The 72,089-nt window shown below is 49.2% G+C and overlaps 2 pseudogenes; both read left to right on the forward strand.

The window, feature by feature from the left end:
* Positions 1–13,241: 13,241 nt before the first annotated feature.
* On the forward strand, positions 13,242–15,842 carry LOC140387454 (UDP-glucuronosyltransferase 2C1 pseudogene; annotated as a pseudogene).
* Positions 15,843–22,599: 6,757 nt separating this feature from the next.
* Positions 22,600–59,424, forward strand: LOC140387455 (UDP-glucuronosyltransferase 2A1 pseudogene; annotated as a pseudogene).
* Positions 59,425–72,089: the final 12,665 nt, after the last annotated feature.

Genomic DNA, 72,089 nt, shown 5'->3' on the forward strand with positions numbered 1-72,089 from the left:
TCTGTCACTGCCCGGATGCACCGATGCACCGATGTCTGCGATACGCCGGACAGGTCCCCACTCGGTGCCTGGAATGACCCCGTTGCATAAAAGTTCAGGGCCACCGTAACCTTGACGGACACGGGGAGAGGGTGTCCCCCGCCAGTGCCACGCGGGTGACAGGTGTGCCAGCAGGTGGCAGATGTGTGCCACGGTTTCCCGCCTCATCCGGAGTCTCTTCCTGCATTCCCGGTCCGTGAGGTCCTGGTATGACTGCCGGGGCCGGTACACACGGGGCGCCCTCGGGTGCCTCCGTTGCCGTGGGGCCACGACGTCCTCCTCCCCCTCCTCGTCCTGTCAGTCAGGTGTCCCTCCAGCCTGGGCGGCTGCTGCCTGCCCCTCTGCGGCAGCCTGCGCCGCCTCTCTGGCACACTCCTCCTCCTCCTCCTCCTCCTCATCCAGGGCAACATAGACATTAGCGGCTGCCGCCACGGCGGCCAACATCGCTGGATGATCGGAAAACATGACGGCCTGGTGGGGGGGGGGGGGGGGGGGCGGGGGGGGGGAACGACGACATGTCATCATTGCCCATACCCCCTCCTCCCCCCAGCCAGGTGGCGTGGACCGCATGGGTCCAACTGTTGGAGGCTGGCACCTGGCCAGGTGGACCAACTCACTTGCCCTCGCACCCCCCATCCACGGCACGGACCCCCCATCCCCCCTCCCCGGCACGGACCCCCCCCATCCTCCCTCCCCGGCACGGACCCCCCCATCCTCCTCCCCGACACCGAACCCCCATCCCCCCTCCCCGGCACGGACCCCCCCCCCCCCATCCTCCTCCCCGGCACGGACCCCCCAATCCCCCCTCCCCCGGCACAGACCCCCCCCCCCCATCCTCCTCCCCGGCATGGACCCCCCCCATCCCCCCTCCCCCGGCACGGACCCCCCCCCATCCTCCTCCCCGGCACGGACCCCCCCCCCATCCCCTCTCCCCGGCACGGACCCCATCCTCCTCCCCGGCACGGACCCCATCCCCCCTCCCGGCACTCCCCCGGAGCCCAGCCCACTCTAACCCCCCCCCCCCCCCCCCGCCGCACACACACACACAAAACCCTACACACACCTCTCCCCCACACATTCACACTGCGGCCACGCCATCGCCTGTCCAGCGGCCAACCCCCAGGCCGTCACCCACCTCCACGCTGGTCGGCGTAAACCTTGAGCACAGGTTGACGCCGATTGAAAGGTGGTTTGATTTACGCCGACGTGACCCGTCATCACGTCGACGGGACTTCGGCCCATCCGGACGGGAGAATATCGGCAGGCCCAAAATCCATTGCCTTGCGCCCACCCGTGCCATTCTCCGAGGTCTGCGGCGCCATTGACGCCCCGCCGTCTTTTCTCCCTTCGGAGACTTCGGCAACCGGCGGGGGCGGAATTCACGGCGGCCAACGGCCATTCTCCGACCCGCTGGGGGGGGTCGGAGAATGACGCCCGTGATGTTGAATATTTGCTGATAGTTTTTGAGCACAGATTATGTTGGAATGTTTGGGTCTAATTTCTTCCCTCGAGAACCATTGGGCCATTGAATATATTCAAGGGTGAGTTTGAGATATTTTTGATCAGCAAGGGAGTCACAGGTTGTGGGGATGATAGGAAAGTGCAGTTGACGCCACAATCAGATCAGCCGTGATTTAAATGAAGGTGCAGCAGGCTCTCAGGACTGAATTCCTCACCCCCCCCACCCCGTAACAAAGAAAAGAAAGAGAACTCGCGTGGCAAGACATGAATATGGCAAGTCAATAAGATACAGAACTTTGTACATTGGAAACTTCCCGTACATGTCAGTTTCCGGATCATTCATGCGCTTTCTTGCTCAAATGCCCCCTCATATATCGCCCTCTGTGCCTTCCTCCACTGTGCCTCTGCCTTCCCTGTGGTCAACAGGTCGAACTCCGTCTGGAGACTTCGTCTCTCCCTGAGTAGGCCCTCATCAGGGGCCTCTGCATAGCTCCTGTCCACCCTTAAAATCTCCCCCACTAACCTCTCCCTTTCCCTGCCCTCTCTCTTCACCCTATGAGCCCTGATGGAGATTAACTCTCCCCTGACCACCGCCTTCAGCGCCTCCCATACTACTCCCACCTGCACCTCCCCGTGCAGTTGGACAGAGCATTGGTGAAACCACATCTGGAGTACTTTCCAGTATTGGTCTCCTTATTGAAGGATGTAAATACTTTGGAAGCAGTTCACAAAATGTTTACGAGACCAATGCCTGGAATGGGCGGGTTGCTTTATGAGGAAAGGTTGGACAAGTTTGGCTTGTATCCCCTGGAGTTTAGAAGAGGAAGAGGCGACTTGATTGAAACATATGAGATCCTCAAGGGGCTCGACCGGATGGAGGTGGAGAAGATGTTTCCTGTTGTGAGAAAGTCTAGAACTAGGGGTCACTGTTTAAAAATAAAGGTCCGCTCGTTTAAGACAGAGGTGAGGAGAATATTTTTTTCTCAGGGGGTTGTGAGTCTTTGAAACTCTCGCTCAAAAGATGTTGGAAACAGAATTTTTGAATGATTTTAAGGCAGATGTAGATAAGGGGCAGCACGGTAGCATTGTGGATCGCACAATTGCTTCACAGCTCCAGGGTCCCAGGTTCGATTCCTGCTTGGGTCACTGTCTGTGCGGAGTCTGCACATCCTCCCCGTGTGTGCGTGGGTTTCCTCCGGGTGCTCCGGTTTCCTCCCACAGTCCAAAGATGTGCAGGTTAGGTGGATTGTCCATGATAAATTGTCCTTAGTGTCCAAAATTGCCCTTAGTGTTGGGTGGGGTTACTGGGTTATGGGGATAGGGTGGAGGTGTTGACCTTGGATAGGGTGCTCTTTCCAAGAGCCAGTGCAGACTCGATGGGCCGAATGGCCTCCTTCTGCACTGCAAATTCTATGATTCTATGGTTTCTATGATGATTCTATGATTTGCACGATCGGGAGCACCGCGACGGATGGCTCCGCGACTCCCCCGACACCTGCCCACCACCCACCCGCGGGTCGCACCCCCGAGTTTGACAATGACTGCACCAGAGCACACACTGCATCTCAGAGCTCTTCAAACTGTCACCACTTAGATAATATGATTCTTTTTTATTTTTCCCTCCAAAACGGACAATTCTACAACTGCCTAATTAATTTCTTACATACAGTGGGGCCTGTAAACTGTAACGAGGTTCCCTTTGTGCACCAAATTTGGTTTTGGTGACTTAATTTCCACTGAAGAACAGCCCTCTTTAATTCTAAGGAAATGTACAATCTTGCCAAATCAGAGTAAGTCGCAACTTTCAGGAAAGGGAACCTTGCTTAAAGTCACGCTTGGTCAAATGTTTTCCGTTATTCATGAGGCTGTGCTTTAAGATTAGAACATGGTTCTGAATTGTAAAATGTCCTACCCGAATGTGGCCTCTTATCTGTCTGTACGTTGTATCACCTTCTTGGCTAAGAAAGGAAGCTGTGCCCATGTGCAGTTCCCTTTCTTGTGTGTTTCTTTCCATCTTGGTGGATCCCCAAGCCACAGGAAGCTCTAAGGTACGGAAAATCATCCAAAAGGCTGATGGAATGTTGCCCTGGGCTTGATTCTCCGTTTTTGGGATGAAGTCCCCATGCCGTCGGGAAATCTGTGCTCCTTTACACCAAGGAAACTGGGTCACAGTTTTGCTGGGAGTTAGCAGACAGCCGTCATGGAGGTCGCAGCTCTAGCTGCCGATATGGCCCCCCTGCACTTCCGGCTCAGAGGTCGGCACCTGCAGCGGCCGTGCCGTGCTCCATGGCGGACTCAGCCTGCGAACCTGGACCGGCAAAATAGTGCCCCGCATCGTCCGCTAGCACTCCCCGGGCCGCCCGCACTCCCCGGGCCGCCCGCACACATTGCTCCCAGCCCCAAATGAAGTCCCCCCTGCCTGCTGATCAGCCCTCCCCTCACTGTGGCGGCCCCGGACTGAGTCCACAGCCTCCATGCGAGGATCCCGAATGGTGGGACCATGAGAGAACCACGCCGTCGGGAATTCGGCCGATCGGTGACGGAGCATCGTGGGGTGGGTCTCAGGCAATGGCCTGAGGCGGTGGATATTCGGCGTAGCGTACTCCGTGAGTACGCCGATTTTCGGAGGGGGGGAGAATTTAAAAACCAGCGCAGCTCCCGATTTCGGCGCCAAAACGGATTCTCTGCCCCGTCGCTGAACACGATTTCAACGTCGGGGGGGGCGGAGAATCCAGCCCCCTTTATTTCTAAAGGACTGTAATGCAAGGATGCACAAAGCTGCAAAGTCAAAGCAACAACACTCCAGTTAGACCACATATAGAGTACAGTGTTTGGTTCTGGGCACCATACATTAGGAAGGATATTTTGACCTTATAAGGAGTGCAGGTTCTATTTACCAGACCTGGGCTCCCAGGGTTAAACTTTGATATTACACAAACTAAGGCTTTATTTCCTGCTTAGTGTCACAAATCATGATATCATCAAAAATCAATGAAATCCAGTAATTTGGAATGTGTTCGACTGGTTCTATGTTTGATTTTAACTAAAGATGGAAGCTGTGTAGTGGCAGAGACAGTTTGATTTGGTTAATGGACTGGTGCTTCTGATATGTTGCTGAGCCGAGCAATCCTTTACACAGGTAACCACCTGAGGCAAGTTGGTAACAATGGCGAATAGAACGTCAAGGATGTGAGTAAGACGTTCAAATAAAGGGACGAGGTGTGAACTGCACAATTACATTCGAAAAGGTGTGCTCACCATACAAATGCAATTAAGTGTGACTTCTGAGGTGGTTAGTACAGATAAGGGAGATCAAAAGGGAAAACGGTATATCAGGAGCAATTTCAACCCATGCAAGTTAGCTGCTTTTGATACCTCAGCCCACTGCAGGAGAATCTATTTTAACTCCCAGAGAGCTGTGACTGTGCAAAAGCCTGCTTGAACAACCAATTTTTCTGCCCAGGTTAGAAACAACCCTGAAAGATATAAATGCCTGGTGTGGTAACAATTACTGAACTTTGTCTATCGTGTTACAAACCCAATTAAAATAATATTCACTTCTTGTCACAAGTAGGCTTCAGTGAAGTTACTGTGAAAAGCCCTGAGTCGCCACATTCCGCTGGCATTGTTCTGCATTACAAGCCAGCTGTTAGCCCACTGTGCTAAACCAGCCCAATAGGATGTTGTTCGGGGAGGATTACCTCTGATGTTAGGGAAACAATGGGGTTTGGATCGGGATAAATTAAGGAATGATGCGCAGAGCCATTGAATTAGGTAAGTGTAATTCTAGTTGACTTTCTTGCTGTGTATTTAATTGTTTAATGATCATGTATTTTATTTAAAATCGTCGCAATGATGTCTGGGACTTCCTTCTCAAGTTTTTACATCTTTTGTCACATGATAGCAAATTGCAAAAATACTATTGAGAGCAGGCGGTTCAAATTTCCCTTCTGGAATTTGGAATACCCTGCCGTTTAACGTCAGCTGTGTTCTTTACACAGTGAAAAGAACACATCAATTCGGTCCGTAACAATGGGAACAGAGGAGGGAGCATAGGGAAGGCATTTGGAACCACATTTCACTTATGGTAGATGATGCTGGGTCAATTATGAATGGTAAACCTGAAATAGATCATCTTTTGTTATTCAACTTCATGAAGGGACATGGGGCAAAGTCGGTTCTATGAAGATAGGTCGTAGATAAGGCACAATAAAATGGCAGAGCAGACACAAGAGGCTGAATGGTCTCATTCTATTCCTTATCCTGTTCATAAAAAGCATATGCAGAAATTGGAAATCAACAGAACTCACAAAAGGACGCGTCAGTTACTGAGAGAAGTTCCGAGTGTGTCGAGCAATCAAATACAAGAAGGCTGATTTAAACTCATGGCGGGAAGCCATAGGTGTCGACAGCAATCTCTTGCATGGAGTGGGAGGAAGTCAGAAGATTAACAAATTTCAACTCTTTTAACTGCCAGGACTCATCTGAATGCTGCTGCCCTGCTGTTTGGCCATTTGCAGCAGAAAGAGGCAGAGAATAGAAATCAGAGGGAGCTGTGAGGAGGAGGCCAGAGCAGCAGAAGCAGCTCTGAGCAGTCATACGGACTCAAAACCTCTTTCTCTCTCCACAGACGCTGACAGAGCTGCTGTGTTTTTCCAGTATTTTCCGTTTCTAGTACAGCAGAGCACTTTGTTGTAGTGCCCAGACTTTCCTTCAGCGATACAGAGGAACACTCCTGCTGCTATAGTCCAAGTCAGGTAAGTTATTTTAAAATTTACTGTGGCCTCATTGCTGCTTTTAGAACATAGAACAATACAGTCCAGGCACTTGAATTGGATTGGATTTGTTTATTGTCACGTGTACCGAGGTACAGTGAAAAGTATTTTTCTGCGAGCAGCTCAACAGATCATTAAGTACATGGGAAGAAAAGGGAATAAAAGAAAATACATAATAGGGCAACACAAGGTATACAATGTAACTACATAAGCACCGGCATCAGGCGAAGCATACAGGGTGTAGTGTTAATGAGGTCAGTCCATAAGAGTGTTGTTTAGGAGTCTGGTAACAGCGGGGAAGAAGCTGTTTTTGAGTCTGTTCGTGCGTGTTCTCAGACTTCTGTATCTCCTGCTCGATGGAGGAAGTTGGAAGAGTGAGTAAGCTGGGTGGGAGGGGTCTTTGGTTATGCTGCCCGCTTTCCCCAGGCAGCGGGAGATGTAGATGGAGTCAATAGATGGGAGGCAGGTTTGTGTGATGGACTGGCCAGTGTTCACGACTCTGTGAAGTTTCTTGCGGTCCTGGGCCGAGCAGTTGCCATACCAGGTTGTGATGCAGCCGGATAGGATGCTTTCTATGCTGCATCTGTAAAAGTTGGTAAGGGTTAATCTTCAGCCCACGATGTTGTGCCGATCATTTATCCTAATCTAGGATCAACCTAACCTACACCCCTTCAATTTACTGCTGTCCATGTGCCTCCAAGAGTCGCTTAATTGTTCCTAATGACTCTGACTCCACCACCTCTGCTGGCGGTGCATTCCACACACCCACCTCTCTCTGTGTAAAGAACCTACCTCTGACATCTCCCCTATACCTTCCTCCAATCACCTTAAAATGATGTCCCCTCGTGACAGTCATTTCTGTCCTGGGGACAAGTCTCTGGATAGCTACTCTTATCCATGCCTCTCATCACCTTGTACACCTCTATCAAGTCACCTCTCTGCCTTCTTAGCTCCAGTGAGAAAAGCCCTAGCTCCCTCAACCTCTCTTCATAAGCCATGCCCTCCAGTCCAGGCAGCATCCTGGTAACTCTCCTCTGCACCCTCTCCAAAGCATTCACATCCTTCCTATAATGAGGTGACCAAAATTGGACACAATATTCCAAGTGTGGTCTAACTAGGGTTTTATAAAGCTGCAGCAAAACCTCGCGGCTCTTAAACTCAATCCCCCTGCGACAGATTTACTTGGCAATGTGATTTCAGCAGGTGCTCCTTACAAGGGGTGGGTGTAAATTCCATCGGGGATCTGGGGCGAGATTCGCCGACCCCCCACCGGGTCGGAGAATCGCCGGGGGCTGGCGTGAATCCCGCCCCCGGCGGTTGCCGAAGTCTCCGGCACTGGGGGGGCGCGGGGCGATCTGGCCCCGGGGGGTGCCCCCACGGTGGCCTGGCCCGCGATCGGGGCCCACCGATCCGCGGGCGGTCCTGTGCCGTGGGGGCACTCTTTCCCTTCCGCCTCCGCCACGGTCCCCACCATGGCGGAGGCAGAAGAGACTCCCTCCACTGCGCATGCGTGGGAAGCTGTCAGCGGGCGCTCACGCTCCCGCGCATGCGCCGCCCGGAGATGTCATTTCCGCGCCAGCTGGCGGGGCACCAAAGGCCTTTTCCGCCAGCTGGCGGGGCGGAAATTCGTCCGGCGCCGGCCTAGCCCCTCAATGTTGGGGCTCGGCCCCCAAAGATGCGGAGCATTCCGCACCTTTGGGGCGGCGCGATGCCCGTCTGATTTGCACCGTTTTGGGCGCCAGTCGGCGGACATCACGCCGTTTCCGGAGAATTTCGCCCCAGGTATGTAACTTCACCCACGGTTATCTTTCTGAATCATCTCCACTGGAGTCCGGTGGGACTTTAATCTGCTCTCAAAACGAGAGACACTAAAATCATAGCTCAGCAGATATTGGGCGGAATCTAATGGAAATGTTTCTCAGTGTAGTAGTGAGTGGGAATTGCCGGGGGCTTCCTGGCGGTCGGCTAAGCGAGACCGCCACTGGTATCTAATGTCAACTAGGGCCGGTAATGATGCGCCATGGGTTTCGTGCCAGAAATGACTGTCCCACCAGCTGATTCACCTGGACTGCAACCGGCATTATCTCGCTAACGAGGGGGAACAGCACTTATACTGATCCTGCAGGGCAAACCCCAGACAGCACGCAGCCATACCCCCACTCCGACCCGCTCCCCGATTTGGAGATGCCGACCTGGCCTGACTGTTGGACGTGGTGAAGTCCAGAAGGGATACCCTGTACCCCCAAGGAGGTCAGAGGGGCAGTCAGCGCCACCTGGGAGGAAGTGGCAGCGGCCGTCAGCACGGGGAGCGTCACCAGGAAGACTGCCACCCAATGCCGCAAGAAGCTCAACGACCTCCACCTGGCCGCATGGTTGAGTTGGCATCAGTCCTCTGGCACCAGTCCTGCCTGCCACCCCCCGGCCGCAACCCCCCCAAAGACCCTGCAGTTGGCACTGCACCATCCCCTCACCCATTACAATACCGTATCTTAGCACACCCCGGCACCCACCTGCAGACCCCACCTGTGTCCAGCAGCGGTGCCCATGCCAGTCTCCGCCGCAGACTCCACCCACCAACCCCCGTGATACATGAAGCACCCGGTTTACGATGGCCCCTCTCTGTCCCCAGAGAAGAAGTTGACCCATTAGAGACGGGAAAGGGCTCAGAGGGGCCAGACGTCAGAGATTTCACCCCCTACGAGGAACGGGCCCTGGAGGTCACGGGGGCGACCGAGGCTGTCACCAACCTCAACCTTGGCCTGCGTCATAGACGTGAGCATCCACCGGCCCCCACCCAGATAACCTGCCACACATGTGTTGTTCATACCAGCATGAAGATCCTTCCCTATTACTGACCACATGTCCATTATCCCGCAGGATCCCCATCTGATGGTGCTGACCCATCCGGGTTGCCCCCCCCCCCCCCATCCTGCCCAAACTTCCAAGAGAACACCTCAGAGGAGAGCTCTGAGGATGCTACCGTCACAGCTATGAGCCCCACCCTCCACCAGTGCAGAGACACACACCTTGGTGGGTGAACGTCGTGGACAGGCCTCTGGAGCACAATCCGGTGAGCACAACACAGTTGCTGATGCACATCAGGTTTAGGCAGGAACATCAGGGGAGACAGTAGTCGGAAATCTGCTGGATCCATGAACCCAACTGGGTCCCTGTCAGATGTCAAGCCGCTGGGCCAGTTTATCCCGGAGCTGGTGCAGGTGCTAGCGTGCGGCCGTGAGATTCAGAGGGGGATGTCAGCGTCACTCCAGGGGGTCCATAGCCGATTAGACGAATCCCAGAGGCTCCAGGCACAGGAGATGGCGCCAGCATTGCGTGGCACCGAGGACAACACTGCTAGGGTGGCGACCACTGCAGCATGAGTGATGGTTTGCAAGGTGTTGCTCAGTCGGCGACGGGCATGGCTGAGCACCTCGGTAGCATGTCCCAGTCACTGGGGGACATGTCCCAGGCGCAGGTGGACCTTGCTGAGATGCTACGGAACATGTTCTCGTCACCGAGGATCATGTCCCAGTCTCATGTTGACCTTGCAGGGGCGCTGCGAACCATGTCCCAGTCTCAGGTGGGCATTGCGAAGACACGTCAGAGCATGCCCCAATCATGGAGGATCGTGTCCCAGACGCAGTGGAAATTGGCGAGGCACTCCAGAGCATGGCTGGTCACAGAGGGCATCGCTGAGGGCATTGGCACCATGGAGCATACACTGGGGAGCTCACTCCAGTTGCCCCTCCATTACAAGATGATTCCAAGGTGGACCAGGCCCTATGGACACCATGGAGGCCAACCCGGAGCCTCCTTATGGGGAGGCGGCAATCACCAACTCTCCCGAGTCCTCCATCCTGACAATCTTCGGGTCAGCGGGTGAAACAGGCTGGCACGGTGAGGAATGTGCCACCGGCAAGTCAGCCGGGACCATCCTCGCCCAGGCCCTCCAGACGACGCCTGACACGGGCATCAAAGGCCACAGGACACGGAAAGCAGCAGGCTGCCTCCTGCTCCGACGTGTGTCCTGGGGACATTGCTAGACATAGTGGCAGAGCTTGGAGGGCGAAGCAGTTTGTGGATCACTGAGAGGGACTGAGGGGTGGGGTGAGGGGGTGGGGAGAGGGTGGCTCTATCGGTTGCTGGGGACAGTTATGGCCACCATTGTACACCACAAAAACACATTACACCCGAGACGTGTGAAGCCTCTGTCACGTTATTTCACACTGCGGGCCGGCCTGTACCCCCCCTTCCCAGTTGCCCTTTGCCTTCCCCGGCACCAGGCCAGGGCCCTGTGGTCGTATATCTGACGTCCCCCCCTACCACCCAAGTGCAGGTGGTGGGTGTGAGCGCGCTATCAGTAGACAGACAGGATTTAGACTATGGCATAGATTGAGGAACACCAGAGTTCACCTCATAGTGGGTTATCATCACCCTCCTGCCTTTCATATTGATCCGCTGACAGTGCCGACATCGGCCCATTACCCTGGAATTACACTGATCCTGGGAGGGTAGTGTGAAATAACGTGAAAGAGGCTTCACACGTCTCGGGTGTAATGTGTTTTTGTGGTGTACAATGGCGATCCTGGGAGGGTGGACCAGGGCGATTCGGGGGTGAGGCAGGGAATGGGTGGATGGGAGAATGGTTTTGGGGGGGTGGAACGGGTCGGGGGAACGGGTGGGATTTTGGTGGGAAGGGAGGAGGAGGTGAGATGATGGATGAAGCCATGTCCTATGAGAAGTGGACAAGAATGAGGGCCTCCCTGGTCCTCCGGGGATGCCAGATCCTTGCCACCACCGCCTCTCCTCCATCCTCTGGCTGCTCACGCGGATATTCCCCGGATCACCCTCCAGCCCCTCCTGGTCCAGCTCCTCCACGCCTTCCTCCTCAGACAAGGTCGCATATTCCTCCTCCTCCACATCCAGCACTTGGCCCCGCTGCTGTGCCAGGTTGTGGAGGGCACAACAGACCATCACAAAGCTGGCGACCCTCGCCGGGTGCACTGCACTGAACCACCAGAACAGTCGAGTATTCGGAACTGCATTTTGAGCAGTCCGATGCACTGCTCAATGACAGCCCGGGTGGCCATATGAGCCTTGCTATATCAGGTCTCCGCATCGGTCTTCAGACACTGTGATGGCTTCATTAGCCAGGACCTCAACACGTACCCCTTATCCCCCAAGAGCCAACCAGTCATCCTGGGGTGTCCCTCAAAGACACCAGGGATCTCGGACTGCCCCAGGATGTAACTGCGTACACACCCCCTGGGAAGTGTGCACACACGTGGTGGTCGCACACGTTGAACATCCAGGCAGTGGAATCCCTTCCTCTTAATGAAGGGCACTCCTGGACCGCCCTGTACGCGCAAGGCGGCATGCGTGCCATCTATTATCTCCTGGACCTGGGGCATCCCAGTGATGGCATATGATCCTGTTACGTGGGCATCTTGATGGGCCTGGACCAGGTGAAATTTTATATAGATAGCTGCCCAGACAAACAGGGCATCCGTGACTTTGCACTTGTGGGCTGTTACTTGGGATATGGCGCATAAGTCCCCGCCCGAGCTCTGAAATGAACCCAAGGTGTAATGTTTGAGGGCTGCAGTGCCCTTGATGGTCACCAGGGAATGCTCCACCTCTACCTGGTGCCAAGGACATGGCACAGGTGCCGCACCGTCCCCCCCGTTGAGGCTGAGCCTCCTGCGGCACATGATGTCCGACATCTCTTTGAGCGACCAGCGACACCTCTGCACCTTGGGCCGTTGCTGGCCTCCCCCTCTGGGTCCCTCGGTGACCTGATGGGCGGTCGGGCCCACGTGGTGTGGGACGGGTCCCTGCACATTGGCTGCCACCTCGAGCCTCTATCAACTCTGCTGCCGCCACCTTCTCCAGCGTCTGGCTGACTGGCTGCCACCGCCACTGCAACGGTCCACGATATCATCCATCATGTGATATCTGTAAGGAATTGGAGAGGGTGAGAGACTGGCAACCAGTTAGGGCTTCCACCCTGGGACCCTTATAGCCCCCAAACCACCCCATCCTTACATTCCCTGCCTTCTCTCAGGGTGCCAGCTAACGAGCCGGTTGTGCTGGGAAACACTACCCTACACACACACCCCAGCCAGAGCAGGGTACTGGACCCCAGACCCCCGCCGGGAATGTTACTTGGACTGGGGTCAGGTTCCTTCCACAATCCACACATCCGACCTCTGTTCACGGAGGGTATCCCCAGTGCTGAGGCCCAGCTCTTGGGGGGTCGGCTGTTGCCTCTGTGTTGTTGGCACAGCCCTTACAGTCTGATTGGGATGCTAGGCAGTAACACACTCCTGCGACCATGGCACGTCTACCCACGGGAATCCATTTGGGAGCAGGTGAGTGCTCACACAACTCACATTACCAATTCCCTATTAGCGAAAGCCTTCAATTGTGAAGTCAGAGGCCGGTCAGTGGGAGTTAAAGTGACCTGCACCCTATTACCACGGACAGGGCTCTGCCCTGGGGGTGTTTGGTGGGACGGACAGGCAGCAGCTGAAGTTCCCCATCATGTAGGTATACACAATCCGGGGTGGGTGGTGGCATGATGGACCCACGGACGCTAAGCCCATCACCCCCCAGCCCAGGGGCAACACCCCACCGATGGTGGCCGATCCACCCAACTGGGCGCCCCTCCCGTTAACGGGATGGAGATTATCCTGAATTGGTGATTCTTGTTGACTCGCCATATCGCGGTGGGATCCGGATCTCGCCAGGAACGGGTCAGTTAGATCAGAATCCGATCGGCACGGTTCCCGATTTCGGCCTCTGAGGGAAAAGGTAGAGTTGAGAAGGTTGACTTGTCCTCAATGCTTATTGAAACACTGATCAGACAATTGGCCTAAATCTCCCCTTATTTGTTATGATATATTTTCTCATTTTTGTTGTATTACTAATGTTTCTCTTCAATTCTCCAACAGGATCTGGATGTGACTTTTGCTTTCAATATGGAGAGTCTTGCACAGAAAAGCAGGTTCCAGGTTGCGTACACTCTTGGCATCATCGCCACCCTGGCCTGTCCAATTACACAGGGGGCCAATATATTGGTTGTTCCAGTTGATAGAAGCCACTGGGTCAATATGAGAATTCTAGTAGAAGAACTGAAACTTCATGGGCACACCATCACAGTCTTTTATTTCTCATCATCGTTTTACATTAAAGAGAGGCCTGATCTATATCAATCCATTGCGGTTGAACGCCCGGGATCTCTTCGCAAAAATACAAGTGAACAGGCTGTGTCACATTTTGTGCAAAACGTAATAGACACCTTACAAAATGGTTGGACAACCTGGGTCATTGTTAAGTTCCAATATGCAAAGATGTATTTTGCACAGACTTGTAATAATTTGATTCGAGAGTTAATCATTGCAATTTATGAAAACAAAAAATTGTTAAAACAGCTTGAGAGTGCACATTTTGACTTAGTACTTACCGACCCTGCCATTCCTACAGGTTCGATGCTAGCTTATTCTTTAAAGCTCCCTTTGGTGTACAATGTGCGATGGCTCAACAGTGGAGATGCCCATTTTCATTTTGCACCATCGCCTCCTTCTTATGTCCCAATCTCTGGCTCGCGATTGACAGATAAAATGAGCTTTCTCCAAAGGACACAAAATGTCATCCTAAATCTTCTTTCATTACTAATTTCAAAATTTCTAACTAACCCGATGTACAATGAACTCTGTCATCGCTATCTGGGCCCAGACACAGATATCGAGACGATTCTCCTGAGGGCAGATGTGTGGCTGATGAGGGTTGATTTTATATTTGAATTTCCGAGACCCACCATGCCAAACATTGTTTACATTGGGGGATTCCAGTGTAAACCATCCAAACCTCTAGCAGCAGAGTTTGAAGAGTTTGTCCAATCCTCAGGGGAACATGGGATTATTGTGATGTCTCTGGGGACCTTTGTCAGCTCTTTGCCAATGCAAATTACAATGAAAATAGCAGAGGCCTTTGCTCAAGTACCTCAGAAAGTTATTTGGAGACACGATGGAAAGATCCCTCCCAATTTAGGAAATAATACGCTACTGGCAAAATGGATCCCTCAGAATGACCTTCTAGGGCACCCCAAGATACGAGCCTTTGTTGCTCATGGTGGCATCAATGGAGTTTATGAAGCCATCTATCACGGAGTGCCAGTAGTTGGCATCCCTCTGTTTTATGACCAGTTTGACAATTTGCACAGACTTGAAACCCGAGGGGCAGCCAAAGTCATTAATGTCGCAGCCATGCAGTCAAGCGATCTTTTGCAGGCACTTAACGAAGTCATAAACAACACATCCTATCGGGATAACATGCAGAAACTCTCTGCTCTCCACAGGGATCAACCAGAGTCTCCAATGGAGAGAGCCATTTTCTGGATTGAGTATGTTGCTCGACATAAAGGTGCAGCACATTTACGCTCAGAATCTTACCGACTCCCCTGGTATGTTTACTATTGTGTAGACGTGATGTTCTTCGTATTAAATGTGTTACTGAAGGTTGCAACTCTGACAGTTCTATTGTTGAAAAAACTTTGCAACATCGCTGGAGGGAAAAAGCAAAAAACACAGTAGATATTTGCTTTTACTGTGAAAGGGACTTTGAATTATTTTACTTTAACAATAGTTTAATGCAATATCTATTGCTTTCCTTTCTGAATATTATCGATTTTACTGCAGTCTTTTGGTGAGCTATCTGTGGAGTAGATGTCAATCCTTGTGAGCAGCAAAGAGAGGGAAATGCTGTTCTTACATCAAATCTAATGCAAGTTTTAGACACAAATCATCATATTTGTTGATGTGTGGTGGGAGAACATCAAATAAGAATGTGACATTTTTGGAATTCATTGGCAGAGATGCAAATCTCACTCCAATAATCCCATCCACTCTTTCATTGCCAAAAGATTTTCAGCACAGCCCTCTCTCTGCTTCTCAGCATGTTTGATGCCTTGATTACACCTCCATTTTTGTTGGTCATGTCCTTGAGGGTTGAAGGTTAGTTTCTCTTTTGTTTGCGTTGATGGATTTGAATGTGTGACTGGCATAAAGAACTGGCCTCAATAACACTGCGATAAACTATGTGCTGCCACAACATCATGAACTAAAAATGCCTCAAAATATAAATAGACGTAATAGAACCATCAACAATTATAATAATAACTTATTATCACAAGTAGGCTTCAATGAAGTTACTGTGAAAAGACCCTAGTCGCCACATTCCAGCGCCTGCTCAGGGAGGCTGGTACGGGAATTGAACCCGCGCTGCTGGCATTGTTCTGCATTACAAGCCAGCTGTTTAGCCCATTGTGCTAAACCAGCCCCTAATTCTGCTGGAGTTTGGGAGGACAGGAAGTACTAAATAGAAAGACTGTGTTGTTCTAAGACAGAGCTGTGAAGACAAAGGATCTATTATGCTTAGCATCAGCTTTTCATTATTGGTCAGATCTAGAAACACTCGGGATCATCACGGTTAAATGGAGGGTCATATTTCTTGAACAGAAAAAAATTGCTTCTGTTAACTGATTTTAAATTGCTGTCAATTATATAATCACACGTATTAATAAAGAAATGCTTCTGGATGATTTGTTTGTCTTCTTTGATGATTTGGAAAGTAGAGGTTTATTTTGCCTACTGGAATACAACTCCAACTCCCCGAAAGGTCTCCCGTGCCAGGCCCACACTTGGGCCGGGGAATGTATGTCCCATGGGGCCCTTGGCTTGAGGGTGTAGCTCCGCCCTCTCACCTGCGGAGATCATATTCAGCTAGCGCCACGAGGACTCTGATGTTGCAGACCCATGGTCTCTGGTGGGGTTATAACACCCCTCCCCACCCCAAGTCCGACACGTTTTCCATCTCGACGGGGAAGATCCTTTGCTCGCTTTGCTGGGGGCCGCTCTGGGCCCGAAGGGGTGCAATGAACCGTGGTACGACGTTTGCGGACCGGACGCTTGGATGGTTCCTCCATTCTCAGGTGGGCGGCCGCCAGCGGATCTGTTTTGACCACCATTGGCAAAGTCTCTGGGCTGGATTCTCCGGTCGCCGACACCGAAATCGCTTTCGGCAACCGGACGGAGAATCCAAGTTTAAAACAAAATTGGGGACAGCGGCGCTTTCGCGATGCTCTGGCCCCTCAAAGCGCCGTACTCTAGGAGTACGCTGCGCACCGTATCCACGGCTTCAGGACATTGGCTGAGGCCCACACCCGATGAGCCGCCCCCGACTGGCCGAGTTCCCGACAGCATGGGTCTCTCATGGTCTCACCCATCGGGAACTCGGCGTGGCAGCTGTGGGCTCAGTCCAGCGCCACAATAGCCGGGGGAGGGCCTATCCGCGGCAGGAGGGGGACATTATTCGGGGCTGGGAGCACTATGGGGGGCTGGTCCGGGCATGCGAGCCGGCCGAAGGGGGGTCGGTTTCGCGGGCTGGGTCCGCGACCGGCCGTCGCCATGTAGCACAGCGCGGCCGCTGCAGGCTGCCACCATGTGCATGCGTGGCCACGGACCCGGAAATTCTCCAGGGCGTATTGGCAGTGACACCCGAGTGCTCTACGCTGCCATCCTGCTAGCCCCCAGCAAAACGGGGAATCGGTGCACCAGTTTTTCTGGCGTAAAACTCCACTGTTCCCACGCCGGCGTGGGGTCATAGCCCCAGAATCGGAGAATCCAACCCTCCATGGCCGGTTTGGGGTCGGATGAGTCAAGCTCCCGCATTTCCAGGACAAGGAGCTCATCCACCTCACTGCGTATCAAAGGTGGCTGCTCCAGAAGACGGTGCAGCACTGGTCTGGGGCGGCTTTGATTTTCCCTCGAGGACCTGTCGGGCCCGGCTGCGGACTTTGTTCACGTACCTTTTCGATTCTCTTCCCTGTACTCATACGGAATACAAACCAGACCCGATCGCTTCACCACTGACCTGGGAACCACCACACCCCATCAGCGAAATTCCAGATGTAGAGCACGTTGCCCGCGGAAAATTTCCTGACGGGTCTGGGTCGTCGTGCTTCTGAGTGTTCTTTCCGGTCACGGACCCTTTCCCCAATGTCTGGCAGGACGAGGCTACTGGCGTTTGCGTGATTTGGTATTAGAAGAGGAAATGGGCCAGGCGTGTCTCAGGGGAACCGGAGATCTCTTTTTGCATTTGCAGCTTAGATGTCTGTACCACCCTTTCAGCCAATCCGTTAGAAGATGGGAGGTAAGGTGCGGTCCGTACATGGCGGACATGCAGAATTCTAACCTGCTCCCAATCCTCAGGTCTGCTGTTTATTTCAGGACAATTGGCATGCCTCTTCCTTGGATCTAATACTATCTCTAATTTACCTTGTAAGCCATGGTTTGACCACCTTTCCCATTTTATTTTTCGCCAGACAGGAATGAACAATTGTTGCAGTTCACCCATGCACACTTTGAATGTTTGTCATTGCCTATCCACCATCGTCCCTTTAAACAACATTTTCCAATCCATCATATCCAACTCGCACCTCATACCATCGCAGTTTCCTTTCTTAAGATTCAGGATCCTAGACTCAGAATCAATTATGTCACTCTCCGTCTTGAAGAATTCGATCAGATTATAGTCGCTCATCCTCAAGGAGCCTCGCACATCTAGAATGCCAATTATTCCTGTCTCATTACACAATACTCCATCTAGGATGGCTTGTTCTCTAATTGGCTCCAACATTGACCCCTTACTAAGTGCATCCACACCAATCCATCCACCAGCACTGCTGGCCCAGGGTGAAAATGAACAAATAGTTTCAGAACTAGAAACAAAACCTAATCAGGTGAGGTCCGCTTCTTCGACAGTTACACCGAAAGCAATCGAACTAGCTGCGAGTCAAACAAGCAGCCAAGGTAATACGCGGCGATACCTTGAAAGTGGGAGGAGGGCTTCCCTGAACATGTTCCAACCTTGAGTTCACCCGAGGCACAAATACCTGGGAATTTGGTTACAAGAAACATTGCAGCTGACTGAGAATCTTTTACTTTCAATTCAACTTTAAAGCAACATCTGAGAAACTTTACTTGCCACAAACGAGACTGAAATAATTATAAGTTGCCACCATATTGTTTTACCTGGATCTGTATTTCATAATAAGAGGTCTTACAACACCAGGTTAAAGTCCAACAGGTTTGTTTCAAATCACTAGCTTTCGGAGCACTGCTCCTTCCTCAGGTGAATGAAGAGGTAGGTTCCAGAAGCATATATATAGACAAAGTAAAAGATGAAAGACGATACTTTCAATGCAAGCATTTGCAGTTCATTTAGCAGGTAATTACTTAATTACCTGCAAATGCTCGCATTCAAAGTATCGTCTTTCATCTTTGACTTTTGTCTATATATATGTTTCTGGAACCTACCTCTTCATTCACCTGAGGAAGGAGCAGTGCTCCGAAAGCTAGTGATTTGAAACAAACCTGTTGGACTTTAACCTGGTGTTGTAAGACTTCTTATTGTGCTCACCCCAGTCCAACGCCGGCATCTCCCATCATGCATTTCATAAGACCATAAGACATTGGAGCAGAATTAGGCCACTCAGCCCATCGAGTCTGCTCCGCCATTCAATCATGGCTGATATTTTTCTCATCTCCATTCTCCTGCTTTCTCCCCATAACCCCTGATTGCCTTATTAATCAAGAATCTATGTATCTCTATCTTAAAGGCATTCAGTGATTTGGCCTACACAGCCTTCTGTGGCAAAGAGATTCACCACCTTATGGTTGAAGAAATTCCTCCTCATCTCTGTTTTGAAGGATCGCCCCTTTAGCCTGAGATTGTGTCCTCTGGTTCTAATTTTTCCTACAAGTGGAAATATCTTCTCCACGTCCACTCTATCCATACCTCGCAGTATCCTGTAAGTTTCAATAAGATCCCCCTTCATCCTTCTAAACTCCAACGAGTACAGACCCAGAGTCCTCAACCGTTCCTCATACGACAAGCTCTTCATTCCAGGGATTATTCTTGTAAATCTCCTCTGGACCCTTTCCAAGGCCAGCACATCCTTCCTTATATACGGGGCCCTAAACTGTTCACAATGCTCCACATGGGATCTGACCAGAGCCTTATACAGCCTCAGAAGTACATCCCTGGTCTTGTACTCTAGCCCTCTCGACATGAATGCTAACATTGCATTGGCCTTCCTAACTGCTGACTGAACCTGCATGTTAACCTTAAGAGAATCTTGAACAAGGATTCCCAAGTCCCTTTGTGCCTCTGATTTCCTAAGCATTTCCCCATTTAGAAAATAGTCTATGTCTCCATTCCTCCTTCCGAAGTGCATAACCTCACACTTTTCCACATTGTATTTCCTCTACCACTTCAGTGCCCACTCTCCTCGCCTGTCCAAGTCCTTCTGCAGCCCACCTGCTTCCTCAATACTACCTATCCCTCTACAGATCTTTGTATCATCTGTAAACTTAGCAACAGTGCCTTCAGTTCCTTCTTCCAGATCATTAATGTATATTGTGAGAAGTTGTGGTCCCAGCACAGACCCCTGAGGCACACCACTAGTCATCGGCTGCCATCCTGAAAAAGGCCTTTTTTCATCTTTGTATGTGTTTGAGATGGAGAAATGTGATTCAGCATTTTATAATCTGATCTAAATCTGTGAGATTAAATAAACTTTATTTTAAAATGTTAAAACGCTTGCTGCTGTAATTTCTTTGAATTGTGACCCTCAGTCTTAGAGGAACAAAACACACACTCGACACAAACCAACTTACAGATCATTGACAGTAGAAAGGTGTACATAAATTCTGTTCAGAACAATGGGAGCAGATAGCGTACATTGGGAATAGATTTGGAACTCTATTCCACTTATGGTAGATGATGCTGGGCCAATTATACAGTGAAATGGAGAGTATTGTGTTATCCAAATGCAATAAGGTATATGGGGCAGAGTTGGTTATGTTATAGGTCACAGAGAGGGCGTTATCAGAAGATGACAGAGCAGACACGAGGGGCTGAATGGCCTCATTCTATTCCTGTAACTGTTCAAAAATAGCACTTGCAGAGATTGGGGGCGGGATTCTCCGACCCCCCGCCGGGTCAGAGAATCGCCGGGGGGCGGCGTGAATCCTGCCCCACCGCTGGCCGCCATATTACCCGTCAGTCAAAAAATTGTGCCGACGGGAATCGCGCCGCGCGTCTCGCAGAATGGCGAGAATCGGCACGACACAATGGGCCCCGGGGCTGCCCCAAATCTCCAGGCAGGATGGGCCTAAGTCCCGCTGATGTGACCACAGGTCACGCTGGCGTAAATCAAACAACCTTTTTAACGGCGTCAACCAGTTGAGCTGGCTGACCCCGGTGAGTGCGGAGGTAGGGGTCGGGGTGAGGCGGCCACCGGAGAGGAGACGGCACGGCCGTAGGTGGGGGAGGGGGTCGCGGGTGCCGGTGGAGGGTGCTCCCCAGGGCCGAGGGTGCATGCCGGTGATCGTGGTCGGTGCCGGGGGGGGGAGGGGTTGGGGGGCTGGGGATGGGGAGTGCCGGGGAGGGTGAGTGCGGGGAAGGGGGGGGGTGGCTGGGGATGGGGAGTGCCGGGGAGGGTGAGTGCCGGGGGGGGGGGGGGGGGGGGTTGCTGGGGAGGGTGAGTGCCGGGGGGGGGGGGAGTTGCTGGGGAGGGTGAGTGCCGAGGAGGGTGAGTGCTGGGGAAGGGGGACTGGTGGTGCTAGGGAGGGGGGGGGGTGTTTGCCTGCCCAGATGCCAGCTGGCAACAGTCACGACCATGCAGCCCATGGCACCTGGCTGCAGAGGGGGTATGGGCAATGATGACATGTCGTCTATCCCCACCCCACACCCCCTGCAGACCGTTATGTTTGGGCATCACCCAGCGATGTTGGCTGCCGTGGCGGGAGCCGCTCTTCTACATGTTGCCCTGTGGGAGCTGGAGCAGGAGCGTGCCAGGGTGGCGGCAGAGGCTGCCGCAGAGAAGCGTGCCGCAGAGAGGCAGGTGGCAGCCGCCCAGGCTGGAGGACCGCCTGCCCGACAGGACGAGGAGGAAGAGGAGGAGGAGGAGGTGGTGGTGCCACGGCGACGGAGGCGTCCGATGCGGCCCCGTGTGTACCGGCGCCGCTCGTCGTACCAGGACCTCACGGACCGGGCATGCAGGAGGAGACTCAGGATGAGCCGGGAAACCGTCGCCCATATCTGCCAACTCATGGCACACCTGGCACCCTGTGGGACTGGGGGAGGATACCCTCTCCCCGTGGCCATCAAGGTTACAGTGGCCCTGAACTTCTACGCCACGGGGTCGTTCCAGTCATCGAGCTTGGACCTGTCCGGCATCTCGCAGCCATCGGTCCACCAGTGCATCCGTGCAGTGACCGAAGCCCTGTGTGCCATCGCGGACTGCTATATCCAGTTCCCTGTGGACCGGGCCCACCAGGATGCTTCTCCTGTGGGGGGGGGGAGGGGTGACAGGGATAAAAGGCAACAGTGTTAGGCGTGGGTGCAGCCATGTTGGCTTCAGCTAGGGCTGTGCCGCCCATCGGTGGGGGGGGATGGAGGTACTGACCCTGGCTGCCCTGACTGGGTTATTGACTTTCTTGTGGCACTGGCTGCCTGTCCTGGCTGTTATGGCCACGGCGCTGACGGCCTCTGCCACCTTCCTTCACAGACGCTGGCTGAGGTGTGGTGCGACCCTGCGGCCATGTCTGGGGTGCAGGACCTCCCTCCTCTGCTCCACTGCGTCCAGGAGCGCCTCGATGTCCCGCTCCTGAAACCTCGGTGCTGCGCGGCGGGCGGCCATTTTGCGGGGTCTCGGGCAGTGGCGTCTTTTGTTTTGCGACGCCGCGCGCGTCTGTGACGGGTGACGCCATCGCGATTGGCGTCACGCTGCTACTAGCCCCTTCCGGGTCGGAGGTTTTCCAACGTTCCGGGTGGCCCAAAGCCGGAGTGGGTCGCGCCGTTTTTGGTGCCAGCGTCGGGCCATCCCGCCGATTGCGGGAGAATCCCGCCCCAGATGTCAACAGAACCCACAAACAGAAGGTATCAGTTACTGAGAGATAGTTTGAGTGTGTGGAGCAATCAAAGATAAGAAAGTTGAAGTTAACTGCTAACAGGAAGCCACAGGTGTCGACAGCAGTCTCGTGCGGGGATGGAATTCAGAAGACTAACAGATTTAAACTGCCAGGACTCATCTGAATGCGGCTGCTCTGTTGTTTGGTCATTTCCAGCAGAAAGAGGCAGAGAATAAAAATCGGAGGGAGCTGTGAGGAGGAACCCAGTGCAGCAGAAACAGCTCAGAAGAAGAGTCATATGGACTGAAAACTTGAACTCTCTTTCTCTCTCCACAGATGCTGACATACCTGTTACGTGTTTCCATTTATATTACAGCAGAGGCCCAGATATTCGTTGTAGTGCCCAGACGTTCCTTCAGCGATACGCAGGAGCACTCCTGCTGCTATAGTCCCAGTCAGGTAAGTTATTTTAAAATTTACTGTGGCCCCATTGCTGATTTTGTGACAGATTTACCTGGCAATGTGACTGCAGCAGGTGCTCCTAAAAGGGGTGGGTGTAAATTCCATCGGGGGCCCATGTGTGTAACTTCACCCACTGTTGTATTTTTGCATCATCCAGGTTTTAATGCAGGGATGATTAAGGAATATTGATATAGTTCCGAGTCACAATGGTGTGTGGCTTACAGGTGAACTGGGGTGCAGGACCCAGTGTCCTTTTAGGGGGGTATGCACCGCAGATATGGAATTGACGGAAGACTGGTAAATTGCTGAAATGCCTGCAGCCTGTAGAGGATTTCCCAATCCGGCGGAGAATGGAGCGTCGGCCGGAGAACGGGATCGGCGCTCGTTCCGATGCTCCAGTTCCTGGCGACGGCAGCGAGCCACGCACTCCGTGCTGGTGGCAAAATGCAAATCACAGTGCTTTACATGCTGGAAAGGGCTGGAAGACTGATTCTCCAGCCCCCTCTGATACTCCAGTCCTCTCAACGGGGACACACATGGGCGTGAATTAGTTCAAGTATTTTCAAGAGTGGCCTTGACGCGGTGGGCCCCGAGATGGGTCAAGGGGTTAGTGCATGATGGAGGTACCCCTCAAAGTCCATCGGGAGAAGCGCCCTCCTCCCCAGAACACAAATCCTGCCCCACTATCCAACCCCCCCCCTCACAACCAACCACTCCAACCCCCCAACAGCGACCCCATTCAGAGATCTCCGTCATAATGTTTCCAAACATTGTGGTTAATATCAAAGCAGGGAAATGGAGATGCAGTGAAGCATGAATGTAAATATAGATCACAAACCACCAAACAGCTGTCTCTGCGGCAATAAACCTGTCAATAATTGGCGAATGCAATGTGTGAAATTGAATGGAAGATCTCCATTTCAAAGGCTGTCAAGGGATTTTAAGTCATAAGAACTAGGAGCAGGAGTAGGCCATCTGGCCGCTCGAGCCTGCTCCGCCATTCAATGAGATCATGGCTGATCTTTTGTGGACTCAGCTCCACTTTCCGGCCTGAACACCATAACCCTCTATTCTTCAAAAAACTATCTATCTTTATGTTGAAAACATTTAATGAAGGAACCTGAACTGCTTCACTGGGCAAGGAATTCCATAGATTCACAACCCTTTGGGTGAAGAAGTTCCTCCTAAACTCAGTCCTAAATCTACTTCCCTTTATTTTGAGGCTATGCCCCCTAGTTTTGCTTTCACCCGCCAGTGGAAACAACCTGCCCGCATTTTCCCTTCATAATTTCATATGTTTCCTTCATATGATCCCCCCCCCACCCCCCCAGCCTTCTAAATTCCAACAAATACAGTCCTAATCTACTCAACCTCGCCTTGTAATCCAACCCCCTCAACTCTGAGATTAACCTAGTGAATCTCCTCTGCACACCCCCCAGCAACACTATGTCCTTTCTCAGGTAAGGAGACCAAAACGGAACACAATGGGCCCGATTCTCCACTCCCACGCCATTTGGGAGAATCGCCTGGGCCGGCAAAATTTCCGGGGATGCCGGTCCGACGCCCTCCCGCGATTCTCCCAAGCGGCGGGAACGACCTGGTCGAGTTTCACGGGCCGCAGGCCGGAGAATCGCCAGAGACACCCAAAATGGCGATTCTCTGGCACCCCCGTTATTCTCAGGCCCGGATGGGACGAGCGGCCAGGCCAAAATGGCGGGTTCCCCCCGGCGCCGTCCACACCTGGTTGCTGCAGTCGTGGGCGGTGCGTGAACGCTGGGGGGGGCGGCCTGTGGGGGGGCGAGGGGGGATCCTGCACCGGGCTTCACCTGGAATGTGGGGTGGCCCGCGATCGGTGCCCACCGATCGTCGGGACGTCCTCTCTGAAGGAGGACCTCCTTCCTTCCGCGGCCCCGCAAGATCCGTCCCCCATCTTCTTGCGGGGCGGATTCAAACAGGACGACAACCATGCATGGTTGTCCGTTATCCACGTCAACTATGCAGTGCCGCTTTTACACGGGCGACAAGGCCTGGCACGTGTAGATGATGCGGCCCCGATACTGGCCCATTGTCAGGGCCTGAATCGGTCGGGACCGGGGCCGTTCCGCGCTGTCGCGAACCTCAACGGCGTTCACGACGGCGCAGCCACTTCGGCGCGGGAATGGAGAATCCCGCCCAATATTCCAGGTGTGGTCTCAATAACACCTGATACAGTTGCAGCATAACCTCCCTAGTCTTAAACTCCATCCCTCTAGCAATGAAGGACAAAACTCCATTCGCCTTCCTAAGTGTCTTTTGAGGAATCATCTGGCACTTGTAACAGCTGCTGACACTCCCCATTCTGAGTGGGAACTATATCAACATTCCTCTGCATTTCTTTTCACTGTTGCTGAAATTCGTCCTTAATGAAGCTCATCAACTGCTCCATTTGCAGCTTCCCAGTCCACGACGACCCTTCCCCCTCCGCCATATTTATAATTGGTGCTGCGCCACGGGTCTCCTCCAACTCTTTAGCCAGGGTAAAAGGGGCCAAAACCAACGGCTTCAAGCAGGGACCACCGGGAGTCAACCTTAACTATCCTGATTATCATCTTAAACCGAAAACTTACTCCAGACATGGAGGTAGCTAAAACCCTGCTCCAAAAACAGACCGCAGACTATTATTATTCCTTCATTAGTTAACTCTATCTGAAAGATCTCACCCCCATTACAATACATGACTTAGGTAACTAACCCACATCCACCGTGCAGATAGTCACATTCATTGTAACTTTCAATCTACTTCTCCGAGACTCACAGGCAAGAGAGGGGAATGTATTCAACAAAGAGTGCAATACAAACAAAGAATGAGAAAACATGCAAGTTCAGATGTGGACAGATAAATAAACATTTTTTGAGTTAATTTGGCTAAACTTATTTGCAGTAAACTAATTTCCCTACTGTGTGGATTTCAAAACTAAACCTCGCACTTCTTCCATTACATACAAGGAAGCAGAGTTATTTATTTCAAATGGCTTATCATCAATATAAACTATTGCTGTTTGGAAAATTCACTCTTGCAAATATGTAACCAAATTTCCACAGCAATTTAATAAGCACTCCCAAAGCAACTATCCCACAACCATACCATTTTCCAATGAGCAATCCTGGTCATTCTTCCCCTAATTTTATCTAACACCTCTCACATTCATGTTAGGGGGAAATGTTACTTAAAGAATTGTCGAATTTGCACTAACCTTTTTTATTGAAGTACCCAATTCTTTTTTTGTCAATTAAGGGGCAATTTAGCGTGGCCAATCTACCTACCCTGCACACCTTTTGGGTTGTGGGGGTGAGACCCACGCAACACGGGGAGAATGTGCAAACTCCACACGGACAGTGACCCGGGGCGGGAATCGAACCCAGATCCTCAACACCGTGAGGCAGTAATGCACCACTGTGCCGCCCCAATTTGGATTAATTTCATTTACAGGGAGGGGTCATCAACAGTGCGATCGCGTGGCTCTTGCTTAGCAATAACCTGCTCACTGACGCTCATTTTGGGTTCTGCCAGGGTCATTCAGCTCCTGACCTCATTACAGCCTTGTTAGCCTTAACTTTGCACTGATGTGCTGGGCTCCACCATCATTAAGGATGGAGATTGCATGGAGCCTCCTCTTCCGGTGAATCACAGAATCCCTACAGTGCAGAAGGAGGCCATTTGGCCCATCGAGTCTGCGCCAACCCTTCAAATGAGCACTCCACCCATGTCCACTCCCCCATCCACCCCGCCCGATTCCCGTAACCCCATAACCTAACCTGGACATCCTTGGACACTAAGTGGCAATTTATCGTGGCTAATTCACCTAATCCCACACATCTTTGGACTGTGAGAGGAAAAGAGAGGACGTGGAGGAAATCCACCCAGAGGGGAGAATGTACAAACTCCACACAGGCCGGAATTGAACCTCTGTCCCTGGTGCTGTGAGGCAGCAGTGCACTGTGCCACCGTCAATTGTCCACCATCATTCCAGACTGGATGTGGCAGGACTGCAGAGCTAAAATCTGATCCGTTGATTGTGGAATTGCTCAGCTCTGTCTATTATTGCCGATTATGCTGGTTGATACGCAAATAGTCCAGTGTTCGTTCCATGAAATTAGAACCATTCAGGAAGTCAAAATCTACAGATTCATTCTAAAGGTACTGATGACTCAGAGGAAAAAACCATCTTAAGTTATATGTTGGCCCTGGCAATAGCAAGATAATTGTAAAAGGTAAATAGCCAATCACATGTAGATTAATTTCACTCAAGCGGAAATTCATTTAGACTTTGGATTGATTGGTTGTATTAAAGTATACTCTGAACTTGAGCTGAAATCTCAGCTGCCGAGAATACAAGAGCCAGAACAGGACTTCATTTGTTCTTCATCAGTTGAGCTTCTGTGCCACAGCATTGCAGATGTAAAGTTCCCCTGATTCAGGAACTGCTCGTTTGAATTAGAAAAACTGCAAGTGCCTCTCCATATTTAAGAGAAACTTGAGAGGGAAGCCAGAGAACTATAAACTTTATTTGCCACTTTATCCTCAATGAGATTGCTGCAAACCAGCTTGAAAATGTTTACCGTTGTTGTTATTCATTTACGAAATGTGGATGTCGCTGGCTAGGCCAGCGTTGTCGTTCAGAAGGTGGGGTGGTGACCTACCTTCTTGAACCGCTGCAGTCCCTGAGGTGCTGTTAGGGAGGGAGTTGTAGGTCTTTGACCCAGGGACAGTGAAGGAACGGTGATATATTTCCAAGTCAGGATGGTGAGTGGCTTGAAGGGGAACATCCAAATTGTGGTGTTCTCTTGTGTCTGCTGCTCTTGTCCTTCCAGATGGTAGAGGTTGTGAGTTTGGAAGGTGCTGCCAAAATGAGCTCCTGTGGTACATCTTGTAGTTGATACCTGATTAGAATGAACTGGCATGGACTTCTGAGTGAATGTTTTGAAAAGCTGACTAAAGTAGTGACAGAGGAACGTCTATGAATTACACTTATATTGACTTCCAGAATGCCCTGAAACTTTGGACTTCATGGGATTGAGGCAAAATTATTGGCTTGATTCTGAAATTGGCTGAGGATCCGAAGACACAGAGTAGTGATACAAAAACAGAAAATACTGGACCATCTTAGCAGGTCTGACAGCATCCGTGGAGAGCGAAGGGAGCTAACATTTCAAATCTAGATGACTTTTTGTCAAAGCTCAGAGTAGTGACAATGGTCAGCTACTCTAATTGGCTGGATGTGCTAAATGCAGGCCGCAGGGATCTGTGCAGGGGCCTCAATTGTTGACTGGAGTTCTGAAAAAAACTCAGTCTTAGAGAGCAAGTCACCTATCCAAGTATGGACTGACTTGATTAATACTACACTATGCTTCACCGATGCCAGTATCTATGTATTTGCATTGTGTACCTTGTGTTGCCCTATTATGTATTTTCTTTTCATGTACTAAATGATCTGTTTGAGCTACTCGCAGAAAAACACTTTTCACTGTACCTCGGTACACGTGACAATAAACAAATCCAATCCAATCAAATGATACAATGACAATGGAGGTGTACATGGGAGCAGCCAATTATAAAGAAAAATTAATACATGACATGAGTAGCAAATCTGTGACAAAGATATACTCAGTATTGTGTCATGTGAGACTACCTTTAAGAAATGGAGCTGATCATATTACTGAAGTGATGTCAGAGGGTGGGGGAAGCTGAGCTCACTTTTGCTTTTGGTTTCAGTTTGAGAAGAAAGCTGGCAGTGTCTGTGTGTTTTGCTGAGAGCTGCAGGAAGAAAACACACAGCTGGTCTGTTGATGTCTGCAAATCCAAAGACTATAAATATATTGAATGTAACCTCATGTCTGTTTTGAAGGTTTGAAGCCTTTTGGATGTTTAAAGGAACAGTTTGAAGGATTATTTAGTGTTGTAGTCTTTTGGGGTTATCTTTGAAGTAATGGGTGTTAAGATATTCAATGTTTGTTTTTAAAAGGTTAAATTGAGTTCATAGAATAAACATTGTTTTGATTTAAAAACCACGTGTCCATAATTGTAATACTACACCTGGGGAACAAGCCGTGTGCTTCAAAAGCAACAATCCATTAAAGGTGGGGGTTGGTTGAACTCCATGGTACATTTTGGGGTTCTGAAAACATCTCTCCCATAACAATTGAGAAGTGTGAGGTTATCCACTTAGGAGTTAAAAAGGATCGAACAGTGTACGTTTTAAACGGTGAAAAGCATGAAACTGTGGAGGTTCAATCAGACGAGGGGGGGGAAGGGTTCAGAAAACAATCTGAAAGGCCTATGGAATTTAGTGTTTTATTTCAGCGAACTGGGATATAAAGGAGCTTGATGTGTTGGGTGTTCTGGATCACAAACAGGTCACCAACACTGGAAGTGGTGCAACTCTATTTTATTATAAGGTTAACTATATTAACATACTTGAACTGTGGGTAAATGCAATACCAGCTTTAACTGTTGACCCTTGCCTAGCCCTAACAAGGTGATGCACTCAGCACTGGTGAATGTCTGTGTTGCAGGCTGTGAGCTCTGTGCTCTGAGCTGGCTGCTCCTAGAATGAGCGGGAACTCTCCTGTCCCCTGTCTTTATAGTGCGTGTGCTCTCACTGGTAATTGGCTGCGGTGTTGTGTATGCTGATTGGTCCTACTGCATGTCCATCAGTATGTGTGTGTGTGTCTGCACCATAATATACTGGTGTATATTATGACATCCCCCCTTTTATATAAAGAACATGTGCCTGCGTGACAATAAATATCGTGTAGTGAATGTACCTGACTATGTGTGTGCGTGTTATTTACATGACTATGTACATGAGGCTAATCTATTTACATGGGAAGGTGCCTGGTGCAGGGAAATAGGGTGTCACACCAACAACAAAATGAACATTATATACAAACTACTGGAACGATGAAACAGAATAACAGAACAGATCAAAGAGTCCAACATTGTAAAACTCATAAGTCAAGTCTCTGAGGTGGGCGACGAATTCTGGTTGACCGTCAGGGTGACACACCACTCGTCGTCTGGATCAATGCTGTGCACCAACAGCGGCTGGTGGTTTTGATTCGGGGACAGCCTGTTCTTTGTTATAACAGCGACTCGAAAAGGCTCCCTCGGGTCCTCGGTGTCACTGACCTGCGGGAAGTCGGAATCGGACTTGGTGAACGAGGGTTGAATTGCCCGAACGTTCCTGCGAGGCTGGCTGAAGTGATGCGAATTGGCAGGCTGAGCTGCTCGACAGCAGGCAGCATAGTGGCCAAGTCTGCCACATCATAGGCATTGTCGTGATTTTGCAGGACATTGCCGCTTTAAATGGGCGGAGCCACAGTTGCCGCACGTCGTGACGTCAGTACGCTCGTAGCGCCACCGCGCATGCACGGTGCGGTACTGCATGGTGTGCGCCTGCGCATCACGTTCCTCCACGTCACTGTCCCCTCGTTTGGCGCGTACAAGCGCGGGAGGCGGCGAAAAGCGCGCAAAATGGCCGCCCTCATCCAGGCTGCAGCCTTGGAGGTGTTCAATTGTTTGGACCTGTTCCGCCTCGTGCGGACCTTGCTGCGCAGTTTCAGCCGCCTGTATGTGGGAGTACCGGCTGGGGGCATTTTCATGCAGGACACAGGTCTCGATGGCAGTCGCTCGGGTGAATTGCATAATTTTGAGGAGCTGCTGACGCAGGGGGTCCGACAGAACACCAAATACGATCCGGTCGCGTATCATGGAGTCGGAGGTGGGCCCGTAGCCGCAGGACTGCGCAAGGATGTTAAAAAGGATTGGAAAGGCTCGTCTTTACCCTGTAAGCACTGCTGGAACAGGTATTTTTCGAAGCTTTCATTGACCTCTATGAAATGAAAATCTCTTATTGTCACAAGTAGGCTTCAAATGAAGTTACTGTGAAAAGCCCCGAGTCGCCACATTCCGGCACCTGTTCGGGGAGGCTGGTACAGGAATTGAACCGTGCTGCTGGCCTGCCGTGGTCTGCTTTCAAAGCCAGCGATTTAGCCCAGTGTGCTAAACCGCCTCTATGCTGAAGTGGGTATCGAATTTGAGGAGAACCGTCTTGTACTTTGTCTTGTCCTCATCGTCTGCGAATGTGAGGGAGTTGAAGATGTGGATGGCGTGTTGCCCGGCCGTGGAGAGGAGCAGAGCAATTTTCCTGGTGTCCGAGGCATTCTCCCTGTCCGTGGCTTCGAGGAAGAGCTGGAAGCGCTGTTTTAAAATCTTCCAATTGACCCCGAGATTGCCGGCGATTCGGAGTGGCGGCGGCGGGTTGATGTTCTCCATACTTCAGTTTGCCGGAATGCTGATTAGTTGCAGGTGGGCCTCAGAAGTGCTAGTATGCAACCACTCCTTGTACCATGATGTGTTGGGTGTTCTGGATCACAAACAGGTCACCAACACTGGAAGTGGTGCAACTCTATTTTATTATAAGGTTAACTATATTAACATACTTGAACTGTGGGTAAATGCAAGACCAGCTTTAACTGTTGACCCTTGCCTAGTCCTAACCAGGTGATGCACTCAGCACTGGTGAATGTCTGTGTTGCAGGCTGTGAGCTCTGTGCTCCGAGCTGGCTGCTACTCGAATGAGCGGGAACTCTCCTGTCCCCTGTCTTTATAGTGCGAGTGCTCTCACTGGTGATTGGCTGCAGTGTTGTGTATGCTGATTGGTCCCACTGCATGTCCATCAGTGTGTGTCTGCACCATAATATACTGCTGTATATTATGACAGAGCTGAGGTAGCACAACAGCAGCTACAAAGTCAAAGCTAGTTATTATAAACCCGGAGTACTGTGTTTATTTCTGGGCATTAGGAATGACATACCGGCGTTGGAAAGCTGTGCGGAGTTGATTTAACAGACCGAGATCTAGACTTCCATGTTCACGCTGCGACAACGGATGAACGGACATCGCGCAACAACCGCCAGGCAGGAATGTTCCCTTCCAGTCAGGGAACACTTCAGCAGTCAAGGACATTCAGCCTCTGATCTCCGGGTAAGCGTTCTCCAAGGCGACCTTCAGGACGCGTAACAATGCAGAATCGCCGAGCAGAAACTTATAGCCAAGTTCCGCACTCATGAGTACGGCCTCAACCGGGACCTTGGATTCATGTTGCATTGCATTCACCCCCCACCATCTGGCCTGGGCTTGCGAAATCCTACCAACTGTTCTGGCTTGAGACAATTCACACCTCTTTAACCTGGGGTTACCCCTGTCTCTGGATCTGTAAAGACTCAATTACCTGCAAATGCTCGCATTCTAAGCATTGTCTTGCATCTTTGAATTTGTCTATATATATGTTTCTGGAACATACCTCTTCATTCACCTGAGGAAGGAGCAGTGCTCCGAAAGCTAGTGTTTGAAACAAACCTGTTGGACTTTAACCTGGTGTTGTAAGACTTCTTACTGTCCTCACCCCAGTCCAACGTCGGCATCTCCACATCATGGCTACCATCGACACCGCAAACTGCCGGCTCAAAGTGGAGAGGATCTCCAGGAAGATCGCGCATATAGACACTGACATTAAGTTTCTACAAAGATGCAAGAAAGCAGACAAGATCCTGAAAGGGCTACAGATCACAAACCCACTCAAGTTGACCTACAACACAGACTACACTGAGAGACTCTGCCGCCGCACCTCTCTCACACTCCTCAACCACCTCGTACGCCAGCTCTACAGCAGACGACGCAACCTGGAAACCAAGATAGAGGCCATATTCTTAACTTGCGCTCAGGACGCAGCAGACTAGCTGCGGAACACCGCCAAACAGATGAGACAATGATACTACGCTACCTATATGCACACCAAGAACAGGAAGCTTGAGAAACTCGGCATCACCACCAGCAGCAACCAAACCTCCTCCGGTACCACAGTAGAAAACAATGGAGGGAAGTCTATTGTCAACTTATTGGACTATACCCTTCAACCAGACGAAATCGAAGTCCTCAGCAGAGGGCTCAATTTCTGCACCACCACCAAAATGGACCCCATCAGTCTCGCGGCTGACTCGGAGGAATTCATCAGGCGAATGAGGCTCCGGGAATTCTTCCACAGACCCCTAGAGGCCGACAGCGAACCCAAGGAGACTACCAATGAACCGGAACAGCAGACCGAGAGATCTGCGGTGCGGCAACCGAAGAGGAAAGAGTTGAATTGGACCCCTCCGGAAGGCCGCTGCCCTAGACTCGACATGTATGCTCAAGCCGTCAGGAGTCGCGTCAATGCCAGATTCATCAGTCGCATTCACAAGATACCCCCGAACGTCACCCAAGCACAACGCAATGCCATCCGCGCTCTCAAGACCAACCGCAGCATCGTCATCAAACCAGCAGACAAAGGAGGAGCCACTGTCATACTGAACTGAACGGACTCCTGCAAAGAAGTATACCGACAACTCAACAACCAGGAACACTGCAGACAGTTACCCGCAGATCCGACCAAGGAACACATCCGCCAACTCAACAGACTGATCAAGACCTTGGATCCAGACATTCAGAGCACCCCAAGTGCTCTCATCCCACATACATTGCACGTTGGAGATCGCCACTGCCTCCCGAAAATACACACGGCTAACACACCAGGCTGTCCTATCGTTTCAGGCATGGGATCCTGTGTGAGAACCTCTATGGCTACATCGAGGGCATCTTGAAACCCATCGTACAAGGTACACCCAGCTTCTGTCGCGACACGACGGACGTCCTACAGAAACTCAGCACCCATGGACCAGTTGAACCAGGAACATTCCTCATCACAATGGACGTCTCGGCACTCTACACCAGCATCCCCCATGACGACGGCATTGCTGCAACAGCCTCAGTACTCAACACCGACAACTGCCAATCTCCAGATGCCATTCTGCAACTCATCCGCTTCATTCTGGATCACAACGTCTTCACTTTCAACAACAAGTTCTTCATCCAGACGCACGGAACAGCCATAGGGACCAAATTTGCATCTAAATATGCCAACATCTTCATACACAAGTTTGAACAATACCTCCTCACTGCACAGGACCTTCAACCAACGTTATACACCAGATACCAGATACATCAATTAAATTTTTTACCTTTGGACCCACGGCGAAGAATCAGTGAAACGACTACACGATGACATCAATAAGTTCCATCCCACCATCAGACTCACCATGGACTACTCTCCAAAATCAGTTGCATTCTTGGACACACTCATCTCCATCAAGGACGGCCACCTCAGCACTTCACTTTACCGCAAGCCCACGGATAACCTCACGATGCTCCACTTCTCCAGCTTCCACCCTAAACACATTAAAGAAGCCAACGCCTATGGACAAGCCCTCCGTATACACAGGATCTGCTCAGACGAGAAGGAGTGTAACAGACATCTACAGACGCAGTTGTTTGCAGCAAACTACCCAGCCAACAAAAAGACTATGACAGTCTACCCAGATTACCACAAGGGGGCAACCCAGAAAAAGGACAGGGCAAGCATGCTCTTTCTCTTTCCACAGGCGACACTCAGAAGGACAGGGGCAGATCAGAGCATCACACCCACCGCATGGATTAGAGCAGACTGGTTAGTTAGACTGAGTTACTATAGCAAGATTAGCAGGAGAGTCGAACTCAAGTAGGAGAATTGTTAACTGCTCAATAAATGTGTTAAACCAATCTCCAAGTCTGAACCTTCCTTTGTCAGAGTATACATCAAGGAAGCAGCTTATGCTACATGAAGAAGCATAACACAACAGGTGGGAGGGGTCTTTGATTATGCTGCCCGTTTTCTCCAGGCAACGGGAGGTGTAGATGGAGTCAATGGATGGGAGGCAGGTTTGTGTGATGGATTGGGCTGTGTTCATGACTCTCTGAAGTTTCTTGTGGTCTTGGGCTGAGCAGTTGCCATACCAGGCTGTGATGCAGTCAGATAGGATGCTTTCTATGGTGCATCTGTAAAAGTTGGTAAGAGTTAATGTAGACATGCCGAATTTCCTTAGTTTCCTGAGGAAGTATAGGTGATGTTGCGCTTTCTTGGTGGTAGCGTCGACGTGGGTGGACCAGGACAGATTTTTGGAGATGTGCACCCCCAGGAATTTGAAACTGCTAACCATCTCCACCTCGGCCCCATTGATGCTGACAAGGGTGTGTACAGTACTTTGCTTCCTGAAGTCAATGACCAGCTCTTTAATTTTGCTGGCATTGAGGGATAGATTGTTGTCGCTGAACCACTCCATTAGATTCTCTATCTCCCTCCTGTATTCTGACTTGTCATTATTCGAGATCCAGCCCACTATGGTCGTATCGTCTGCAAACTTGTAGATGGAGTTGGAACCAAATTTTGCAATGAAGTCGTGTGTGTACAGTATAGTAGGGGGCTATGTACGCAGCCTTGCGGGGCCCTGGTATTGAAGACTATTGTGGAGGAGGTGTTGTTGTTTATTCTTACTGATTGTGGTCTGTGGGTCAGAACGTTGAGGATCCAGTTGCAGAGTGAGGAGCCAAGTCCTAGGTTTTTGAGCTTTAATATGAGCTTGGCTGGGATTATGGTATTGAAGGTGGAGCTGTAGTTAATAAATAGGAGTCTGATGTAGGAGTCCTTGTTGTTGAGATGCTCTAGGGATGAGTGTAGAGCCAGGGAGATGGCGTATGCTGTGTACTGGTTGCGGCGGTATGCGAATTGCAGTGGATCAAGGCATTCTGGGAGTATGAAGATGATGTGCATCATGACCAACCTCTTGAAGCACTTCATTACAACTGAAGTCAGGGCCACCGGACGGTAGTCATTGAGGCACGTTGCCTGGTTATTCTTCTTCTCCTGGGCCTGATGGGATTTACCCCAGAATACAGAGGGAAACAAGGGAGGGAATTGCTGGGGCCTTGACTGATATCTTTGTATCCTCATTGGCTACAGGGGAGGCCCTAGAGGACTGGAGAGTAGCTAATGTGCTGCCACTGTCTAAGAAAGGTGGCACGGATAATCCAGGAAACTATAGGCCGGTGAACCTCACGTCGGTAGTAGGTAAATTATTGGAGGGAGTTCTCAGGGACAGGATTTATACCTATTTGGAAGCAAATGGACTTATTAGCGATAGACAGCATGATTTTGTGAAGGGGAGGTCGTGCCTCACTAACTTGATCGAGTTTATTGAGGAGGTGACAAAGATGATTAATGAGGGGAGGATGGTGTAGGTTGTTTACATGGACTTTAGTAAAGCCTTTGACAATGTGCCTCCTAGCACACGGGTACAAAAGGTGAAATCACACGGGATTAGAGATGAGGTGGCAAGATGGATACAGAACTGGCTCGGTCACAGAAGGCAGAGGGTAGCAGTAGAAGGGTGTTTTTCTGAATGGAAGGTTGTGACTAGTGGTGTTCCACAGGGATTGATGCTGGGGCCTCTGGTGTTTGTAGGATATAGTAAGAAGTCTTACAGCACCAGGTTAAAGTCCAACAGGTTTGTTTGGAATCACTACCTTTCAGAGCACATCTCCTTCACCAGGTGAGTGAATTGGTGGGTTCCACCAACACATATACAGCCAAGTCAATGTTGCAAGATGATACTTTGAATGCAAATCTTTGCAGATAATTAAGTCTTTACAGGTCCAGACGGTGTGACTGGAAAGAGGGATAATCACAGGTTAAAGAGGTGTGAATTGTCTCAAGCCAGGACAGTTGGTAGGATTTTGCAAGCCAAGGCCAGATGGTGGGGGGTGAATGTAGTGCAACATGAATCCAATGTCCTGGTTGAAGCCTTGCTCATGCGTGTGGAACTTGGCTATCAGTTTTGCAGCTTGGAGAATGCTTACCCAAAGATCAGAGGCTGAACGCCCTTGACTGCTGAAATGCTCCCATGACTGGAAGGGAGCATTCCAAAAAGCAGAAGTGTTGGGCGTCTTGAAATATATTAAGGTGGATATGTCCCCAGGGCCTGATGGGATCTACCCCAGAATACTGAAGGAGGCAAGAGGGGTAATTGCTGAGGCCTTGACAGAAATCTTTGGATCCTCACTGTCTTCAGGTGATGTCCTGGAGGACTGGAGAATAGTCAATGTTGTTCCTTTGTTTAAGAAGGGTAGCAAGGATAATCCAGGGAACGACAGGCTGGTGAGCCTTACGTCAGTGGTCGGGATATTACTGGAGAGAATTCTTCAAGACAGGATCTGCTCCCATTTGGAAGCAAGTGGACGTATTAGCGAGAGGCAGCACGGTTTTGTGAAGGGGCGGTCGTGTCTCACTAACTTGATAGAGTTTTTCGAGGAGGTCACAAAGATGATTGATGCAGGTAGGGCCGTGAATATTGTCTATATGGACTTCAGTAAGGCCTTTGACAAGGTCCCTCATGGTAGACTGGTACAAAAGGTGAAGTCACACGGGATCAGGGGTGAGCTAGCAAGGTGGATACAGAACTGGCTAGGTCATAGAAGGCAGAGAGTAGCAATGGAAGGGTGCTTTTCTAATTGGAGGGCTGTGACTAGTGGTGTTCCGCAAGGATCAGTGCTGGGACCTTTGCTGTTTGTAGTATATATAAATGATTTGGAGGAAAATGTAACTGGTCTGATTAGTAGGTTTGCGGACGACACAAAGGTCGGTGGAATTGCGGATAGCGATGAGGACTGTCAGAGCATACAGCTGGATTTAGATCGTTTGGAGACTTGGGCGGAGAGATGGCAGATGGTGTTTAATCCAGACAAATGTGAGGTTATGCATTTTGGAAGGTCTAATACAGGTAGGGAATATACAGTGAATGGCAGAACCCTTAAGAGTATTGACAGTCAGAGAGATCTAGGTGTACAGGTCCACAGGTCACTGAAAGGGGCAACACAGGTGGAGAAGGTAGTCAAGAAGGCATTGGCCGGGGCATTGAGTATAAGAATTGGCAAGTCATGTTGCAGCTGTATAGATCCTTAGTTAGGCCACACGTGGAGTATAGTATTCAATTCTGGTCGCCACACTACCAGAAGGATGTGAAGGCTTTAGAGAGGGTGCAGAAGAGATTTACCAGGATGTTGCCTGGTATGGAGGGCATTAGCTATGATGAGAGGTTGAATAAACTTGGTTTGTTCTCACTGGAACGACGGAGGTTGAGGGGCGACCTGATAAAGGTCTAAAGATTATGAGGGGCATAGACAGAGTGGATAGTCAGAGACTTTTTCACAGGGTAGAGGGATCAATAACTAGGGGGCATAGGTTTAATGTGTGAGAGGCAAGGTTCAGAGGAGATGTACGTGCCATTAGGTGTCAGGCAGAGTAGTTTAGACTCAGGAAGCCACTTAGGTCAACCAAGCCAGACCAGGAGGATGCTGTTGAGCAGAGGGCTGCTTGAGATCACCAAGGGTAATTTTCAGGTTTTCCAGGGTTGAAAGGGGAAGACAAAACACAGAACCCAGCGGCGTGTCCTGGGGTCAACCCCACATGCAAAGCCCGCTCCCACCCACCCCCAGAACTCAAAATGGCGGCCTGAAACCGAGATTTGAATTGGGCGTGGTCTCCAACATGCATATATTTGCATGGTCAAGGACTGTGAATCACAACGGGGCAGCACTCCAGGATCTGTCCCGATCCTCCGCTGGAAGGAGTACTTAGACTCTGGAACGGAGAATCCCGCCCATTATTTTCCTGAAAGGTGGAGCAGGTTCATGGAATCATATGACCTTTACTTGCTACTTTTAAAGTATTTTTCATTTCAAATTCACATTGTATACTGTAACCTCCCAGTTGGGAAATCTATTATTCGGACAAAAGTTGCCACCAACCAACTAACGGCACCATTTTAGTACATATCTTTGGGAACAGAAGATTCAATCAGTGGGATTCTCTGAAAATGGGGCTATGTCCCCAAGCCGGCGGGACAACTGGCACCAACCACTCTGGTGTCAACAGCCCCCGAAAGTGAGGAATTCTCCAATTTCGCGGGGGCTAGTTTGACGCTGGAGGGGTTGGCGCCGCTCCAGCCGGTAGCGAAGGACCAGTGCAATTTTGCGCATGCGCGGACAGGCCAGCGTATTTAAGCGCATGCGCGGGGGTTCTCTTCTCCGCGCCGGCCCCCGGGCAATATGGCGGAGCCCTACAGGGGCCCGGCGCAGAGTTTAGAAGGCGCCCACGGAACCAGCCCGCCCGCAGAATCGGTAGGCCCCGATCATGGGCCAGGCTACCGTGGGGGGCCTCCCCGAGGTCAGATCCCCCCGCTCCCCCCCCAGGACCGCCCCTGCACACGTACCTGCCAGGTCCCGCCGTGAGTGAGGTGAGTAAATCACGCCGGCGGGACTGGGCAAAACTGGACGGCCACTCGGCCCATCCGGACCCGGAGAATCGCCGAGAGGGCCGCTGTCAACGGCCCCCGACCGGCGTGGCGGGAATCCCGCCGGCCCCTGAAAAACGGCGCCGGAGAATAGGGCAGCCGGCATCAAGGCGGTGGGGAGGGATACGCGCTCCCCCGGGGATTATGCGGGGTTGGAGAATCCCTGCCAATATTTACTTTATTTTTAAAATATTTTTATTAAGGCATTTATATATATATACATTGAACACAACCGAAAAGAGAACAAACATGAAATCTCATAACAAATAAATAACACCCCACCATCCCTGCCATTCCCCTCCACCAATCCTGCCTTCCTCATTTTTTACCCCCTCTATCCCTCCCTTCCTTCTCCCCGCATCCCTCCCCCCCTGCCCCACCACTGACCCTCTGAAAGAAAACTTGAATAATTTCCAGCCTCAGGAATTCTGTGAGGTTGCTCACCCACACCGCCGGCCTTCTCCCATAACCCAGCCTCCACCGTCCTCCCCAGCTCCTCCTCCCACTTCCGTTTAACTTCTCCTATCAGGGCTCCCTCCCAACCCATTAATTCCTTATAAATGTCCCACACTTTACCCTCGCCAACTCCTATTTTCGACACCCCGGAGGCAGCGGGTCGGGAAAGGACGGCACCTGCTTAACATAATCCCGTACCTGTAAGTACCGGAACCCACTTCCGCTGGGGCAGTTCATATCCTTTTCCAATTCCTCTCGGCTCGAAAAGCTGTCCCCCACAAATAGGTCACCAAACCGTTCAAACCCGTCCGCTGCCACCCCGGATCCCTGTGTCCAACCCCCTCCCGGTGCAAATTTATGATCCCCACAAATCGGTGGCCAGACCGAGGCACCCTCCAACCTCAGGTGCTGCCTCCACTGTCCCCACAGCCTCAGGCCTGCTACCACCCCCGGGCTCGTGGAGTACCTGGCCAGCGAGAACGGCAGAGGCGCCGCCAATGGTGCCCCCTGAACTTGTGCCCTTACATGAGGCTACCTCCATCCGCTCCCACACCGACTCCTCCTCCACTACTTCCTAATCATGGCTATATTAGCTGCCCAGTAATAGTTCCTCATATTTAGCAAGGCTAGCCCGCCCCCTGACTTCCCCCACAGGCCCCCATTCCAACAGCACCTTCTTTACCGAAGGGGATTTCCCTGCCCGCCCAAACCCCGAGGTCAAAGTGTTAATTTTCCTGAAAAAAGCCTTTAGAATAAAGATCGGATGGTTCTGGAAAGCAAATAAGAATCTCGGCAGTACCACCATTTTCACGGTCACCATCCGCCCCGCCAGCAGCAGCACGTCCCATCTAAAATCCTACTCCACCAACCACGCCAAATTATATTTGTGCAGTTATTCCCATCCCCGCACCACCTGCATGCCTAAATTGCTGATGATCCCCCCGATACCTCCCAGTAGGTCCGATATATAAAGCAGTAGATCGACCGCATATAGCAAAACCCTGTGACCCCCATCCCCGCACTATCCCTTTCCAGCTCCTTGACGCTCTAAGCGCCATTGCCAATGGCTCTATTGCCAAGGCAAAAGGCTATGGTGAGAGTGGGCATCCCTGCCTTGTCCCACAATGTAAATCGAAATACCCCAAACCCATTCTTACACTCGCTACTGGCGCCCTATACAACAACCTTCCCGTACCAACCTCCCTGAACAGGCGCCGAAATGTGGCGACTAGGGGCTTTTCACAGTAACTTCATTTGAAGCCTACTTGTTACAATAAGCGATTTTCATTTCATTTCATTTCAACCGGAACAAATCCACAAACCCTCACACAAACCCGAACCTTCCCACAGATATTCCCATTCTACCCGATCGAAGGATTTCTCTGCGACCGCCACCTCCGCATTTTGTCCCTCCGAGGGCATCATTATCACATTCAATAAGCGCCTAACATTCGACGACAGATGCCACCCCTATACAAACCCCGTCTGGTCTTCCCCCATCACACAGTCCTCAATCTGCGAGACCAAGATCTTTGCCAACAGCTTGGCTCCACATTTAGCAGTGATATCGGGCGGTTTGCCCCACACTGCTCCGGGTCCTTATCCATCTTCAAAATTAAAGACAGCGAAGCCTGCGATAACATAGGGGGAAGTCCCCCCCCCCCACTCTCTCTTGCCTCATTTTATGTCCTTACCAGCAGGGGACCCAGATCCCCCGAAAACCTTTTATAAAATTCTACCGGGAACCCACCTGTGCCCGCTTCCTGCATGGCTTCCATCACCTCCACCAGTCCAATCCCATCTACCAGGTCCCCCTCCACCTTGGGAAACTCCAACCCAAGTCCAGAAATTGCCGGCCGGGGGCTCCGATTCATAAATTCCTCAAAAACCCCATTCACCCCCATCGGGTCCAAAACCACCCTTCCCCTTTCATCCTTCACCTTTATTTTTTTAAAATAAATTTAGAGTACCCAGTTCTTTTTTTCCAATTAAGGGGCAATTTAACGTGGCCAATTCACCTACACTGCACATCTTTGGGTTGTGAGGGTGAAACCCACGCAAACACGGGGAGAATGTGCAAACTGCACACAGACAGTGACCCAGAGCCGGGATCGAACCTGGGACCTCGACACTGTGAGGCAGCAATGCTAACCATTGCTCCACCGTGCTTCCCACATCCTTCACCTTCCTGATCTCCCTCGCTGCCTCCTGCTTCCTGAGTTTGTGAGCCAGCATCCTACTCGCCTTCTCCCCATATTCATACACTGCCCCCTGGCCTTCTGTAACTGCCCCACTGCCTTCCCTGTGGACACCAACCCGAACTCCATCTGGAGCTTCTGCTGCTCCTTCAACAACCCTTCATCCGAGGCCTCCGAGGACCTCCTATCCACCCACAGGATTTCATCCACTAGCCTAGCCATCTCTGCCTGCTCCAGCCTATCACTATGCACCCGGATCAATATAAACTCCCCCCTGACCACTGCCTTAAATGCCTCCCATAACGTGGCGGGCGAAACCTCACCCGTGTCATTCAGCTCTACATACCCCCAAATGGCGGCCCTCACCCACTCACACACCTCATCTGCTAGCAACCCTATGTCTAATCTCCGGGTCCGCCACCCCCACAGCAGAGTCTTATCCATCACAAAGTACTCGATCCCCGAGTACACCCTCTGCACATGGGAGAAACACAAAAATTCCTTCGCCCTCGGCCTTCCAAGCCTCCACGGGTCCAACCCCTCCAAATGCTCCATGAATCATCACAATTTGAGGCATAAACGTTCACAAAGACCACTGGCATCCTCTCCAATTTCCCGCTCATCATTACAAACCTTCCCCCCCCTGAGTCTGCTACTATATTCTTCACTTCAAACGCAACCCACTTATTTATCAGCACAGCCATTCCCCCCTTCTTCATTTCCAATCCTGAGTGAAAGACTTGTCCTGCCCACCCTTTCCTTAGTCTAGTCTGGTCCCTGATCTTCAAATGTATTTGCTGTAAAAATAACACATCCGCCTTTAAGCTCCTCAGGTGCACAGACACACATGACCGCTTGACTATCCTATTCAGCCCTCTCACATTCCATGTGACCAGCCTGGACGGGTGGGGGCGCACCTCCCCTGTCAATCAACCATAACCCTTCTTGGGCCGGCTCCCGGCCTGCGACACTCCAGGCCCGCCCTTGGATGTCCACCGTCACCAACTCCCTCCTTATTACACATCAACAGCCCCACCCCCATCAGGAGCTCCCCTCCATGGCCCTCCAGCATCCCACCAAAGAACACCACAAAAAAGATAAACGGCCCCTGAGAGGAGAGAGGTTCTCCCTGTTGTTGAAAACTCACTACTATTCTTAGAATTCCCCCATACCAAACAGGGCCGACATTCTAAATGGTGAACAGGGATTCTCACTCCCCGACTCCGATGCAGGCTTCAGTGGGTGCTATTCAGGTCAAACTATATTTTCAAGTTATCCCCCGGTATAACCTATACCTTCACCGAAGATTTCATCTACTTACCACTTAGTAGCATCAATCCTGGGTCCCGCATTGCTCAGTAAGTAAAGTAACTGTTTCAGGTTAAATTAAGTTATTTTATTATTATATTTTTTCTTTTAAAAGCTGCAATTACTTTCTTTACAGAAAGGAAAAAGATCTTGCTTCTGGATCCTTCTGGTTGGTTGAAGGGACCTTCAGGCCCACCTTGACAATCAATCTTCTTTAAAGTCTGGTCTTCTTTAGATGTATTCGCTGGTTAGTTCGGTTGCTATGTCCTATCTTTCCCATGTACCGAGCTATGAGAGGTGACTCTGCTGGCTATCTCTGAGCTGACTCTGCCTCCTCTTTAAATTTTAGTCTTCCTTAGATGTATTAGCTATTTTAGCTCGGCTGTTATGCCCTGTCCCTTTCCCATGGCCGAGCTGACTGTAATCTGACTCTGAGCTGCTTGTTCCTTCTCTGCTTCTCTCTGAGTTCTGGTTGTTCCTGCTCTGGTCTCTGGGTTTATATTCTCTTTCTAACAGTTATTAAGTTTTTAAGACTTTATTGTAAAGTAACTTTTATTTGACTTGGATTGTAAAAGGTATCTTTGATCAAAACATTCTAATACAACTAAGTATTCATTTTGACATGACCTCACCTCTCAGGTCTCTGATTACATTGTTTCCTTTGTGATGTTCAAAGTTCCTTTGTGATGTTCAAAAATGCTTTGATTTCAAGAGGTGTGAATTTTGGTTTGGTTCCTGTCATTTTTACAGTTTTATTTTCCAATTGTGTCCTCAGCTCATAATTTTGACTTTGATTTTAACTTTAAATTAGGTTTCTCGTAGACTGATAGTCTCCAATTTTATTTAATTTACTTGGTGTTAGCAGAATTTCACACCTAGAATTGTCACCAAATTCAACTGAACCGCATCCTTTCCAGCTGCTTACTAAGATAGTTAATTTCAATGAAGGTGTGAACCATTGTTTTTAGCTTCATACAAAAATCCTGTTTGTTTTGTTTTGTTTTGTCCTGTTTGACTAAAGCTATCTGCATTTTACAATCCTATCCTGCTGTCAACCTTTGTGGGATCTTTCCCTGTATCCTCTCATGTTTCTTAAATCAGGTATTGCCAGACTTCCATGTTTCAAATGACACACCTTTCCATTTTTCCAATAACACCCCGTCTTGACATTTGAAATGTAACTATAACATTTGGTCCATTACCCCCCCCATCCAATTGTACTGACTAACATTTATCCCCGATCTGTCTCATTTGTATGTATGTTTTGTGATTTTAAATTGTGCACCGAACTCAATTCGTAAATGTATCCATATCACAGACCAGTGTCGATAAGAATCTTTTTTCGTTCTTTCCTCAAGTCCAATTACCATGAACCATAGCTGCAGCCGCTCAGGAAGTTAACACAATAGCTATATCCATGTGTTCCACTACCTCCAAAGTATTTTACTTCCTTGGGGTAGCAGCACCGTAGAAGCTTCCTCATGTCCCTTAGAAACAGCACACAACTCAGTCCATCAGTAACCAAACAGGTCTTTTGTCTATCACTGGCTGTCTAGTGTCCCATTTTTCCGTCATCCAAATTGCTTTCCATTTCTCATTGGAATGGTAAATTATGATATCATGTCCCACCCACTGATTCCCTTGCTTCATTAATTTAAAAGGTTCAATCGGTCCTGCTTCTATCCCTGACTTCCTCACATTAATGTCTAACATTGTCCTGAACCATGTATGTCTGCCAGCCCCTGGTGTACATGAGAGAATATCTTTCTGACAAATTTCCTTCAAATCCCTTTCGTCTGTTATCATTCCCCTTACAATATGAAAGTGTATATTTTCTATTACAACATTTGCAACATAATAAGCTAACAGTATTCACAAAACTACATCAAACTATCAGTTTTTCCAAATAAATTTTCCCTGTTGTTAAATACACAGTAAAAAAGAAAAAAAAGTCTTATCTTAACACATTACTCGTGACCGAACCACACAAATGGACTGTGTGTTACAACTTTACATATGTGCAACTGTTATCACAATTTCAGTACTAAAAATAAAGTACAATATCGACACATCCCTTTGTGGTTTTCGGACCCATAGTCATTACATACAAAATATGGCGTGTCAACAACATCAATATTATTTGTGATGTTCTATGCAGTTAAATCAAGAAAACACACTAAACTACCACCATTCCCCCTCTATTAAAACATTCACACAGTTTAGAAATGCTGATCAAGTTCCCAAACGGCATACATACCCCCATTATCATACATACATAACAGTCCCGAACAATTTACATGACATTTCTTCTTTAATAACTATTACAGCTCTCCAATGCAATATTGTTTGCTGCATTGGTAATAATTTTCCCGCCGTGGCATCAAGCTAAAAAAATTCTTACACTATTGTCATTTATCATGTTGGGGTTCCTCGTCAGTCGCTGCTGTCTGCCGAGACCCTTAATAACTAGTACATACTCCGTGGAAACCGCAGATCATCCATCAGCTGATGTCCAATTAGAGATGTCTCACCGGAGGTTTCACTGTTCAGTAATAATTTGATATTTTGATTTGTTTCTAACCCGTAAAGTTTTCCTCCAGGCTCTGTCATTTAATTCCCTCAAATATGTAGCCAATTGTATCATTAGTTTCCCCCCAATCCTGTCTAAAACATTCTTTTCTGGAGTGTAGTTCTCTTCCTTCTTGTGAACTGGTTTGTCTGTTATTTATTTTTTCCATCTGAAAAATCAAATGAACAAGTCAAGGGTGGAGAGGCCCCTAATCTTTAATTTGTACTTTCTATTTTCATTTGGATTCTCCAGAAGTGCCCTCTCCAGGACTTCCGGATTTCTTCTGCCACCATTTCTTTTCTTTTTCTTTTTGAACTGGTTTATTTTCCTTATCATTGATGTACATCATACAATTAAGGCCTGTTAAGCCTCCTCCGTCTGTCATTGCACCCCTGAGTGAGATTCGAAGAATCTCAAACTCCTCTTTTGCTCACTCAGTGATCCAATCTGGTTGAAACCTTACCCTGATACATTCATTTTCCGGGTGCGGGAGAGAGAGAGGGGACCGGAGTGCAGCGAGTGCAGCTTGGGATTCAGGTAGGTGTTTAAACTTGCCCCCAGGTTCCAGCGGCCTTCATTTCCGGGAGCGAGAGAGAGAGAGGGAGCCGGAGTGCAGCGAGTGCAGCTTGGGATTCAGGTAGGTGTTTAACTTGCCCCCAGGTACCAGCGGCCTTCATTTCCGGGAGCGGGAGAGAGCGAGGGAGCCGGAGTGCAGCTTGGGATTCAGGTAGGTGTTTAAACTTGCCCCCAGGTTCCAGAGGCCTTCATTTCCGGGAGCGGGAGAGAGAGAGGGAGCCGGAATGCAGCGAGTGCAGCTTGGGATTCACGTAGGTGTTTAAACTTGCTCCTAGGTACCAGAGGCCTTCATTTCCGGGAGCGGGAGAGAGAGAGGGAGCCGGAGTGCAGCAGCTTGGGAATCAGGTAGGTGCTTAAGTGTTTGATTTTTACCTCTATTTAAGTTGGGCGGTTGCTAAACCTGAGACACTACACTTGTAGTTTCTCCCACCCTTCCACCTCCTCTAACCTAAGCGGGTGAGTGAATATCAGGTAAGCTCTCTCTTTTCTTTTTCTTTTATCTGCAAGTATAGCTTCAGATTTTCGGCGGGAGCAGTGGCCAGGGGTCTGTCGGGAAGGTACGTTTACCCTTTAAAAACTTACCTTGCAGGAGAAGCGGCCTTCAGATTTTCGGCGGGAGCAGTGGCCAGGGGTCTGCGGGAAGGTAAGTAGCTGGGAGAAATTTAACTCCTCGTGGGTTGGTAAGTATTGTGCTTGGTAAGTAAAATCCTTATTCCTTTCACTTATTCGTTATTTGATATTATATTTGTAATCAGTTAAGGTAAAGTGTAAAAAAGGCAGGAGATCCCAGGCCCGTGTTATGCTCCTCGTGCTCAATGTGGGATTTCAGGGACCCGGCCGATGCCCCTGACTCCTTCATGTGTGGGAAGTGTGTCCAGCTGCAGCTCCTCTTAGACCTTATGACGGCTCTGGAACTGCGGATGGACTCACTTTGGAGCATCCGCGATGCTGAGGAGGTCGTGGATAGCATGTTCAGTGAGTTGGTCACACCGCAGATTAGGATTGGTGAGGGAGACAGGGAATGGGTGACCAAAAGGCAGAGAAAGAGCAGGAAGGCAGTGCAGGTGTCCCCTGCGGTCATCTCCCTCCAAAACAGGTATACCGTTTTGGATATTGCTGGGGGAGATGACTCACCAGGGGAAGGCAGTAGTAGCTCATGGCACCGTGGCTGGCTCTGCTGCACAGAAGGGCGGGTAAAAGACTGGCAGGGCTATAGTCATAGGGGATTCAACCGGAAGGGGAGTAGACAGGCGTTTCTTTGGTTGGAAACGAGACTCCCGAATGGTATTTTGTCTCCCGGGTGCACGGGTCAGGGATGTCTCAGATCGGCTTCAGGACATACTGAAGGGGGAGGGTGAACAGCCAGTTGTCGTGGTGCATATAGGCACCAACGATATAGGTAGTAAACGGGGTGAGGTCCTACAATCAGAATTTAGGGAGTTAGGAGATAAGTTAAAAAGTAGGACCGCAAAGGTAGTAATCTCAGGATTGCTACCAGTGCCACGAGACAGTCAGAGTAGAAATTCAAGAATAGTAAGAATGAATACGTGGCTTGAGAGATGGTGCAGGAGGGAGGGGTTCATATTTTGGGGACATTGGAACCGGTTCTGGGGCGGTGGGACCATTACAAATCGGATGGTCTACACCTGGGCAGGATTGGAACCAATGTCCTAGGGGATGCTTTTGCTCACACTGTTGGGGAGGTTTTAAACTAATGTGGCAGTGGGATGGGAACCAGATTAGGAAGTTAGAGGTCAGTAAAGAGGCAGCAACTAAAGCCAGTAAGGTACTAGATAATAAACTCAATGTGACTAAGGGGAAGTGTAGACAGAAAAGAGATGATGAACGCAAAGGTACAGGTGGTAGGAGGTGCATTTGTTTTAATGCGAGAAGTGTAGCAGGTAAGGCAGATGAACTTAGGGCTTGGATTAGTACCTGGGAATATGATGTTATTGGTGTTACAGAGTCTTGGTTGAGGGAAAGGCAAGACTGGCAACTAAATATCCCAGGGTATAGATGCTTCAGGAGGGATAGAGAGGGAGGTAAAAGGGGTGGAGGAGTTGCATTATTGGTCAGAGATGATACCACAGCTGTGATTAAGGAGGGCACGATGGAGGATTCGAGCACTGAGGCAATATGGGTAGAGCTAAGAAATAGGAAGGGTGCAGTAACATTGTTGGGACTTTACTACAGGCCTCCCAAAAGCGAGCATGAAGTAAAGGTACAAATATGTAGACAGATTATAGAAAAATGTAGGAGCAATAGGGTGGTCGGGAAGGGAGATTTTAACTTCCCCAACATTGAATGGGTCTCATGTAGTGTTGGAGGCGTAGATGGAGCAGAATTTGTAAGGAGCATCCAGGAGAGTTTTTTAGAGCAGTGTGTAAATAGTCCAACTCGGGAAGGGGCCATACTGGACCTGGTATTGGGGAATGATCCAGACCAGGTGGTTAAAGTTTCAGTCGGTGATTACTTTGGGAATAGCGATCACAATTCCGTAAGTTTTAGAATACTCATGGACAAAGACGAGAGTGGTCCTAAAGAAAGAGTGCTAAATTGGGGAAAGGCCAAGTATAACAAAATTCGGCAGGAGCTAGGGAATGTGGATTGGGAGCAGCTCTTTAAGGGTAAATCCACAGTTGAAATGTGGGAGTCTTTTAAGGAAAGTGCAGACATGTCCCTGTGAAAATGAGGGATAGAATGGCAAGATTAGGGAACCATGGATGACGGGTGGAATTGTGAGACTAGTTAAAATGAAAATGGAAGCATACATAAGATCTAGGCGACTTAAAACTGATGAAGCTTTGGAGGAATATCGGGAAAGTAGGACAAATCTCTAATGCGCAATAAAGAGGGCTAAAAGGGGTCATGAAATATCTTTGGCTAACAGGGTTAAGGAAAATCCCAAAGCCTTTTATTCGTATATAAAGAGCAAGAGGGTAACTAGAGAAAGGATTGGCCCATTCAAAGATAAAAGAGGGAATTTATGCGTGGAGTCAGAGGAAATGGGTGAGATTCTTAATGAGTACTTTGCATCGGTATTCACCAAGGAAAGGGACATGACGGATGTTGAGGCTAAGGATGGATGTTTAAATACTCTAGGTCAAGTCGGCATAAGAAAGGGGGAAGATTTGGGTATTGCAAAAGGCATTAAGGTGGACAAGTCCCCAGGTCCGGATGGGATCTATCCCAGGTTACTGAGGGAAACGAGGGACGAAATAGCTGGGGCCTTAACAGATATCTTTGCAGCATCCTTGAGCACAGGTGAGGTCCCGGAGGACTGGAGAATTGCTAATGTTGTCCCTTTGTTTAAGAAGGGTAGTAGGGATAATCCAGGGAATTATAGACCTGTGAGCTTGACATCAGTGGTAGGCAAACTGTTGGAGAAGATACTGAGGGATAGGATCTATTCACATTTGGAAGAAAATAGACTTATCAGTGATAGGCAGCATGGTTTTGTGCAGGGAAGGTCATGTCTTACAAACCTAATAGAATTCTTTGAAGAAGTGACAACGTTAATTGGTGAGGGAAGGGCTGTAGATGTCATATACATGGACTTCAGTAAGGCGTTTGATAAAGTTTCCCATGGCAGGTTGATGGAAAAAGTGAAGTTGTATGGGGTTCAGGGTGTACTAGCTAGATGGATAAAGAACAGGCTGGGCCACAGGAGACAGAGAGTAGTGGTGGAAGGGAGTGTCTCAAAATGGAGAAAGGTGACTAGTGGTGTTCCACAGAGATCCGTGCTCGGACCACTGTTGTTTGTGATATACATAAATGATCTGGACGAAGGTATAGGTGGTCTGATTAGCAAGTTTGCAGATGATACTAAGATTGGTGGAGTTGCAGATAGCGAGGAGGACTGTCAGAGAATACAGCAAAATATAAATAGATTGGAGAGTTGGGCAGAGAAATGGCAGATGGAGTTCAATCCAGGCAAATGCGAGGTGATGCATTTTGGAAGATCTAATTCAAGAGCGGACTATACGGTCAATGGAAGAGTCCTGGGGAAAATTGATGTACAGAGAGATCTGGGAGTTCAGGTCCATTGTACCCTGAAGGTGGCAACACAGGTTGATAGAGTGGTCAAGAAGGCATACAGCATGCTTGCCTTCATCGGACGGGGTATTGAGTACAAGAGTCGGCAGGTCATGTTACAGTTGTATAGGACTTTGGTTAGGCCACATTTGGAATACTGCGTGCAGTTCTGGTCGCCACATTACCAGAAGGATGTGGATGCTTTAGAGAGGGTGCAGAGGAGGTTCACCAGGATGTTGCCTGGTATGGAGGGTGCTAGTTATGAAGAAAGGTTCAGTAGATTAGGATTGTTTTCTTTGGAAAGACGGAGGTTGAGGGGGGACCAGATTGAGGTCTAAATAATTATGAGAGGTATGGACAGGGTGGATAGCAACAAGCTTTTTCCAAGAGTGGGGGTGTCAATTACAAGGGGTCATGATTTCAAGGTGAGAGGGGGAAAGTTTAAGGGAGATGTGCGTGGAAAGTATTTTACGCAGAGGGTGGTGGGTGCCTGGAACGCTTTGCCAACGGAGATGGTAGAGGCGGGCACAATAGCATCATTTAAGATGCATCTAGACAGATATATTAACGGGCGGGGAACAGAGGGAAGTGGATCCTTGGGAAATAGGTCACAGGTTTAGATAAAGGATCTGGATCGGCGCAGGCTGGGAGGGCCGAAGGGCCTGTTCCTGTGCTGTAATTTTCTTTGTTCTTGTTCTTTGATATTGCTACTGCATTTACTTTAATTACTTTATTTTGATTACGACCGGATTTTTATGAAGGTAAGTTCCAAACATGACATTTTAACTTAATCATCTGTCCTATCAATGCTGCTAATGAGTTTTAATTCACTGTCTTCCTACCAATTGGGTCATGTGTTTTAATTGTGATACAATTTATTTTGCTCCAGACACCATGCTTCTCTAATTCAACTGTATGTTTACCCCCATTTTGAACAATCTTGTCTTTACATTTCACAGCTTCACTGATTATTTTTCCTGCAGTTTTAGTTGGTAGCTTCACCCAAACGTCCTCTGTGTTATCAATTGTTTTAATATCTTAATTTTATCTGCATCTATTTTTATTAAATCTTTTCCTGCCATCAGATTCTCATTTCCTGATACTGCAAGTAAATCTCTTAATTTAACTTTTGATCCAATATCTTTATTCTCCAAAGCTCCTTCTTCAATGTATTTAACATTCAAAACATCATTTTTTTTTTGCTATTGGCATGATTGTGATTCTCAGGCACTAGGACCCTGCGGAGCTATGCAGTGTCAATTTCAACTCATCAGTTTCAAAGTGATTTCCTGCACACAGCTGACTGCTGCGGAGTACAAACTCTTTATCTGTTTATTCTAAGACTAATTTAGTTCTGAACATACTAATTTACCACCTCATAATACTGATCACATTTCTACCTGCCATTTATAACTTCCAATTGATGTGAAACTCGGTTTTGCAAAATACAACATTTAAAAAAAATATAAACACCAAAGGAAATTCACAACTCCTTACTAAACATACACACAATCATTCATACACTCAGATTTTGGATCTCTACTTTGTAGGGTTTCACAAACCCTTATTAAACACACACTCACGTTTATCCACTGAGATCTTGGACCTCTATTCTGTACGGTTTTAGTTACTCTGAACAAAAATTGAGACCTTTCCATGCTGATAAGTCTCACTTATGCAGGAGTTTCTTGCCTCTGTTAATTTCTTCCACTCTTGTTTCATTGCTTCAACTCTCTTGACCGTGTTTCAGAGCAAGAGGATTTTTCTATTTGCCATTTTTCGGAATTCTAAGTTCTGTTCCAGGTTGTCCCTTTCAGTTACACTCTGAAATTAAGGATAAGTACCCTTTCTGAGCCCTATCCAAGGCTAACTAAGGCACTATTTTCCCGTTTTAGTTAAGGATCGATTGGTTATTGGCCTCTAAAGATTCTAAGCGTCCCTATTCCTCTAGGCTTGCGCCTCACAATCTGCCTTACTGTAAGGATGATTTATTTTTTGGCCTCTTTTACCAGTAATGGATGCAAGATTTTTAGTGCTGTCACCAAAATGTCTTGCAGACTTTTTCTCAGGGTCAGTATCTTCTAGTCTGCTGATTTTCACACCCAACCTGAGTTTTAGTCCCCTCGATCCACAGAATATCCTTACAAAAGTCAATCACACATGACTTTCCAGACTAAACTCGGCAGGTAAAGTCTGACTCACACATCAACCAGAAACTTCTAATATTCTCGCCTTTGTGCCGGTTAGAAACTTCTAATATTCCAACCGTATCTTGGAAATTAGAAACTTCTAATATTCTAGCTCTCACTCTAGCCCCCATTCTGCCCAACTAGAAACTTCTAATATTCTAGCCCTCATTCTGCTCAGCTAGAAACTTCTAATATTCTAGCCTCGCTTTACCTACAAACTTCTAATATTCTAGGCCTCCACGCTGGGTGCCATGGAGAAAGCAAAACAACTGGCTGGGCGTAATTAACACGGTGCTAACATGTAGGGTGCCATGTAGAAATTAAAGCAACTCGCTAGGCGTAATTAACAGGGTTTTAATTAAACGTTGGGCGCCATGTTGTTGAAAACTCACCACTATTCTTAGAAGTCCCCCTATACCAAAAAGGGCCGGCATTCTAAATGGTGAACAGGGATTCTCACTCCCCGACTCCGATGCAGGCTTCAGTGGGTGCTATTCAGTTCAAATTATATTTTCAAGTTATCCCCCGGTATAACCCATACCTTCACCGAAGTCGTCATCTACTTACCACTTAGTAGCATCAATCCTGGGTCCCGCATTGCTATGTAAGTAAAGTAGACTTTGGAATAACCACTGTTTCAGGTTAAGTTAAGTTATTTTATTATTATATTTTTTCTTTTAAAAGCTGCAATTACTTTCTTTACAGAAAGGAAAAATAACTTGCTTCTGGATCCTTCTGGTTGGTTGAAGGGACCTTCAGGCCCACCTTGACAATCAATCTTCTTTAAAGTCTGGTCTTCTTTAGATGTATTCGCTGGTTAGTTCGGTTGCTATGTCCTATCTTTCCCATGTACCAAGCTATGAGAGCTGACTCTGCTGGCTATCTCTGAGCTGACTCTGCCTCCTCTTTAAATTCTAGTCTTCCTTAGATGTATTAGCTATTTTAGCTCGGCTACTATGCCCTGTCCCTTTCCCATGGCCGAGCTGACTGTAATCTGACTCTGAGCTGCTTGTTCCTTCTCTGCTTCTCCGCCTCTCTGCTTCTCTCTGAGTTCTGGTTGTTCCTGCTCTGGTCTCTGGGTTTATATTCTCTTTCTAACAGTTATTAAGTTTTTAAGACTTTATTGTAAAGTAACTTTTATTTGACTTGGATTGTAAAAAGTATCTTTGATCTAAACATTCTAATACAACTAAGTATTCATTTTGACATGACCTCACCTCTCAGGTCTCTGATTACATTGTTTCCTTTGTGATGTTCAAAGTTCCTCTGTGATGTTCAAAAATGCTTTGATTTCAAGAGGTGTGAATTTTGGTTTGGTTCCTGTCATTTCTATAGTTTTATTTTCCAATTGTGTCCTCAGCTCATAATTTTGACTTTGATTTTAGCTTTAAATTATGTTTCTCGTAGACTGATAGTCTCCAATTTTATTTTATTTACTTGGTGTTAGCAGAATTTCACACCTAGAATTGTCACCAAATTCAACTGAACCTCATCCTTTCCAGCTGCTTACTAAGATAGTTAATTTCAATGAAGGTGTGAACCATTGTTTTTAGCTTCATACAAAAATCCTGTTTGTTTTGTTTGGTTTTGTCCTGTTTGACTAAAGTTATCTGCATTTTACAATCCTCTCCTGGCAGCTGCTGTTAACCCTTTGTGGGATCTTTCCCTGTATCTGCTCATGTTTCTTAAATCAGGTATTGCCAGACTTCCATGTTTCAAATGACACATCTTTCCATATTTTCAATAACACCCCTAACCACCACACAAAAGGAAAACAAAGCAATACAACAAACAAGGCAGAGAGAACCAACATCGCTTCACATTTCCTCCAAAGTTCAATTTCCTCCCTCTCCTGTCTCTCAAAAACTCCATTGACTCCTCCGGTGTTCCAAAATAATACTCACGGCCATTGTTGGTCACCCAGAGGTGGGCCAGATATAGCATCCCAAACTCCTGGCCCTGATGGGATACATCCCAGAGTGTTAAAAGAGATGGCTAGGGAAATTGTAAACGCACTAGTGATAATTTATCAAAATTCACTAGACTCTGGGGTGGTCCCAGAGGATTGGAATGTAGCAAACGTGACACCACTGTTTAAAAAAGGAGGTTGGCAGAAAGCGGGTAATTATAGGCCGGTAAGCTTAACTTCGGTTGTAGGTAAAATGCTGGAATCTATCATTAAGGAGGAAATAGCGGGGCACCTGGAGGGAAATTGTCCCATTGGGCAGACGCAGCATGGGTTCACAAAGGGTAGGTCGTATCTGACTAATTTGGTAGAATTGTTTGAGGACGTTACCAGTGCAGTAGATAACGGGGAGCCAATGGATGTGGTATATCTGGATTTCCAGAAAGCTTTTGACAAGGTGCCACACAAAAGGTTGCTGCATAAACTAAAGATGCATGGCATTTAGGGTAAAGTGGTAGCATGGGTAGAGGGTTGGTTAACTAACAGAAAGCAGAGAGTGGGGATAAATGGGTGTTTCTCTGGTTGACAACCTGTAACTAGTGGGGTCCCTCAAGGATCAGTGTTGGGCCTGCAGTTGTTCACAATTTACATCGACGATTTGGAGTTGGGGACCAAGTGCAATGTGTCAAAGTTTGCAGACGACACTAAGATGAGTGGTAAAGCAAAAAGTGCAGAGGATACCGGAAGTCTGCAAAAGGATTTGGATAGGTGAATGGGCTAGGGTCTGGCAGATGGAATTCAATGTTGCCAAGTGTGAGGCTATCCATTTTGGGAGGAATAACAGCAGAATGGATTATTATTTAAACGGTAAGATGTTAAAACATTCTGCTGTGCAGAGGGACCTGGGTGTGCTGGTGCACGAGTCGCAAAACGTTGGTGTGCAGGTGCAACAGGTGATTAAGAAGGCTAATCGAGTTTTGTCTTTCATTGCTAGAGGGATGGAGTTCAAGACTAGGGAGGTTATGCTGCAATTGTATAGGGTGTTGGTGAGGCCGCATCTGGAGTATTGTGTTCAGTTTTGGTCTCCTTACCTGAGAAAGGACATATTGGCACTGGAGGGAGTGCAGAGGAGATTCACTAGGTTGATCCCAGAGTTGAGGGGATTAGATTATGACGAGAGGTTGAGTAGACTGGGACTGTACTCATTGGAGTTTAGAAGGATGCGGGGGGATCTTATTGAAACATATAAAATTATGAAGGGAATAGATAGGATAGATGCGGGCAGGTTGTTTCCACTGGTCGGGGAAAGCAGAACTAGGGGGCATAGCCTCAAAATAAGGGGAGGTAGATTTAGGACGGAGTGTAGGAGGAACTTCTTCACCCAAAGGGTTGTGAATCTCTGGAATTCCTTGCCCTGTGAAGCAGTTGAGGCTCCTTCTTTAAACGTTTTAAAGAAAAAGATAGATACCTTTCTAAAGAATAAAGGGATTCGGGGATATGGTGTACGGGCTGGAGAGTGGAGCTGAGTCCACAAAGATCAGCCATGATCTCATTGAATGGCGGAGCAGGCTCAAGGGGCCAGATGGCCTACTCCTGTTCCTAGTTCTTATGTTCTTATGTTCACTCCCTGCTTCATGAGGGCAGCCTTGACACGGTTCAATCCAGCTCTCCTCTTAGCCAGTTCCGTGCCCAGGTGCTGATATACCCGGAGCTCGTAGCCCTCCCAGATACATCTCCTCATTTGCCTGGCCCACTGCAAGATCTTCTCTTTATCGAAGAACCGGTGTAGCCTCACCACCATCGCCCTTGTCGGCTCATTCGCCTGCCACTGCCTCATTGGCGCTCTATGCGCCTAATTGACCTCCAGGGGCCAGTCGAAGGTCTCCTCCCCCATTAGCTGCTCCAACGTTTTGACTACATAAGAGCCTGCATCCACTCCCTCGATGCCCTCAGGCATCCCCATTATTCTCAGATTTGGCCTCCGGGAGCGATTCTCCAAATCCTCCACTTTCTCCTTGAGCCGCTTCTGGGTCTCCCTGAACATCCCAATATTGGCGGCCAAGGAGGTACGTGTAGTCAGCACGGTCGCACAGGTGGGCAGCACAGTAGCACAGTGGGTGGCACAGTAGCACAGTGGTTAGTTCTGTCGCTTTACAGTTCCAAGGTCCCAGGTTCGATTCCCGGCTTGGGTCACTGCCTGTGTGGAGTCTGCACGTTCTCCTCGTGTGTGCGTGGGTTTCCTCCGGGTGCTCCGGTTTCCTCCCACAGTCCAAAGATATGCAGGTTAGGTGGATTGGCCATGATAAATTGCCCTTAGTGTCCGAAGGGGTTGGGTGGGGTTGCCGGGTTACGCAGATGGGGTTGAGGTGTGGGCTCAAATGGGATGCTCTTTCCAAGAGCCTCCTTCTGCACTGTAAATTCTACGTCTAAGCTGCTCCTCCTGCTCCCTCAACGCCTCCTCCACCTTCTGGATCGCCTGGCTCTGGGTCTTCAGCCTCAGTTCCACACAGTCGATCCCCGCCTTCAGTGGATCTACCACCTTTGCTGGGCCCTCCCTCCTCTGCCAACTGAATGTTTTGTTCAGAAAGTCCAATTGCTGATAGGGCCGATCTCTTGCTTTCCGCCATCTTTCACAGTGTCGCACAAAGAGTTTCTTCTTGTTCTTGCAGCTCCTTTCTTCTAAACATCATTTCTGGTCCACGAATCCATCCACCCACCTCACCAGTGGAGTATAACTTTCCTCCACCACCACTACACCCTTTTCCTCCAAAACATCCGCCCGGCACCCGGGGAAAAGGACCGAAAAAATCGCCTCAAGCGGGAGGTGTCAAATGTGCGATCACTTTCACCATGGCCGCCACTGGAACAGGAGATTCAATTTTTATGGAAAACAAATTTTATGACTACTTTATGTTTTACCAGTGTTTTATGTGCTTTCCGGTAGAAATTCTAACATCATTTTATAATCCGGAAATCAAAATCAAGAAATGGCTTTGTTTCAAGCATTCAGGACTGGATACCTTACTGTGTATTAATAATATTTCTCTTCTGTTCTCCAACAGGGTCTAGAAGTTATTTGCTCTCAATATGGAGGGTGTTGTATGGAAAAGCAGGTTCCAGGTTGCATACATTCTTGGTGTCATCAGCACCCTGTCCTGTCCAATTACACAGGGGGCTAATATATTGGTTGTTCCTGTTAGTGGAAGCCACTGGGTCAATATGAGAATTCTAATAGAAGAACTGAAACTTCATGGTCACACAGCCACTGTGCTTTATGCCTCATCAGCTTGCTACATCAATGAGAAGCCTGACCTATATCAATCCATTCTGGTTGAAATGCCAGGATTCCTTGTGAGAAACAGCAGTGAAGAATTTATGGATGGTTTTGTACGAGAGACGCTAGAATCCTTACAGCATGGTTGGACAACATGGGGGCTTGTTAAGTTCCAGTACAAACTGATGTCTTTCATGCACGCCTATCACACTTTGCATCGAATGTTAAATATTGCAATTTTCGAAAACAAAACTTTGTTAAATCAACTTGATATTACGCACTTTGACTTAGTACTTACTGATCCTGTTTTTCCTACGGGTGCAATGCTTGCTTATTATTTAAAGCTCCCTTTGGTGTATAATGTTCGATGGCTCAGCAGTGGGGAAGCACATTTTCTCCTTGCTCCATCGCCTCCTTCATATATTCCATTCCCTGGATCGCAATTGACAGATAAAATGAGTTTTTTCCAAAGGACACAAAATGTCCTTCAAAATCTTTTTCAACTATCTTTTTCACAATTTCTAACCAACCCGATGTACAATGAACTCTGCCATCGATATCTGGGCCCAGACACAGATATCGAGACGATTCTCCTGAGGGCAGATGTGTGGCTGATGAGGGTTGATTTTATATTTGAATTCCCGAGGCCCACCATGCCAAACATTGTTTACATTGGGGGATTCCAGTGTAAACCATCCAAACCTCTAGCAGCAGAGTTTGAAGAGTTTGTCCAATCCTCAGGGGAACATGGGATTATTGTGATGTCTCTGGGGACCATTGTCAGCTCTTTGCCAATGCAAATTACAATGAAAATAGCAGAGGCCTTTGCTCAAGTACCTCAGAAAGTTATTTGGAGACACGATGGAAAGATCCCTCCCAATTTAGGAAATAATACGCTACTGGCAAAATGGATCCCCCAGAATGACCTTCTAGGGCACCCCAAGACACGAGCCTTTGTTGCCCATGGTGGCACCAATGGAGTTTATGAAGCCATCTATCACAGGGTGCCAGTCGTTGGCATCCCTCTGCTTTTTGACCAGTTTGACAATTTACACAGACTTGAAACCCGAGGGGCAGCAAAAGTGATTAATGTCGCAGCCATGCAGTCAAGCGATCTTTTGCAGGCACTTAACGAAGTAATAAACAACACATCCTATCGGGATAACATGCAGAAACTCTCTGCTCTCCACAGGGATCAACCAGAGTCTCCAATGGAGAGAGCCATTTTCTGGATTGAGTATGTTGCTCGACACAAAGGTGCAGCACATTTACGCTCAGAATCTTACCGGCTCCCCTGGTATGTTTACTATTGTGTGGATGTGATGATCCTCCTGTTATCTGTGTTACTAATGGTTACAGTGTTGACAGTTCTACTGTTGAAAAAACTTTGTAACATCGCGCGAAAGAAAAAGCAAAAAATTCAGTAAGGTTTATGCTTTCAAATTGGAAAAGGGGCTTCGAGTTGCTTCAATTTAACAACAGGATCTTGAGATCAATTATCTAATGTGTGCAGCTCCCTTTATCGGTGTCATGAAATTTTGCCGTGGCTAGTAAAGCATAAAAGGAGGCTCGTCTGTCAACTGTACCTCTTGCGTGCAGATCCAGGGAGGGAAATTCTGTCCATGATTGAAAATCTGATTTTCTTACATTGTATAAAACTAATCATATTAGTTCAGGTGTGGTAGTCACCAATATTTAAGAATGTAATACTGAGATTTTCTTGCAGAGAACCCATTTGTCCCACAATTATCCTTCACTCTCTAACACACAAAGTTTTCCACCACAGCTCTTCCTTGCTCATGAACACATTAATTTCCATCGATCCTCATGCCATTGATTATCTGAGAATCTTCCCGTGTTTATTAATTGCTTTGTGAGAATAAATGTCAATTGAAGTACGCATGCTCTGACTTATTAAACCATTACATTGCTTAAGTGCGCTTGTAATCTCGGATCCCAGGAACGAGTTAACGACAGGAAACTGACAAGGGCAGAGGGACAAATAAGAATTATGAGTACTGCAAATGCTGCAAATGCTGGAAATTGGAATTGACAACAGAAAATGCTGGGGGAGAAAGACTGGCAGCAGCTGAGGAGAGAGAAACAGGTTTTCAGGTCAATGCTCTTTCATCAAATCAATTATCAGTAAGCTAGCGAGGATAACAAGAAAAAGTTAGCTATCAACTAACTTTTAACAAAGGTAAGGTGGAATAAGAGAGTAAGCAACTGGAGCTATATTCCCACTGGAGCCAAAGATAAGCAGGTAAACAAATCAGTTTGGGATTTGATCCAAACTCCTGAGTTTCTTTGTGTTAGAAAATCTGTATTGACCTAATCAATTTGGAGTCGATCAGAACAATTCAAGACTATCAAGTGAAGAAACATGGGGCTGGATTGTCCGTTAATGGGACTATGTCCCCACGCCGGCATCCAAACTGTGGATTAATAGGGTGCGATTCTCCGACCCCCCACCGGGTCGGAGAATCGCCGGGGGCTGGCGTGAATCCCGCCCCTGCCGGTTGCCGAATTCTCCGGCACCGGATATTCGGCGGGGTCGGGAATCGCGCCGCGCCGGTTGGCGGGCCCCCCCGCGCGATTCTACGGCCCGGATGGGCCGAAGTCCCGCTGCTAGAATGCCTGTCCCGCCGGCGTGGATTAAACCGCCTCTCTTACCGGCGGGACAAGGTGGCGCGGGCGGGCTCCGGGGTCCTGGGGGGGGGTGGGGGGCGATCTGGCACCGGAGGGGCCAGTTACTATGAGGCCCCATGGTGGCCTGGCCCGCGATCGGGGCCCACCGATCCGCGGGCGGGCCTGTGCCGTGGGGGCACTCTTTTCCTTCCGCCTTCGCCACGGTTTCCAACATGGCGGAGGCGGAAGAGATTCCCTCCACTGTGCATGCGCGGGGATGCCGTGAGCGGCCGCTGACGCTCCCGCGCATGCACCGCCCAGCAATGTCATTTCCGCGCCAGCTGGCAGGGCACCAAAGGCCTTTCCCGCTAGCTGGTGGGGCGGAAATCAGTCCGGCGCTGACCTAGCCCCTCAAGGTTAGGGCTCGGCCGCTCAAGGGGCAGAGGATTCCGCACCTTTGGGGCGGCGCAATGCCGGTCTGATTCGTGCCGTTTTTGGCGCCGGTCGGCGGACATCGCGCCGATTGCGGAGAATCCCGCCCCTGATTCTCGTCCCAATAGTCTAACTAAATAACTGGAACTTAAGCAAGCAGGGGCGCACTGCCGGATTCTCCGGCGGAATCCGCCACTTTGCCAGCAGCAGACCCGGCCCGTGGGGTGCAACAAACCCCATTGGCTGGCTGCTGAAATGGGGGCATCCTGCTGCCGGCGGGGGCACGCTGGGCCGCCAAACGGGGCTGGCGGGTCGGAGAATCCCGCTCACTGGGCGCGATTCTCCGCTCCCGCGACTAATTGTACACGCCGTCGTGAACGCTCGGGGGGGGAGGCGTGTCGCGAAAGCAGCGTCGTCAGCGCGCGTCGGGCATTGGCGCCGCATAAAAGGCGTAACTGCCGTCACCCGCACATGCATGGTCGCCGTCCTCCCCGAGGCCGCCATGCAAGAAGATGTCGAATGGATCTTGCGGGGTGCGGAGGAAAGGAGGTCCTCCTTCAGAGATGCCGGCCCACCGATCGGTGGGCACCGATCGCGGGCCAGACCCCTTTTGAGTCCTACCCCGGTGAATGAACCCCCCTCGCCCCCCCCCCCCCCCACAGGCCGCCCCCCCAGCGTTCCCGCGCTGTTCCCGCCAACAGCGACCAGGTGCGGATGGCGCCGGTGGGAATCCGTCGTTTTGGGCAGGCCGCTCGGCCCATCCGGGCCGGAGAATAGCGGGTGTAGCGGAGAATCGCCATTTTGGGTGTCCCGGGCGATTCTCCGGCCTGCGTCGTGCAGAACTCGACGGGGCCGTTCTCGCCACTTGGGTGAATCGCGGGAGGGCATCGGACCGGCGTCGCGGGGGAAAATGGCGCGCCAGGGGATTCTCCCAGCTGGTGCGGGAGTGGAGAATCGTGCCCACTGTGTTTGAATTTCCTAAATTGAACAATGATGGACGTAAGGCAGTGAATTGCAGAAAGATTTAATAAGGGGTTCAGACGGTTTCTGTTACTCAGTTACTATGAGACTATCTTTTTCAGCTTATACAGGATGTTCACTCCATTGCAACATATGGACATAGGACGTAAGAGCAGGAGTAGGCCATTCGGCCCTTCGGCCGTGCTCCGCCATTCTATAAGATCATGGCTGATCTGGTTGTGGTCTCAACTCCACTTCCCTGTCCCCCCCCCCCCCCCCCCCCCGCCGCCCCCAATTAACCCTTGGCTCCCTTATCTAACTGAGGCTTGAATAAAGTCAGTGATCCAGCCTCCACTGCTCTCTGAGGAAGAGAATCCCACAGACTAACGAACCTCTGACTGGAAAAAAAAATCCTCTCACCTCTGTCTTAAAAGGGAGACTTATTTTTAAACTGTGTTCCCTAGTTCTAGTCTCTCCCACAAGAGGAAACATCCTCCTGGCATCAAGTCACTGATGTGTTGGGTGGTCTGGATCACATACAGGTCACCAACACTTGAAATAGTGCAACACTATTTTATTGAATCATTAACTGTTTAAACTTACTTAGACTGTGGGTTGATACGATACTAGCTTTAACTAAAGACCTTTGCCTTGTCCTAACCAGTCGATGCACTCAGCATGATGAATGTCTGTGTTGCAGGCTGTGAGCTCTGTCCTCCTAGCTAGCTGCAACTTGAATGAGCTGGAACTCTGATGCCCCCTGTCTTTATAGTGCGTGTGCTCTCACTGGTGATTGGCTGCGGTGTTGTGTGTGTTGATTGGTCCCACTGTGTGTCCATCAGTGTGTGGCTGCACCATGATATACAGGTGTATATTATGACATCCCCCTTTTATAAAAAATGTACCTGCGTGGCAATAAATAGTGTATGGTGAATGTTCCTGACTACGTGTGTGCGAAATATTTACAGGACTATGTACATAAAAACTAAGCTATTTACATGGGAAGGTGCCTGGTGCAGATAAACAGTGTGTCACAAGAATAACGAGATGAACACTATATACAAACCACTTGAACGATTAAACGGAAGAACAGAACAAATCAGAAAGTCCATGGGCAAAATTCTCCCCCAACGGCGCGATGTCCGCTGACTGGCGTCAAAAACGGCACCAATCAGACGGGCATCGCGCCGGCCCAAAGGTGCGGAATGCTCCGCATCTTTGGGGGCCGAGCCCCAACATTGAGGGGCTAGGCCGGTGCCGGAGGGATTTCCGCCCCGCCAGCTGGCAGAAATGGCGTTTGGTGCCCCGCCAGCTGGCGCGGAAATGCGGCGCATGCGCGGGAGCGTCAGCGGCCGCCGACAGTTTCCTGCGCATTCGCAGTGGGGAGAGTCTCTTCCGCCTCCGCCATGGTGGAGGCCGTGGCGGAGACGGAAGGGAAAGAGTGCCCCCACGGCACAGGCGCGCCCGCGGATCGGTGGGCCCCGATCGCGGGCCAGGCCACCGCGGGGGCACCCCCCGGGGTCAGATCGCCCCGCGCCCCCCCCAGGACCCCGGAGCCCGCGCACGCCGCCTGGTCCCGCCGGTAAATACCAGCTTTGATTTACGCCGGCGGGACTTCGGCCCATCCGGGCCAGAGAATTGAGCGGGGGGTCCCTCCAACCGGCGCGGCCCGATTCCCACCCCCGCCCAATCTCCGGTACCGGAGACTTCGGCGGGGGTGGGATTCACGGCGGCCAACGGCCATTCTCCGACCCGGCAGGGGTCGGAGAATGACGCCCCATAAGTCCACAAAGTTCACAAATTAAGTCTCTTAGGTGGGCGACGAATTCTGGTTGACCGCCTCAAGGGTGGGTCGGGAGCCAACGGCTGAGGAGCGGGCTGGACTGCGTCAGAGTGAGGAGGATGCAGAGTGACCGGAATCTCTGCATAGTTCAGGTCAGGGTCAACAGGAGGGTGTGGCAATGGTGGAGGATTGGATTGGATTGGATTGGATTTGTTTATTGTCACGTGTACCGAGGTACAGTGAAAAGTATTTTTCTGCGAGCAGCTCAACAGATCATTAAGTACATGAGAAGAAAAGGGAATTAAAGAAAATACATAATAGGGCAACACAACATATACAATGTAACTACATAAGCACTGGCATCGGATGAAGCATACAGGGTGTAGTGTTAATGAGGTCAGTCCATAAGAGGGTCATTTAGGAGTCTGGTGACAGTGGGGAAGAAGCTGTTTTTGAGTCTGTTCGTGTGTGTTCTCAGACTTCTGTATCTCCTGCCCGATGGAAGAAGTTGGAAGAGTGAGTAAGCCGGGTGGGAGGGATCTTTGATTATGCTGCCCGCTTTCCCCAGGCAGCAGGAGGTGTAGATGGAGTCAGTGGATGGGAAGCTGGTTCGTGTGATGGACTGGGCGGTGTTCACGACTCTCTGAAGTTTCTTGAGGTCCTGGGCCGAGCAGTTGCCATACCAGGCTGTGATGCAGCCCGTTAGGATGCTTTCTATGGTGCATCTGTAAAAGTTGGTAAGGGTTAATGTGGACATGTCAAACTTCCTTAGTTTCCTGAGGAAGTATATGGCGCTGTTGTGCTTTCTTGGTGGTAGCGTCGACGTGGGTGGACCAGGACAGATTTTTGGAGATGTGCACCCCTAGGAATTTGAAACTGCTAACCATCTCCACCTCGGCCCCGTTGATGCTGACAGAGGTGTGTACAGTACTTTGCTTCCTGAAGTCAATTAGCAGCTCTTTAGTTTTGCTGGCATTGAGGGAGAGATTGTTGTCGCTACACCACTCCACTAGATTCTCCATCACCGTCCTGTATTCGGACTCTTCGTTATTCGAGATCCGGCCCACTATGGTCGTATCGTCAGCAAACTTGTAGATGGAGTTGGAACCAAGTTTTGCCACGCAGCCGTGTGTGTACAGGGAGTAGAGTAGGGGGCTAAGTACGCAGCCTTGCGGGGCGCCGGTGTTGAGGACGATTGTGGAGGAGGTGTTGTTGTTCATTCTTACTGATTGTGGTCTGTTGGTCAGAAAATCGAGGAACCAGTTGCAGAGTGGGGAGCCAAGTCCTAGGTTTTGGAGCTTTGATATGAGCTTGGCTGGGATTATGGTGTTGATTACGTATGATCACGTAGTGAGCCCAGAACGAGATGAAGGGCACGTCGATTGCGGCGCAGAATGGAGCCATCCGATAGACGGACCAGGAACGAGTGGGGAGCCACCTGCCGAAGAACCACAGCGGTTGCAGACCAGCCACCATCCGGAAGATGGATGCGGACGTTGTCATCTGGAGCCAGAGAAGGGAGATCAGCTGCACAGGAGTCATGAGCCTCCTTGTGCTGTGCACGAGACAGCTGCATCCGGCGAAGGACTGGAACGTGGTCGAGGTCTGGGACATGAATGGACGGCACCGTCGTCCTCAGGGTACGACCCATGAGCAGCTGGCCTGGCAACAGACCAGTGGACAGTGGGGCCAAGCGATAGGCCAGCAGGGCGAGGTAGAAATCGGACCCAGCGTCGGCAGCCTTGCAGAGGAGCTGTTTGACTATGTGGACACCCTTCTCCACTTTGCCGTTGGATTGGGGGTTGTTTTTGAAAACTCACCACTATTCTTAGAAGTCCCCTTATACCAAAAAGGGCCGACATTCTAAATGGTGATCAGGGATTCTCACTCCCCGACTCCGATGCAAGCTTCAGTGGGTGCTATTCAGGTCAAACTATATTTTCAAGTTATCCCCCGGTATAACCCATACCTTCACCGAAGATTTCATCTACTTACCACTTAGTAGCATCGATCCTGGGTCCCGCATTGCTAAGTAAGTAAAGTAGACTAATAACCACTGTTTCAGGTTAAAATATTTAAGTTATTTTATTATTATATATATTTTTTTTCTTTTTAAAAGATGCAATCACTGTCTTTACAGAAAAGTAAAAAGATCTTTCTTCTGGATCCTTCTGGTTGGTTGAAGGGAACTTCAGGCCCAACTTGACAATCAATCTTCTTTTTAAAATGAGAGGCGAGATTCTCCGACCCCCCCGCCGGGTCGGAGAATCGCCGGGGGCTGGCGTGAATCCCGCCCCCGCCGGTTGCCGAAGTCTCCGGCACCGGAGATTCGGCGGGGGCGGGAATCGCGCTGCGCCGGTTGGCGGAGCCCCCCGCGCGATTCTCCAGCCCGGATGGGCCGAAGTCCCACCGCTAAAATGCCTGTCCCGCCGGCGTAAATTAAACCACCTACCTTACCGGACGGGACAAGGCGGGACATCGGGGCCCACCGATCCACGGGCAGGCCTGTGCCGTGGGGGCACTCTTTCCCTTCCGCCTCCGCCATGGTCTCCACCATGGCGGAGGCAGAAGAGACTCCCTCCACTGCGCATGCGTGGGAAGCTGTCAGCGGCCGCTCACGCTCCCGCGCATGCGCCGCCCGGAGATGTTATTCCCGCGCCAGCTGGTGGGGCACCAAAGGCCGCTTCCGCCAGCTGGCGGGGCGGAAATTCCTCCGGTGTCGGCCTAGCCCCTCAATGTTGGGGCTCGGCCCCCAAAGATGTGGAGCATTCCGCACCTTTGGGGCGGCGCGATGCCCGTCTGATTGGCGCCGTTTTGGGCGCCAGTCGGCGGACATCGCGCCGTTTCGGGAGAATTTCGCCCCTGATTACATTGTTTCCTTTGTGATGTTCAAAATGCTTTGACTTCAAGAGGTGTTACTTTTAATTCCTGTCATTTCTATAGTTTTATTTTCCAATTGTGTTCTCAGCTCAATTTTGACTTTGATTTTGGCTTTGAATTATGTTTCTCGTAGACTGATAAACCTGGGGCGTCATTCTCCGACCCCCCGCCGGGTCGGAGAATGGCCGTAGGCCGCCATGAATCCCGCCCCCGCCCCCGCCGAAGTCTCCGGTACCGGAGATTGGGCGGGGGCGGGAATTGGGCCGCGGAGGTTGGCGGGACCCCCCCGCTGGATTCTCCGGCATGGATGGGCCGAAGTCCCGCCCAGAAATTGCCTGTCCCGCCGGCGTAAATCAAACCTGGTATTTACCGGCGGGACCAGGCGGCGTGGGCGGGCTCCGGTGTCCTGGGGGGGGGCGTGGGGCGATCTGACCCCGGGGGCTGCTCCCACGGTGGCCTGGCCCGCGATCGGGGCCCACCGATCCGCGGGCGGGCCTGTGCCGTGGGGGCACTCTTTCCACCATGGCGGAGGCGGAAGAGACTCTCCCCACTGCGCATGCGCGGGAAACTGACAGCGGCCGCTGACGCTCCCGCGCATGCGCCGGGAAACTGTCAGTGGTCGCTGACGCTCCCGCGCATGCGCCGCATTTCCGCGCCAGCTGGCGGGGCAACAAACGCCATTTCCGCCAGCTGGCGGGGCGATTTTTGGTGTCTCCGGCGATACTCCGGCCTGCGGCCCGCGGAACTCGACCGGCCCATTCCCGCCGCTTGATAGAATCGCGGTAGGGCGTCGGACCGGCGTCCCCGGAAATTTTGCCGGCCCAGGCGATTCTCCCAACCGGCGTGGGAGTGGAGAATCACGCCCATTGTTTTTGGCTTCATTCAAAATCCCGTTTGTCTTGTTTTCTAAGACTGCTTGACCAAAGCTATCTGCATTTTACAATCCTTCCCTGGCAGCTGCTGTTAACCCTTTGTGGGATCTTTCCCTACATTCTCTCATGTTTCTCTCAGACCAGATATTGCCAGACTTCCATGTTTCAAATGACACATCTTTCCATATTATCAATTACACCCCATCTTGACATTTGAAACATAACTATATCATTTGGTCAATTATCCCCCCCATCTAATTGTACTGACTAACATTTATCCCCGATCTTTTTCATTTGTATGTACATGTTTTGTGATTTTAAATTGTGCACCAAAATCAATTCGTAAATGTATCCATATCACAGACCAGTGTCTTTTTTTCCGTTCTTTCCTCAAGTCCAATTACCATGAACCATAGCCTCAGCCGCTCAGGAAGGTAACAAAATAGCCGTGTTCCACTACCTCCAAAGCATTTTACTTCCTTGGGGTAGCAGCACCGTAGAAGCTTCCTCATGTCCCTTAGATACAGCACACAACTCAATCCATCAGTAACCAAAAAGGTCTTTTGTCTATCACTGGTATTAAGTGCCCCCTTTTTCTGTCATCCAAATTCTTTCCGTTTCTCATTGGAATGGTAAATTATGATATCATGTACCACCCCTTGCTTCATTAATTGAAAAGGTTCAATTGATCCTGCTTCTATCCCTGACTTCTCCCACATTAATGTCTAACATTGTCCTGAACCATGTATGTCTGCCAACCCCTGGTGTACATGAGAGAATATCTTTCTGACAAACTTCCTTCAAATCCTTTTCGTCTGTTATAATTTCCCTTACAACATTTGCAATACAATATGCCTACAGTATTCACAAAACCACATCGAACTATCGCTATTTCCAAATAAAATCTCCCTATTGTTAAATACACAGTTAAAAAAAAGAATTAAGCCTTATCTTAACACATTACTCATCATCTAACCATACAAATAGACCGTGTGTTACAACTTTACATATTTGCAACTGTTATCACAATTTCAATACTAAAAATAAAGTACAACATCCCTTTGTGGCTTTGGAACCAATAGTCTTTACATACTAAATATGGCGTGTTAACAACATCAATATTATTCATAATGTTCTATGTAGTTAAATCAAGAAACCACACCAAACTACCATTATTCCCCCTCTATTAATACATTCACACGGTTTTGAAATGCTGATCAAGGTCCTTGAACGGCACACATATCCCCATTATCATACATAACAGTCCCTACCAATTTACATGACATTTCTTCTTTAATAATGTTTACAGCTCTTCAATGCAATATTGTTTGCTGCATTGGTTATAATTTTCCCGCCGTGGCATCAAGCTAAAAAAATTCTTAAACTATTGTCATTTATCATGTTGGGGTTCCTCGTCAGTCGCTGCTGTCTGCCGAGACCCTTAATAACTCCACCGCGTAGTACATACCCCGTGGAGACCACAGATCATCCATCAGCTGATGTCCAATTAGAGATGTCTGACCTGAGGTTTCATTGCTCAGTAATAATTTGATATTTTGATTTGTTTCTAACCCGTAAAGTTTTCCTCCAGGCCCTTGTCATTTAATTCCCTCAAATATGTAGCCAATTGTATCATTAGTTTCCCCCCAATCCTGTCTAAAACATTCTTCTCTGAAGTGCAGTTCTCTTCCTTCTTGTGAACTGGTTTGTCTGTTATTTACTTTTTCCATCTGAAAAATCAAATGAACAAGTCAAGGGTGGAGAGGGTCCTATTCTTCAATTTGTACTTTCTATCTTTGTTTGGATTCTCCAGAAGTGCCCTCTCCAGGACTTCCGGATTTCTTTTGCCACCATTTCTTTCCTTTTTTCTTTTTGAACTGATTTATTTTCCTTATCCTTGATATACATCATACAATTAAACCCTGTTAAGCCTCCTCCTTCTGTCATTGCACCCCTGAGTGAGATTCGAAGAATCTCAAACTCCTCGCCTTTTGCTCACTCAGTGATCCAATCATTGAAACCTTACCCTGATACATTCCTGATATTGCTACTGCATTTACTTTAATTACTTCATTTTGATTACGACTGGATCTTTATGAAAGTAAGTTCCAAACATGACATTTTAACTTTATCATCTGTCCAATCAATGCTGCTAACGGGTTTTAATTCACTGTCTTCCCACCAGTTGGTTATGTGTTTTAATTATGATACAATTTCTTTTGCTCCAGACACCATTCTTCTCTAAGTCAACTGTATGTTTACCCAAATTCTGAACAACCTTATCTTTACATTTTACAGTTCACTGATTATTTTCCCTGCAGTCTTAGTTGGTAGCTTCACCCAAACTTCCTCTGTATTATCAATTGATTTTAATATCTTAATTTTAACTACCTGCATTTATTTTTATTAATTTCCTGCCATCAGATTCTCTTTTCCTTATACTGCTAGTAATTCTCTTTTGATCCAATATCTTTATTCTCCAAAGCTCCTTCAATGTATTTAACATTCTAAACATCATTATTTTTGCTGGTGACTTTCTTGTGCTCATCGGGCACTAGGACCCTGCGGAGCTATGCAGTGTCAATTCCAATGCTCAGTTTCAAAGCCTGCTAGCAGCTGACTGCTGACCAGTACAAACTCTTTATCCATTTATTCGAAGACTAATTAAGTTCTGAAAATGCGATTTACTACCTCATAATACTGATCACATTTCTACCTGCCATTTATAACTTCCAATTAATGTGAAACTCAGTTTTACAAAATACAACATTTTTTTAAAATACAAACACCAAAGGAAATTCACAATTCCTTATTAGACATACACACACTCATTCATCCACTCAGATCTTGGACCTCTACTCTCGGGTTTCACAAACCCTTATTAAACACACACTCATTTATCCACTGAGATCTTGGACCTCTATTCAGTGGGGCTTTAGTTACTTTAACAAAAAATGAGACCCCTCCGTGCTGATAATGTTTCACTTATGCAGGAGTTTTTTTGCCTCTGTTAATTTCTTCCACTCTTGTTTCATTGCTTCAACTCTCTTGACCGTTTTTCAGAGCAAGAGGATTATTCTAATTGCCATTTTTCGGAATTCTAAGTTCTGCTCCTGGTTGTCCCTTTCAGTTGCAATCTGGAATTAAGGATAAGTACCCTTTCTGGGTCCTATCCAAGGCTGACTAAGGCACTATCTTCCTGGTTTAGTTAAGGGTCGATTGGTTATTGGTCTCTAAAGATTCTAGGCGTCCCCATTTCTCTAGGATGTAACCTCACACTCTGCCTTACTCTAAGGATGATTTATTTTTTGTCCTCTTTTTACCAGTAATGGATGCAAGATTTTTAGTGCTGTCACCAAGATGTCTTGCAGACTTTATCTCAGGATCAGCATTTCTAGTCTGCTGATTTTACACACCCAACCTGAGCTTCAGTCCCCTCGATCCACAGAATATCCTTACAAACGTCAATCACATATGACTTTCCAGACTAAACTCGGCAGGTAAAGTCTGACTCACACATCGACCAGAAACTTCTCATATTCCAACCGTTTCTTGGGAACTAGAAACTTCTAATATTCTAGCCCCCACTCTAGCCCCCATTCTGCTCAACTATAAACTTCTAATATTCTAGCCTCGCGTTACCTAGAAACTTCTAATATTCTAGGTCCCTGTTCGGGCGCCATGTTTTTGAAAACTCACCACTATTCTTAGAAGTCCCCTATACCAAAAAGGGCCGACATTCTAAATGGTGATCAGGGATTCTCACTCCCCGACTCCGATGCAAGCTTCAGTGGGTGCTATTCAGGTCAAACTAAATTTTCAAGTTATCCCCCGGTATAACCCATACCTTCACCGAAAATTTCATTTACTTACCACTTAGTAGCATCGATCCTGGGTCCCGCATTGCTAAGTAAGTAAAGTAGACTAATAACCACTGTTTCAGGTTAAAATTTTAAAGTTATTTTATTATTATATATGTTTTTTTTCTTTTTAAAAGATGCAATTACTGTCTTTACAGAAAAGTAAAAAGATCTTTCTTCTGGATCCTTCTGGTTGGTTGAAGGGACCTTCAGGCCCAACTTGACAATCAATCTTCTTTTTAAAATCTGGTCTTCTTTAGATGTATTCGCTGGTTAGCTCGGTTGCTGTGTCCTATCTTTCCCATGACCGAGCTGACTGTGTAATCTGTCTCTGCTTCTCCCCTCTCTCTCTGAGCTCTCTCTCTCCCTGAGTTCTGGTTCTGGATCTGATAGTTCCTGCCCTGGTCTCGAGGTTTATATTTGCTTTCTAACAATTAAGTTTTTATGATGTTGTTGTAAAGTAACTCTTATTTTCTTTGATTGTAAAAAGCACCTTTAATCTAAAACAGTCTAATCCAACTAAATATACATTTTGACATGTCTTCATCTCATAGATCTGGGGCGAAATTCTCCGGAAACGGCGCGATGTCCACCGACTGGCGCCCAAAATGGCGCAAATCAGACGGGCATCGCGCCGCCCCAAAGGTGCGGAATGCTCCGCATCTTTGGGGGCCGAGCCCCAACCTTGAGGGGCTAGGTCGGCGCCGGATGAATTTCCGCCCCGCCAGCTGGCGGAAAAGGCCTTTGGTGCCCCGCCAGCTGGCGCGGAAATGACATCTCCGGGCGGCCGCTGACAGCTTCCCACGCATGCGCAGTGGAGGGAGTCTCTTCTGCCTCCGCCATGGTGGAGACCGTGGCGGAGGCGGAAGGGAAAGAGTGCCCCCACAGCACAGGCCCGCCCGCGGATTGGTGGGCCCCGATCGCGGGCCAGGCCACCGTGGGGGCACCCCCCGGGGCCAGATCGCCCCGCGCCCCCCCCAGGACCCCGGAGCCTGCCCGCGCCGCCTTGTCCCGCCGGTAAGGTAGGTGGTTTAATTTACGCCGGCGGGACAGGCAATTTAGCGGTGGGACTTCGGCCCATCCGGGCTGGAGAATCGCGCGGGGGGGGCCCGCCAACCGGCGTGGCACGATTCACGCCCCCGCCGAATCT

The sequence above is a fragment of the Scyliorhinus torazame genome, chromosome 12 (genome assembly GCF_047496885.1).
Source record: "Scyliorhinus torazame isolate Kashiwa2021f chromosome 12, sScyTor2.1, whole genome shotgun sequence".
Classification (NCBI taxonomy): domain Eukaryota; kingdom Metazoa; phylum Chordata; class Chondrichthyes; order Carcharhiniformes; family Scyliorhinidae; genus Scyliorhinus; species Scyliorhinus torazame.